The sequence below is a fragment of the Ranitomeya imitator genome, chromosome 1 (genome assembly GCF_032444005.1).
Source record: "Ranitomeya imitator isolate aRanImi1 chromosome 1, aRanImi1.pri, whole genome shotgun sequence".
Taxonomy (NCBI): Eukaryota; Metazoa; Chordata; class Amphibia; order Anura; family Dendrobatidae; genus Ranitomeya; species Ranitomeya imitator.
Genome location: NC_091282.1, coordinates 789,627,319 through 789,699,407, shown reverse-complemented (window position 1 = coordinate 789,699,407; position 72,089 = coordinate 789,627,319).

Genomic DNA, 72,089 nt, shown 5'->3' with positions numbered 1-72,089 from the left:
GATTACACCAAATGCTGTGACAAACACTTGGACAGCACTGGCACAGACCTGCCTGGCAAACAGTGCTATGAACTGCTGTAACCTACCCTGAAAAGGGCTGATATTACAACTAGTCCCGACTCCTCCCGACTCCCTAAACCTATCTCTGAAAATTTGCTCCAAAAAAGCACTCTTAGACTGTATAGCGCCCACAGCAGCAGCGGTGCCGTCTAACACTAAGCTGCAGCAGTGAGGAAATGGTGGCGACGGGGCAAATGGCTGGTTCTTATAGGGCAAGGACATGTGACATACACAGCCAATGACACATGCCCTTGCTTGTGTGCATCACATGCACATTGCTGTCTGTGTGCGCACTGGTGATAGGCTGAGAGACTGCACCGCCCCACTGTAAATGCGGGAAAGAAAAAAAAATTGAGATCGGCATTATTTCAGCACAGATCTATCCCCCGCCCCACCGCCCACTATACACTGAAACAGTCTATTAACAATGATAAATAGTTTTAATGTGCAAATCAAGTTAGGCTTTTGGTGAACGAACAGTTATCGAACAGAAACTCGAACAGACGAATTTTAAGCAAATTGTTCGAGTTCGTCGAACGTTTCGAACACCGCCCAAAACAGCTTGAATTTGAAATTGGCGAACAGTTCGACTCGAACTCCGCTTATCTCTAGTTAAAACCAGGAAAGAAACTGTGCTAATAAGATATAAAGTGAGCAGAAATATGCCAAGGTATACAAGAGGGAAAAATATGTATGGGGAGATATACCTTTAAGGTCGGTCTGGTCCAAATAATGTGCGCACATAATTCTAATTTGTGACTACTATTTGCGTTGCACTGTGTTCCTTTATGGAAAATGATTGATTAGGATGGCACCTCTTTATGTGATATATTTTTTTGCACAATTTTGCACATTTTTTACAATTATATATTTTTTATTTATTTTTTATTCTTATAGCACCCTTTTTTTTACTGCCCATCTTATTTAAGGCAGTATTGCTGCATATGTTTTATTCCCTTTTGATATACATTTGGTTCAATAAGCTATACCTTTTTGGTTGTAATATATATTACTTTATCCCATCTTATTTTTAGTCTGGTTGAAATTTAATTCTATTGTGTGCACATTTTTTAATCTTTTTAATTATTATACTACTGTCATTTGTATCAATAAAGACATTTTTAATACTATTATCTCTATTGTCTGGGAACTTTTATGGTTTTTCCATAGTGTTGGTTTCTTGCACTTTTTGAGTAATTATTTTACTCAATTTTTTTTTTTGTAGTACACCAGGCGGATTTATTCTATATATTTTTCTATTTTAAATATTATATTTCACCTATATTGATCTAAATATATTCTATCTCGAAAGGTGTTACTATTATTTTCCCATAACACCTCAGCAGTGCCACAGGCTGACCTCCTTCATGCCACGCCATATTGATGCAGTAATTGATGCAAAAGGAGCCTCAACCAAGTATTGAGAGCATTTAGGCCGGCTTCACACTCAGCGTATGAAAATACGGTCCGTATATTACGGCCGTAATACGCTGAAATGTCCCGAAAATAGTGGTCCGTAGCTCCTCCGTAGGCAGGGTGTGTCAGCGTTTTTTGTGCATGGCATCCTCCGTATGTAATCCGTATGGCATCCGTACTGCGTGGTTTTCTCGCAGGCTTGCAAAACCAACATACCGCTATAGAAATGATCCATGTGTCCCAAAAAGAAAAAAAAATATATATATACACTGTCTATATATATATATATATATATATATATATATATATATGTCAGTAGACACATATATGTATATATATTACTATTTTTTCCAGCGCTATACAGCTTGAAAGCCGGTAATTCAATTACCGGCTTTTTCTTTCTCCTTCCTAAAACGTCAGTAGAGTGTATCTGCAAAATTTGGCCGTTCTAGCTCTTAAAATAAAGGGTTAAATGGCGGAAAAAATTGGCGTGGGCTCCCGCGCAATTTTCTCCGCCAGAGTAGTAAAGCCAGTGACTGAGGGCAGATATTAATAGCCTGGAGAGGGTCCACGGTTATTGGCCCCCCCTGGCTAAAAACACCTGCCCCCAGCCACCCCAGAAAAGGCACATCTGGAAGATGCGCCTATTCTGGCACTTGGCCACTCTCTTCCCATTCCCGTGTAGCGGTGGGATTTGGGGTAATGAAGGGTTAATGCCACCTTGCTATTGTAAGGTGACATTAAGCCTAATTAATAATGGAGAGGCGTCAATTATGACACCTATCCATTATTAATCCAATTGTAGTAAAGGGTTAAATAAAACACAAACACATTATTTAAAATTATTTTAATGAAATAAAAATCATGTCGGGTTTTAGGAAGGAGAAAGAAAAAGCCGGTAATTGAATTACCGGCTTTCAAGCTGTATAGCGCTGGAATAAATATTAATATATATACATATATGTGTCTCACTGACATATATATATATATATATATATATATATATATATATATATATATACCTATTCTATGTGTACACATTTATTCTACCTATTCTACTGTAAGCTGTCAGTGTGATTTTACTGTACACCGCACTGAATTGCCGGCTTTTCTCTCTAACAGCGCTGCGTATTTCTCGCAAGTCACACTGCTTGTCCGTGTGTAATCCGTATTTTTCACGTTTCCATAGACTTTCATTGGCGTATTTCTTGCGCAGTACGGTGACAAACGCAGCATGCTGCGATTTTGTACGGCCATAGAAAGCCGTATAATACTGATCAGTAAAATACGGCAGATAGGAGCAGAGGCATAGAGAATAATTGTGCCGTATTTTTTGCGAGTTTTACGGACGTAGTTTCTGCGCTCTTACGTCCGTAAAACTCGCAAGTGTGAAGCCGGCCTTACTGAATATACATTTCAGTAGGCCAACATTTTGGATTTTAACCCCTTAGCGACCGCCGATACGCCTTTTAACGGCGGCCGCTAAGGGTACTTAAACCACAGCGCCGTTAATTAACGGCGCTATGGAAAAAGTCAATAGCGCCCCCCAGAGGCCGATTTTCACCGGGGTCTCGGCGGTCGGGGGTAGCCGAGACCCCAGAGAACATGATTCGGGGTTTTTTTTACCCACCCCGCATTTGCGATCGCCGGTAATTAACCGTTTACCGGCGATCGCAAAAAAAAAAAAAAAAAACGCGATCTCTTTTTAATTTCTCTGTCCTCCGATGTGATCGCACATCAGAGGACAGAGAAAAGGGGTCCCAGGTGGCCCCCCAATACTCACCTAGCTCCCCCGATGCTCCTCGTGTCTCCCGGTGGGCGCCGCCATCTTCAAAATGGCGGGCGCATGCGCAGTGCGCCCGCCGGCCGGCAGCGGGAAAATCTTTGGGGTCTCGGCTGCCGGGGGTAGCCGAGACCCCAAAGAGCATGATCGGGGTCGGTTTTACCGACCCCTGTTTTGCGATCGCCGGTAATTAACTGTTTACCGGCGACCACAAAAAAAAAAAAAAAAAAAAGTAAAGTGTAATTCTCTGTCCTCTGATGTGATCGCACATCAGAGGACAGAGAAATAGGGGGATTCGGGGACCCTACAATACTCACCTGTGTCCCTGGATCCTCTTGCTGCTCCTCCTGGCCGCCGGCAGAAGAACATGTGCGGACGCATGCCCAGTGCGCCCGCCATCTGTCTCCATCTGCCGGCCGGCAGGAGAACAGCAGTTGGGGCTAAAATTAGGGTTAGGGTTAGGGGTAGGGTTAGGGGTAGGGTTAGGGGTAGGGTTAGGGTTAGGGGTAGGGTTAGGGGTAGGGTTAGGGGTAGGGGTAGGGTTAGGTTAGGGTTAGGGGTAGGGTTAGGGGTAGGGTTAGGGGTAGGGTTAGGGTTAGGGGTAGGGTTAGGTTAGGGTTAGGGGTAGGGTTAGGGGTAGGGTTAGGGTTAGGGGTAGGGGTAGGGGTAGGGATAGGGGTAGGGGTAGGGTTAGGTTAGGGGTAGGGTTAGGGTTAGGGCTAGGGTTAGGGCTAGGGTTAGGGCTAGGGTTAGGGCTAGGGTTGGGGCTAAATTTAGGGTTAGGTTTGGGGCTAAATTTAGGGTTAGGCTTCTTTCACACTTACGTCGGTACGGGGCCGTCGCAATGCGTCGGCCCGACATACGGACGCACGTTGTGAAAATTGTGCACAACGTGGGCAGCAGCTGTAGTTTTTCAACGCATCCGCTGCCCAATCTATGTCCTGGGGAGGAGGGGGCGGAGTTACGGCCACGCATGTGCGGTCAGAAATGGCGGATGCGACGTACAAAAAAACGTTTCATTGAACTTTTTTTGTGCCGACGGTCCGCCAAAACACAACTGATCCAGTGCAAGACGGACGCGACGTGTGGCCATCCGTCACGATCCGTCGGCAATACAAGTCTATGGGCAAAAAACGCATCCTGCGGGCACATTTGCAGGATCCGTTTCTTGTCCAAAACGACGGATTGCGACGGAATGCCAAACGACGCAAGTGTGAAAGTAGCCTTAGGGCTAGGGTTAGGGTTGGGGCTAAAGTTAGGGCTAGGGTTGGGGCTAAAGTTAGGGTTAGAGCTGGGATTAGGGTTAGGGTTTGGATTAGGGTTGGTGTTAGGGTTAGGGTTGGCATTAGGGTTACGCTTGGGATTAGGGTTAGGTTTCGGATTAGGGTTAAGGTTAGGGTTGTGATTAGGGGTGTATTGGGATTAGGGTTAGGTTTGAGGTTAAGGTTGAGATTAGGATTAGGGGTGTGTTGGATTTAGGGTTTTGATTAGGGTTATGGTTAGGGTTGACATTAGGGTTGTTTTGGGGTAAGGGTTGTGATTATGGTTAGGGTTAGTGATTAGGATTATGGATCAGGTTGGGATTAGGGTTAGGGGTGTGTTGGGGTTAGGGTTGGAGCTAGAATTGGGGGGTTTCCACTGTTTAGGTACATCAGGGGGTCTCCAAACACGACAGCCAATTTTGCGCTCAAAAAGTCAAATGGTGCTCCCTCCCTTCTGAGCTCTGCCGTGCGCCCAAACAGTGGGTTACCCCCACATATGGGGCATCAGCGTACTCGGGATAAATTGGACAACAACTTCTGGGGTCCAATTTCTCTTGTTACCCTTGTGAAAATAAAAACTTGGGGGCTACAATATCTTTTTTGTGAAAAAAAAAATATTATTTTTTTTCACGACTCTGCATTCTAAACTTCTGTCAAGCACTTGGGCATTCAAAGTTCTCACCACACATCTAGATAAGTTCCTTGGGGGGTCTAGTTTCCAAAATAGGGTCACTTGTTGGGGGTTACTACAGTTTAGGTACATCAGGGGCTCTGCAATCGCAACATAATGCCCACAGACCATTCTATCAAAGTCTGCATTCCAAAAAGGCGCTCCTTCCCTTCCGAGCTCTGCCGTGCGCCCAAACAGTGGTTTACCCCCACATATGGCGCATCAGCGTACTCGGGATAAATTGGACAACAACTATTGCAGTCCAATTTCTCCTGTTACCCTTGTGAAAATAAAAACTTGGGGGCTACAATATCTTTTTTGTGGAAAAAAAAATATTTTTTATTTTCACGACTCTGCATTCTAAACTTCTGTGAAGCACTTGGGCATTCAAAGTTCTCACCACACATCTAGATAAGTTCCTTGGGGGGTCTAGTTTCCAAAATGGGGTCACTTGTGGGGGGTTACTACAGTTTAGGTGCATCAGGGGCTCTGCAATCGCAACATAATACCCGCAGACCCTTCTATCAAAGTCTGCATTCCAAAAAGGCGCTCCTTCCCTTCCGAGCTCTGCCGTGCGCCCAAACAGTGGTTTACCCCCACATATGGCGCATCAGCGTACTCGGGATAAATTGGACAACAACAATTGCAGTCCAATTTCTCCTGTTACCCTTGTGAAAATAAAAACTTGGGGGCTACAATATCTTTTTTGTGGAAAAAAAAAATATTTTTTATTTTCACGACTCTGCATTCTAAACTTCTGTGAAGCACTTGGGCATTCAAAGTTCTCACCACACATTTAGATAAGTTCCTTGGGGGGTCTAGTTTCCAAAATGGGGTCACTTGTGGGGGGTTACTACAGTTTAGGTACATCAGGGGCTCTGCAATCGCAACATAATACCCGCAGACCCTTCTATCAAAGTCTGCATTCCAAAAAGGCGCTCCTTCCCTTCCGAGCTCTGCCGTGCGCCCAAACAGTGGTTTACCCCCACATATGGGGTACCAGGATACTCAGGACAAATTGGACAACAACTTTTGGGGTCCAATTTCTCTTGTTACCCTTGTGAAAATAAAAACTTGGGGGCTAAAAAATCTTTTTTGTGGAAAAAAAAATATTTTTTATTTTCACGGCTCTGCATTATAAACTTCTGTGAAGCACTTGGGCATTCAAGGTTCTCACCACACATCTAGATAAGTTCCATGGGGGGTCTAGTTTCCAAAATGGGGTCACTTGTGGGGGATTTCTACTGTTTAGGCACATCAGGGGCTCTCCAAACGCGACATGGCGTCCGATCTCAATTCCAGCGAATTCTACATTGAAAAAGTAAAACGGCACTCTTTCTCTTCCAAGCTCTGCGGTGCGCCCAAACAGTGGTTTACCCCCACATATTGGGTATCGACGTACTCAGGAGAAATTGCACAACAACTTTAGTGGTCTAATTTCTCCTGTTACCCTTGTGAAAATAAAAATTTGTGGGCAAAAAGATCATTTTTGTAGAAAAAATGCAATTTTTTTTTTCACGGCTCTACGTTATAAACTTCTGTCAAGCACATGGGGGTTCAAAGTGCTCGCCACACATCTAGATAAGTTCCTTAAGGGGTCTAGTTTCCAAAATGGTGTCACTTGTGGGGGGTTTCCACTGTTTAGGCACATCAGGGGCTCTCCAAATGCGACATGGCGTCCGATCTCAATTCCAGCCAATTCTCCATTGAAAAAGTAAAATGGCACTCCTTCTCTTCCAAGCTCTGCGGTGCGCCCTAACAGTGGTTTACCCCCACATATTGGGTATCAGCGTACTCAGGAGAAATTGCACAACAACTTTTGTGGTCTAATTTCTCCTGTTACCCTTGTGAAAATAAAAATTTGTGGGCAAAAAGATCGTTTTTGTAGAAAAAATGCGATTTTTTTTTTCACGGCTCTACATTATAAACTTCTGTGAAGCACATGGGGGTTCAAAGTGCTCACCACACATCTAGATATGTTCCTTAAGGGGTCTAGTTTCCAAAATGGGGTCACTTGTGGGGGGTTTCCACTGTTTAGGCACATCAGAGGCTCTCCAAACGCGACATGGCGTCCAATCTCAATTCCAGCCAATTCTACATTGAAAAAATAAAACGGCGCTCCTTCACTTCCAAGCTCTGCGGTGCGCCCAAACAGTGGTTTACCCTCACATATGGGGTATCGCCGTATTCAGGAGAAATCGCACAACAACTTTTGTGGTCTAATTTCTCCTGTTACCCTTGTGAAAATAAGAATTTGTGGGCGAAAAGATCATTTTTGTGTAAACAAAAGCGATTTTTTATTTTCACGGCTCTACGTTATAAACTTCTGTGAAGCACTTGGGGGTTCAAAGTGCTCACCACACATCTAGATAAGTTCCTTAAGGGGTCTAGTTTCCAAAATGGTGTCACTTGTGGGGAGTTTCTACTGTTTAGGCACATCAGGGGCTCTCTAAACGTGACATGGCGTCCGATCTCAATTCCAGCCAATTCTGCATTGAAAAAGTCAAACGGCGCTCCTTCACTTCTAAGTTCTGCGGTGCGCCCAAAAAGTGGTTTACCCCCACATATGGGGTATTGGCATATTCAGGAGAAATTGCATAACAAAATTTATGGTTACATTTCTGTTTTTACACTTGTGAAAATTAAAAAAATGGTTCTGAATTAAGATGTTTGCAAAAAAAAGTTAAATGTTCATTTTTTCCTTCCACATTGTTTCAGTTCCTGTGAAGCACGTAAAGGGTTAATAAACTTCTTGAATGTGGTTTTGAGAACCTTGAGGGGTGTAGTTTTTAGAATGGTGTCACACTTGGGTATTTTCTATCATATAGACCCCTCAAAATGACTTCAAATGTGATGTGGTCCCTAAAAAAAAATGGTGTTGTAAAAATGAGAAATTGCTGGTCAACTTTTAACCCTTATAACTCCCTAACAAAAAAAAATTTTGTTTCCAAAATTGTTCTGATATAAAGTAGACATGTGGGAAATGTTATTTATTAACTATTTTTCGTGACATATCTCTCTGATTTAAGGGCATAAAAATACAAAGTTTGAAAATTGCAAAATTTTAAAAATTTTCGCCATATTTCCGTTTTTTTCATAAATAATCGCAAGTAATATCGAAGAAATGTTACCACTAACATGAAGTACAATATGTCACGAAAAAACAGTCTCAGAATCAGCAGGATCCGTTGAAGCGTTCCAGAGTTATAACCTCATAAAATGACAGTGGTCAGAATTGCAAAAATTGGCTCGGTCATTAAGTACCAAATTGGCTCTGTCACTAAGGGGTTAAAGTCATTTTTCAAGCTGGTGTTTTAAAGTATTCTAATTTACTGAGATAATGACTTTTAGGTTTTCATTGGCTGTAAGCCATAATCCTCAACATTAACAGTAATAAACATGAAATAGATCACTCTGTTTGTAATGACTCTACATAATATATGAGTTTCACTTTTTGTATTGAAGAACTAAAATAAATTAACACGAGCAGAATAGTGATTGCATCTCTGGAGTAAAATAGAGGAACCCTATTTTGTTTATACCAGTCACAATATTTTCGGGTCCTATTATGGACCGTAGTGTAACTGGATCTTGCACCACTACATCCAATATATTTGTGGATCAAAGGAGATTTAGGTATGTCAGACAGTTCAGCCTCTATTCAGTTATGTTCTGCACATTTTCTTTTGGTAGATTTATGACAAATTCTGACTTCTGCTGCTCTTTGAAAACTCTCGGCTCTTTAATATGTGGAAAATTCAAGTAGCTTTTCAAATTTAGAACCTGCGAATGTTTTCAAATCCCCGTAAAATGTACATCTTGCCATCGGCACAATAGATAAGAACTGCAAAGGAAATATGTCCTGATGCAGCCAAAATATCAAACACAGCCACGGGGGAGAAGGACTTCTCCTGGCGCTTTGTTCCAGTGATTTAAAGAATAAGTCCACCTTTCCTGAACCCTTAACAGTTTACTGCATGGAGAAGGTGATTGCTGATAAGAGGAGACTCTACCTGTATTCTACACTGTGCAGTGAACTCTCGCGGGCCTCCGGGCTCCAGTTAGGCATTTTCTTTATGATAAAAAATATATAATTGGCGATTGCCAAGTTGATGGTCTTTCAGGGATGAGACACCCAGCTTAAAGCTTATAGAAGAATAAAGAGACATTCTCCCACACTGTTGGCTATTAAATGTTACATGACCACCCTAGACCACGAGGGGAATAATATTCATCCATTTATCGTCTTTGATCACTGTAGACCAGAGGTCCCCAACTCCAGTCCTCAAGGCCCACCAACATGTCATGTTTTCAGGATTTCCTTAGTTTTGCCCAGGTAATAATTGCATCACCTGTGCAATGCAAAGGAAATCCTGAAAACATGACCTGTTGGTGGGCCTTGAGGACTGGAGTTGGGGACCTCTGCTGTAGACTACCAGAGCTGTTTCAACTATTCTTCATTCGCACCAGATCATTTTCGATCACCAGGGGTATTATAATTACTCTTTCATTACCCAATATCACTCAAAATCACTAGGGTGTAAGTATTATCTCTTCACCACCATAGATGACTGTAGATCACCAGGGGTATTATAATTATTCCTTCACAAACAAATATTACAGAAGATTACTAGGACGACACAATTGTCAACCTAGATCACTCAAGACCACCAGACGTATTATAATTATCCCTCAAGCATCCTGGATCACTCTAGACCACCAGGAGTATTATGATTATCCCCTCATCACCAGACACCAACAGGAATATTAGAATTATACTTTTGTAAATTTAGATCGTTATAGAGCAAAAGGGATATTATAATTTTTATATCAAAACCCGAGATTACTCAGAACCACAATGGGTGTTATAATTATGCCTTCATCAATGTAGATCACTTTACAACACTGGGGATGTTACAATTTTCTTTTCATCACCCTGGATTACTCATGAGTAAGAACAATTAGGTATGTTATAATTATCCTTTTATAACTCTAGACCACTCTAGACCACCAGGAGTATTATAATTATCATTTCCCCACTTTAATTTTCCTAACAAAGCCCCAGATTACTCAGAAACATGATGGCTGTTATAATTATCATTTCATCACATTTGATCACACTAGACCACCAGAAGTATTATAATTATCCTTTTGTTGCTGTTGGTCACGCTAGGACACCAATGATATAATAATTACCCTAAACGAGTCATAGATAACTCAGAACCACGATGGTATATAATTATCTCCTCATCTCCCTTCATCACTCTAGACCACCAGGAATATTAACAATGATGCCTTCATCATCCTAGCTCCCTTTAGACCACTAATGGTGGTATTAATTTGCTTCATCACCCTAAATCACTCTATATTTCCAGAGGTATTATAATTCTCTTCAGAATTCTAGATGACTCTAGACCACCAGGGATATAATAATTATATTTTCATAATTCTAGATGACTCTAGACCACCAGCAATATTATAATTATCTTTTCAAATCAAATTATATATTTTCTTCATTGCCTTAGGTCACCAGGGGTATTATATCGTATTTTTCAGATTGTAAGACGGACTTTCTTTCCCCAAAATTTAAAGGGGAAATGGGGGTGCATCTTATAAAGTGGATATACTTTACCGTCCGTGGTGGAGCAGGGTCCCAGGGTCACTGCTGGAGGTGGCAAAAGTTAGTAAAACACACTAGTGATACCAAGGTACCATATAGGGTATGATTAATTAAAACAGACTATATAAATCTATATAGAGAGATACCCAGAAATCACCAAATGTGTCAATAGTGTAGTGTAGCACTAGAGGGATCGTGCTCATAACATAATAAGGCCAAAAACAATCACAACAGAGAATATAAGTATATAATTATTCATTTATTAAGTAACGGTTATCAGATCATAAAATTACAAAATTAAAAACAAGAATAATTTAATATATATGTATATAGTATACTAGTGTTGTGAGCACGATCCCTCTAGGTGGCAAAAGTGAAGCATTGCTGCAAGCCGCAGGCTGAGATGAGGGATTTTTGGATGTGTGCCACTGCGGCTGTTCGGGGATGCGGGGGCTCTGCCGACATTTTGTGAAAGCCCAGAGTCCCCGCACGTACAGAGTTTATAATGCAGTGGACTCAGAGAAAATGGCTGCTGGGGGCGGTGCATGCACAGATGGTAATCTTGGCACCAAGATCTCGGGAGATGAGATCTCAGTGCTCAGCTCACATTCTAAATGCATAGTAAACTATGTAAGTGCAGGGGCTCTGGGCTTTCACAAAATATCGTCAGAAACCCCACACCACCAAACACATGCGAACACCCCCTCATCCCAGCCTGCGGCCTGCATCAACGCCCCACTCTTGCCTCCTCCCTGACGAAAGAATCAATTCCGAAACACGTGTCAGGGTCTGTGCATATCTGTGATCCTGGACCTTAAAGGTTTATGGCCCCAAAATCTTTTTCACTATCCCTTTTCCCCTACTTTGCACATTTTGCACTGTGAATGATCCGGTATGGATCTGCACTAATTAGTTTGGTTTTGTTACTCTTGGTCAGCCTTCTAAATAGAGTGAGTTTTTTTATAACCAATTTATGCCCACTTTTATTATAATATACTCACATTTTGGCACTTGTAATTTACTTGTAGCTACTTTATTTAATAACCTTAACACTTGTGTTATTATTGTTATTGTTATTTTTATATAAAATATTTTTCTGTGTTCACCTTCTTTGGGGACTTCCTATATGATCGCAAATATATGTGTTTTTATGTACATATATACTATATAATTGTCTAAGGGTCACTTCCGTCTGTCCTTCTCTCTGTCTGTCTGTCTGTCTGTCACGGATATTCATTGGTCGCGGCCTCTGTCTGTCATGGAAATCCAAGTCGCTGATTGGTCGTGGCAAAACGCCTACAACCATTGCCACGACCAATCAGCGGCGGGCACTGTCCGGGGTCAAAATGGCCGCTCTTTTCTCCCCACAGTCAGTGCGCGCTACATACTCCCCTCCAGTCAGCCCTCACACAGGGTTAATGCCAGCGTTACCGGAGCACGGTGTAATGCACTCCGGAAATGCAGCTATTAACCCTGTGTGACCAACTTTTTACTATTGATGATGCGTATGCAACATCAATAGTAAAAAGATATAATGTTACAAATAATAATAATTAAAAAAAAAGGTTATTCTCACCCTCCGACGTGGCGCGGTGTCCTCGGCAGTGCAAGCGACAGGTTCTGGTGCCAGGGATGCTATGCGAGAAGTACCTTCCATGACATCACGGTCATGTGACCACAACGTCATCACAGGTCCTGCGCTCATACCAACCCTGGGACCGGAAGCTACCGGGTGTACCGCACACAGGTGCCAGGAATTCAATTGGCCTTCGGAAGGTGAGTATATGTTTATTTTTTATTTTAAGTCTTTTTTAACCACGCATATAGTGCCAAATTGCTATCTACTACGTGGGCTGTGTTACATACTGCCTGGGCTGCGTTATATACTACATGGCTGCTATGTAGTACATGGGCAGTGTTATATAATGTGTGGGCAATGTTATATACTGCGTGGGCTGCGTTATATACTACATGGCTGCTATATACTATGTGGACAGTGTTATATACTATGTGGGCAATGTTATATACTGCGTGGGCTGCGTTATATACTACATGGCTGCTATATACTACATGGGCAGTGTTATATACTGTGTGGGCTGCGTTATATACTACATGGCTGCTATATACTACATGGGCAGTGTTATATACTGTGTGGGCTGCATTATATACTGCATGGCTGCTATATACTACGTGGGCAGTGTTATATACTGTGTGGGCCGCGTTATATACTGCATGGCTGCTATATACTACGTGGGCAGTGTTATATACTGTGTGGGCTGCGTTATATACTACATGGCTGCTATGTAGTACGTGGGCAGTGTTATATACTATGTGGGCAATGTCATATACTGCATGGGCTGCGTTATATACTACATGGCTGCTACATACTATGTGGGCAGTGTTATATACTATGTGTGCAATGTTATATACTACATGGCTGCTATATACTACGTGGGCAGTGTTATATACTATGTGGGCAGTGTTATATACTGTGTGGGCTACATTATATACTGCATGGCTGCTATATACTACATGGCTGCTATGTAGTACGTGGGCAGTGTTATATACTATGTGGGCAATGTTATATACTGTTTGGCCTGTGTTACATACTGCGTGGCCACTGTTATATACTGCGTGGCCACCGTTATATACTGCGTGGCCTGTATTAACGCATCTGGTATTCAAGAATATGTCATGGCCTGTGCTATATACTATGTGGCTGCTATATACATACATATTCTAGAATACCCGATGCGTTAGAATCGGGCCACCATCTAGTATATATATATATATATATATATATATATATATATATATATATATAATGTGATCTTTGACGTCCGGCATCTATTTTAATGATTTTATGGTCATCACATGATACATCATATATAATATACATTTTTTTTATGAATGTTCCAGATACGTGCACATGTCACTTTTTAGTATTACTGTTTGCCACTATCTAATTTAATAAAGGCAATTTTGTATTGAATATATCTTGTCCGCTATCTGTATGATAGTCCATTCTTTTGGGGTTTTCTTTAGTCTCTTGCCTCCTCCAGCAGCGACCCTGGGAACCTGATTCACGGCAGCCATCACCCCCGGTAAGCAATAAGATGCATGGAAGAAACACCACCATTTTAGTAAAAAAAAATGTTATCCTGTTTTTCTCCTCAAAATTTGGGGTGCGTTTTATAATCCGGAGCGTCTTATAATCTGCAAAATACAGCTTTGCCTAGTGTTGTATGACCTCCAGGTGCCAGTAAGGATCCCAAATGACAGGACTCTACTAATTAGACCTTGACCTTAGTCCTTTAAATGTGACTGATGTCTAAAGTCTTATTCCTGCATTTGAAAGAAAAACGGTATTGGTGTAATCAGCACCAGTTAAAATTTACATACAAAGTAGCAATATATTTAATAAATGTATAGCATTTATTAATAAAGATAAATGTTACAAAAAAAATATAAAAAGTGCAACAATTCTGAACCACAAAGTCTTTAATGTAAAAATGATGGGAAGAAACTGATGACTTTGTGTAAGAATCGATATAAAATGATTTCATAACCGACAGATGGAGTCAGGAAATAATTTATCATCTGTGTTTTTTCCTTATAAGAAATTAAAACTGAAATCGATACAGAATTAAATAGAAAAATTAGAGTACAAATGTCTTCTCCTTGTCCCGGGCTCTGTCTTTTATAATAGACAATCCACATAGTATTGATTTTGGTATTACAGTAATGGCTGATAAGAAATGAAAAATCGATAATTTTATTTCCTGTAGATCAAAGTTTGAAACCTGTTTAATAAGATGAACCATGCAAAGCCTGGGTAGACATGGAGGGCAATTAGCAAAATGCAAGCAGCAGCTTAAGAAAGCAATAAAGGCGAGATTACCGGCATTTATTATTAGAGTCAAAGGAAAAATTGAGAAATATGGCAGAAATTCTAAAACAATCTAAAGGGTTATCCAGCAATCCCAACTAGGACGTCCCGATTGGGTCACCTTGTCGCGGTGGGATGGCTTTTACTCTTTTTTTCAGTGTTTACTAAGTATCCTATGTTGTTTATATGTATTATTACAATTTACTTACTTGCAGCAGGGTATATGCTCATTTAGTTTCTTTCTTAGGTTTTGTTCTTTAAGTCTTCCCGGGTGCAGAACGTGAGGGCAGTTCATCCTCTAAGGGTTTTGGTCTTCCAAAGATTCACCCTAATTGGCCACGACAGTTCTATAATGTCAGAAGCTCCGATGCTACATGATCACAAATGGATGGACATAATAATATGGTGGAATTTTTTTTTTCTTGCCTGTAGACTAAAATTCAGGCTTGGAAGACAAATATGGTTTAACCCCTTCACGTTCCGGCTATTTTCCATTTATTCTTTTTTTGTTTTTTTTCCTCTTTTTCCAAGAGCAATTACCGTACTTTTTTCTTTTTTCACCCACAAAGCCATATGAGGGCTCGCCTTTTGCAGAACGAGTTTTATTTTTGACACCATTCATTTTATCATGTGATGAACTGGAAAGTTGGAAATAAAAAATTCAAGTGCATAGAAATTGCAAAAAATGTGTAATTTCACAATTGTTGTTTGCAATTTTTTTCATTTCCCGTGTTCACCATATGGTAAATCTGAACTGGCAATATGATTTTTCAGGTCAGTACAATTATGAAGATACCAAAAATGTATTTTTTTTTAAAGTACTGAAGCTGTGAAAAAAAAATTCAGAAATTTGTAAAAAAATTAAAAAAAAGTTTGTATCACAGTTTTTTGAGACCCATAACACTTTCAATTTTTGGGATCTGGGGCTGATTGAGGCCTTATTTTTTGTGTCCTGAGCTGACATTTTTACTGACACCATTTTGGATTAAATACGATATTTTGATTGACCCTTTTTGCAATGTAGCAGTCGCCAAAAACAAAATGTAATTCTAACATTTCAATTATTTTTGTCGGTGCACCGTTTACCAATTGGATCAATTTATTTTATAAAATTTACAAATGCAGCAATATCAAATATGTGGAGTTTTAATTTTTTTTAATTGTTTCATTTTTAATAAGTCAAAAAGGAGGGGGATGATTTAAATTCATGTTTGTTTTATTTTTTTCATATTTTTTTTTTTTAATTTCTGCTGTATGTAATAGTCCCCTTAAGGGACTTGAAGCTGCGGTCATCTGATTATTTGTGCTATACCCATTAGTGCCATTTAGGCCGGGATCACACATACGAGAAACACGTCCGTGTCTCGCATGTGAAATCCAAGCTCTGGCGCCGGCACTGTGGAGCGGAGCGTGCGGCCGCATAGCAACACATGGAGCCGCACGCTCCGCTCTGGAGTGCCGGCGCCAGAGCTTGGATTTCACATGCGAGACACAGACGTGTTTCTCGCATGTGTGATCCCGGCCTTATAGAGAAAATCATGGCCTCCTATGAATGCCAGGGAAATACTAGCTTTCAGAGGAGAATCACCAGTGGAGGTCTTCAACAGACTCTCAGGTGTCAAGAGAACCCATCGGCACCCTGTGATCACATTATGGCCGGCGTCACACACAGCGTAAAACAATACGGTCCGTATATTACGGCCGTAATACGCTGAAAAGTCCCCAAAAAAGTGGTCCGTAGCTCCTCCGTAGGCAGGGTGTGTCAGCGTTTTTTGCGCATGGCATCCTCCGTATGTAATCCGTATGGCATCCGTACTGCGTGGTTTTCTCGCAGGCTAGCAAAACCAACATACCGCTATAGAAGTGATCCATGTGTCCCAAAAAGAAAAGAAAATATATATATACTGTCTATATATATATATATATATATATATATATATATATATATATGTCAGTAGACACATATATTAGAGAGAAAAGCCGGTAATTCAGTGCGGTGTACAGTAAAATCACACTGACAGCTTACAGTAGAATAGGTAGAATAAATGTGTACACATAGAATAGGTATATATATATATATATGTCAGTGAGACACATATATGTATATATATTAATATTTATTCCAGCGCTATACAGCTTGAAAGCCGGTAATTCAATTACCGGCTTTTTCTTTCTCCTTCCTAAAACCCGACATGATTTGAGACATGGTTTACATACAGTAAACCATGTCTTCTCTCCATTTTTTTTGCAGATTCCACACTACTAATGTCAGTAGTGTGTATCTGCAAAATTTGGCCGTTCTAGCTCTTAAAATAAAGGGTTAAATGGCGGAAAAAATTGGCGTGGGCTCCCGCGCAATTTTCTCCGCCAGAGTAGTAAAGCCAGTGACTGAGGGCAGATATTAATAGCCTGGAGAGGGTCCACGGTTATTGGCCCCCCCCTGGCTAAAAATATCTGCCCCCAGCCACCCCAGAAAAGGCACATCTGGAAGATGCGCCTATTCTGGCACTTGGCCACTCTCTTCCCATTCCCGTGTAGCGGTGGGATATGGGGTAATGAAGGGTTAATGCCACCTTGCTATTGTAAGGTGACATTAAGCCTAATTAATAATGGAGAGGCGTCAATTATGACACCTATCCATTATTAATCCAATTGTAGTGAAGGGTTAAATAAAACACAAACACATTATTTAAAATTATTTTAATGAAATAAAAACAATGGGTGTTGCAGTATTTTATTCAACGCCCAATCCAGTCACTGAAGACCCTCGTTCTGTGAGTAAAAAAACATAATAAACCAACAATATACTTACCCTCCGCAGATCTGTAACGTCCAACGATGTAAATCCTTCTGAAGGGGTTAAAACATTTTGCAGCAAGGAGCTGTGCTAATGCAGGCTACTCCTCGCTGCAAAACCCCAGGGAATGAGGCTAAAAATAGATCAATGATCTATATTTAGCTTCATTTGCGGTGAGGCGCCCTCTGCTGGCTGTTCATAGATCGTGGGAAATTACCTAGAAAGCCAGGGAGCCAGGGAGCTTTCTAGGTAATTTCCCACGATCTATGAACAGCCAGCAGAGGGCGCCTCACCGCAAATGAAGCTAAATATAGATCATTGATCTATTTTTAGCCTCATTCCCTGGGGTTTTGCAGCGAGGAGCAGCCTGCATTAGCACAGCTCCTTGCTGCAAAATGTTTTAACCCCTTCAGAAGGATTTACATCGTTGGACGTTACAGATCTGCGGAGGGTAAGTATATTGTTGGTTTATTATGTTTTTTTACTCACAGAACGAGGGTCTTCAGTGACTGGATTGGGCGTTGAATAAAATACTGCAACACCCATTGTTTTTATTTCATTAAAATAATTTTAAATAATGTGTTTGTGTTTTATTTAACCCTTCACTACAATTGGATTAATAATGGATAGGTGTCATAATTGACGCCTCTCCATTATTAATTAGGCTTAATGTCACCTTACAATAGCAAGGTGGCATTAACCCTTCATTACCCCATATCCCACCGCTACACGGGAATGGGAAGAGAGTGGCCAAGTGCCAGAATAGGCGCATCTTCCAGATGTGCCTTTTCTGGGGTGGCTGGGGGCAGATATTTTTAGCCAGGGGGGGCCAATAACCGTGGACCCTCTCCAGGCTATTAATATCTGCCCTCAGTCACTGGCTTTACTACTCTGGCGGAGAAAATTGCGCGGGAGCCCACGCCAATTTTTTCCGCCATTTAACCCTTTATTTTAAGAGCTAGAACGGCCAAATTTTGCAGATACACACTACTGACATTAGTAGTGTGGAATCTGCAAAAAAAATGGAGAGAAGACATGGTTTACTGTATGTAAACCATGTCTCAAATCATGTCGGGTTTTAGGAAGGAGAAAGAAAAAGCCGGTAATTGAATTACCGGCTTTCAAGCTGTATAGCGCTGGAATAAATATTAATATATATACATATATGTGTCTCACTGACATATATATATATATATATATATATATACCTATTCTATGTGTACACATTTATTCTACCTATTGGACTGTAAGCTGTCAGTGTGATTTTACTGTACACCGCACTGAATTGCCGGCTTTTCTCTGTAACAGCGCTGCGTATTTCTCGCAAGTCACACTGCTTGTCCGTGTGTAATCCGTATTTTTCACGCTTCCATAGACTTTCATTGGCGTATTTCTTGCGCAGTACGGTGACAAACGCAGCATGCTGCGATTTTGTACGGCCGTAGAAAGCCGTATAATACTGATCAGTAAAATACGGCAAATAGGAGCAGGGGCATAGAGAATAATTGTGCCGTATTTTTTGCGAGTTTTACGGACGTAGATTCTGCGCTCTTACGTCCGTAAAACTCGCAAGTGTGACGCCGGCCTATGAGTGCACCGATGGGCACGCGGAATGATGCACCCCCTGCTAGCACATGATAGATGCCCTTGTCAGAGATTGACAGCGGCATATAACATACGACCTACTTACCGCCAAAGCTATTGGACAATACTCTGTACTTCTCCTTCTAGACCTGTCCTCTGCTTTCGACACAGTTTACCACTGCCTCCTACTACAGATCCTCTCCTCCTTTGGCATCAAAGACCTCGCCCTATCCTGGATCGCTTCGTACCTTTCCAACCGCACATTCAGCATCTCCCACTCCCATACTACCTCCTCATCCCACCCTCTCTCTGTTGGAGTCACCCAAGGCTCTGTTCTAGGACCCCTACTCTTCTCAATCTATACACTTGGCTTGGGACAACTCATAAAGTCCCATGGATTCCAGTACCACCTCTATGCTGATGACACTCAGATCTACCTCTCTGGCCCAGATGTCACTGCTCTCCTGTCCAGAATCCCAGAGTGCCTATCAGCCATATCCTCCTTCTTCTCCTCTCGCTTCCTCAAACTCAATGTGGACAAATCTGGACTCATCATCTTTCCTCCATCCCACAAATCTTCCTTACCTGACCTGTTATGATACGGTGGTCTAGGAGCAACATGGATCGAGCTCTGAAGGAAGTGGTAACTGTACTGACCGCAGTCCCTAAGCTCAACACAACACTAGAAGTAGCCGTGGAATGCTCCTAACTCTCCCTAGGCATCTCGTCACAGCCTAAGAGCTAACTACCCCTAAAGAAAGTAGCAGGAAAGCTATCTTGCCTCAGAGAAAATCCCCAAAGGATAGATTAGCCCCCCACAAATAATGACTGTGAGTGAAAAGGGAAAAGACATACACAGAATGAAACCAGGATGAGCACAGGAGGCCAGTCTAGCTAAATAGATAGGACAGGATGAAATACTGTGCGGTCAGTATAAAACACTACAAAAATCCACGCAGAGTTTACAAAAAATCTCCACACCTGACTAAAGGTGTGGAGCGCAAATCTGCCTCCCAGAGCTTCCAGCAAGACAGAATTAATTCACACTGATAAGCTGGACAAACATAGAAAGCACTGAATGGATAAGTCCACAATCTATGGACATAAAAGAGCAAGCAAAAACTTAGCTTTGCTGAACTGGTCAGGATAACAGGGAACTCCAAAGAGATGTGAATCCAACCAGGAACCATTTACAAGTGGCACTGGCTGAAGAAAGAGCCAGGCCTAAATAGCCGAGCAGAAAAGACGATAAGTGGAGGCAGCTGATGACAGCTAACTCCAAGTAGCAGCCATACCACTAGAAACCACAAGAGGGAGCCCAAGAGCAGAACTCACAAAAGTGCCACTTACAACCACCGGAGGGAGCCCAAGAGCGGAATTCACAACACTGACCTATCTATCGCAGTCAATGACATCATGATTTCCCCCGTACCCGAAGTCCGCTGCCTCGGAGTAACCTTCGACTCTGCCCTGTCCTTCAAACCACACATCCAAGCTCTTTCCACCTCCTGTCGCCTCCAGCTCAAAAATATCTCCAGGATCCGTCCTTTCCTCAACCCCCAATCTACTAAAATGCTTGTGCACGCCCTCATAATCTCCCAACTTGACTACTGCAACATCCTTTTCTGTGGCCTCCCTGCTAACACCCTTGCACCTCTCCAGTCCATCCTTAACTCTGCTGCCCGACTAATCCATCTTTCTCCTCCGCTTCCCCCCTCTGCAAATCTCTTCACTGGCTCCCATTCTCTCAGCGTATCCAGTTCAAATTACTAATACTGACCTACAAAGCCATCCAAAACCTGTCTCCTCCATATATCTCTGAACTAATCTCCCGATATCTTCCCTCACGCAATCTCCGGTCCTCCCAAGACCTACTTCTCTCCTCCACACTTATTCGCTCCTCATCCAATCGCCTCCAAGACTTCTCCCGAATATCCCCCATCCTCTGGAACTCTCTGCCCCAACACGTCCGACTATCAACCACAGTCGGATCCTTCAGACGGAACCTGAAAACTCATCTCTTCAGGAAAGCCTACAGCCTGCACTGACACCGCTGCCGCCTCATCACTATCGAAGCTACCGCCTCACCAACACCAGATCTCCTGCAACCCCCAACCTACTGTCTCCTTCCCCATAATCCTGTAGAATGTAAGCCCGCAAGGGCAGGGTCCTCGCCCCTCTATATCAGTCCATCATTGTTAGTTTGTTTACTGTATGTGATGTAACCCCTTCTCATGTACAGCACCATGGAATCAATGGTGCTATATAAATAAATAAAAATAATAATAATAATAATAATAATAACAACATATTGGTGACCTATCCAATAACCTATGGGCAGGTCATCAATTTTTAGGCCTTGGAAACGCTTTTAATATAGTTGCATGATTACTTATCTTTGTTGTAAAAGAACATCTCCTATTGTGATGCAGAAGAAGAAAAACCATAAGGAATTATGATTTTCTCATAAAGATGATCTTTTATAGAGGTTCTCTGTTGCTGCTTCAGTCTCAAACTTTTGGCTGCAGCGGGGACGTCACATCAACAGATCACATTACCGCTGCAGCCAATCACTGATTTCAGCAGCTTGTGCTTGCGGTGCTAAACCCGAGAAGGGTCGAATAGTATCTAATTTTGTTACTTTATAGTTGCAGGCAACTTGTTGCATTGTTGGACATTTCTCTATTTTCAAGTAGGTGAAAGATAACCTCAACCATAGGTTCTAAAGGACATTGACTTACCCAAAGATTCTCCACCAATGGTGCCGTTCCTTTACTAACTTGTACTAAGAGCAGAAATATTGAGATAATTTCTTGCTGTCCAATCATTACAACCTTTCCCATAAAGATGTTTACAAATTACTGGAACAGAAACTCTAGACCCGTTAGACTCATTGTAGTCCCACCGCTGGTGATTCTTCTCTACCGCATTAGGATGAACTAGGTTCACAACCATTGAAGACCTGTTACGACTCCAAGGTTCACATAACACAATGGCTCTATTTTATGACTGTATCTAGAGCATCAATAACCGATCCATGATGTGAACTATCGGCACTTTCTCATAATACTCAATGTGCCGGGGGGAATCCACATCGAGAGGTTCAATGAAGTTCTAAATCCAGAAACATAATGGTTGAAGAACAATTCTCTGTACTTAATTTAATGAAACATGTGGATGCAAATGATAAATTCCCGGGCGATGTCAACAGAAAACTGTCAATTATTACAGCCGACAGCTCGTACCCAAAGCCAGCGCTGAAAACATCTGCAGCTTTGTTCTCGCAGCTTACAATGTAGATTAGATTTCCTAAAGCATTTACATGGAAACCCTGTGGAATAATTGTATTTATCCATTTAAAAGCCCAGCGGATGACTGTTCGCCTCTTGTTGTTTTGGCGGTGTCAAAGCTTTTTCTCAATAGCGATGGTGATGGGAAGGTTACGTGTCATAATAGTTTACATGAAATGAGAAACTGTCTTCTGTTCCCCTGATAAAGTAAGCGGAAGACATGAGAAACTCCATCAGTATCATTTACCGATTCATTCCAATGGGCAAATCCATAGGCTGACTATATGCTGAAATTAGGCAAAGGCAACTCAAGTTTCCCCTACCAGCCAATTAAAGCAAATTTCAAATGTATAGAATGGAGATTGCTACAGGCAGTCGCTCCAGTTGTCCTTTGCTCTAGATTTTTAGAGATGCTTAGATGGATTATGCAATTAAAGGAAACCTGTCACCCCCTAAATGGAAGTTGAGCTAAGCCCACCGCCATCAGGGGCTTATCTACAGCATTCTGGAACGCTCAACTGCTCAACTTCCATTTTGGGGGTGACAGGTTCCCTTTAAAGGAGTTGGCCGCTACATTTTATTGATGACCTATCCTTAAGATAGGCTATCAATAGCTGATCATTGGGGGTGCAAAACAAGGAAGTTCTCGGATGCTGTCCGAACGCAGCAGCTTTCTCATTTCAACAGTGGCCACAGCTGGGTAATGAGGGTCCGCTCCCTATTTAATGAAGTAGTGCAAAGATGTCTGGTAAAGTCAGATCCAAATTGGTTGTCTCCTTTATGATAATTGAAATTATTACAGTATGTTCACATGCAGTGTTTTTGCTGGGTTTTTTTGTGCAGAAAATAGTTTGCATTTTAATTTGATAGCAAAAGCGATGAGATTTCAGAAATGCACACACTTGTTTTTCCTTTTTTTCTGACTGAAATTAAGAATGACAGAATTTGTAAGTCTGGACCATGTCAATTCTTTTAGTGTTTATTGCAGCATTTTTTTCACTCGCAGAAAGCAGTGACAAAGTGCAAAAATGCAGCACATGGGAGTTTTTGCATTTTATCAGCGTTTTTGGCTGCGTTTTAGTAATAAAACTAACATTATTAAACATGTACTGTGGACAAAATACATGTAATTCACACAAAAAATGCTGCAAAAATTCAGCAAAAACGCAGCAAAATCTGAGTTTTGAATGCAACTTTTTACTGCCAAAAGAGCAGATTTTGGCTGAATAAAAAGTGCAAAATAAATGATGTGTGTGATCATAGCCTTATTATGAAAAACTTGGTCCAACCGCTGAGCCTCTCTTCAGCTGCCCAAGCCCTTATAGAGCTTATTACATTCCCATGTGGTCGGGGCCCTTCTCATCTAGAATTTGGGCCTCTACAGAGGTTACACTGGATTAGGAGTCTAGAGTCAGACATAAACTAGTGTTAGTCCAGAAATGCACAGGACTGTATTCATGAGGAAGAGAAAATACCGAGGTATTATAGGAAGCAGCATAGAACAACCCTGGCATCTTCAATATTCTACATTTTGTCAGTTTATGGATTACGTACAACATTATTCAGTTTTTTCTCCCCCCCGAGAAAATTCCCAGGATCCAATGAGAAAATTAAAATGTAATTAAGGCTGAGCTTTTAATTATATGTGCAAACTGATTTAAAAGTGTTCAGCGCTCTGAGCTCCACCACCTACGATGATTTCACCATCAGAGCTCAGGTTGGGAACGTATGAATGTTTCAGAGTAAATTAATTATGACACAAGTATGGGAAGGCGGCGGTGATACCTGATACTCAACATCTGGCTGTACAGATGACCTGAATGCTGAGAAGATGGAACTATTGTCACAAGATAGAATACTTTTTTTTTTTTGCTTTTGTTGATGTCAAATTCACCCAACGCATTCCTGTCAGCTTCAAATGGGATCTGACATTCATGCAAGACCAATTGCAATGACAGATTTGGGAATAATTATTTAGAGAACCTACCCAGTTACAAAACAGTGTCCCAAATATCCACAGGTCACATGTGGTATTTTAGCTCATCCCTTTTTGCTTTAATGGAATAGAACTGTAATACTAGACACACCACATTGGTGTCTACAAAAGGAAAGTGATGATGGTTGGCGATTATCCACACTACAGAGATAATCACTGTTCCCTGTTAAACACAGGGGGGGACAAAAGTTTTGGTGCCCTCCAAAAGTTATGAATTTTGTGAATGAAGCCAATAAATCTATGGAGGATATAAGAGAAGTTGCACTGTCACATCCTTGAATATTATGCTCTACTGATTGGGAATCAAATGCTATTTTCCTCAACATAAGGGCCCCTTTCCACTTGTGAGAAAAACGGACGAGTGCAATCCGATAAAAAATCGGATTGCACTCGGACCAATGTTTTTCAATAGGTGACATTCCATTTGCAATTTTTTTCCCAGCCGAAATCGGACTGAGAAAAATCTGTGTCGGCTGAGAAAAAAATCGCAGCATGCTGCGTATTGCTGAGATTCTCGGACGAGACTTGCCAATGCAAGTCAATGGGTGCGAGAAAAAAAACGCATGGAATACGGACCATCCGTATTCCATCTGTTTTTTACGGATACATTACCATTCTGTGGCACAGAACACTGTAAATAGTCCTGTAAATGACTGTATAAAAATAGTTGCAGAGAAAAAAAACGGATTGCATACGGATGTAAAAACGGATGATGCGATTAAAAAATCGCATTACACTCGCATGACACTCGCATGACAATCGCACACGTTACATCCGTTTTTTCGGTCCATAAATCGGACCGTTTTTTTCTCACACAAGTGGAAAGGGGCCCTAAGGTTAAGGAATATGATGCACTGGTGAAGAGTAGCCCATCTGCTCTGCATGAGTTACAACATAAAATCTCTACAGGAGCACAGAGCTCTAATATTGCTACGTACTTTAATTACTGGCCATCTTCACCTTGTTCAAGGAGGTGGAACAGATGCCTTGTGTCCGCCATGTCTTCAGCACAGAGGCTGTGAATCACCTGAGCATTCAGATAGCAGTGGTCATCTTTACCTTGTTTAAGCAGGTGGAAGTGAAGTCTTAGTAGCCACGAAGTCTTCACCACTGACACTGTGAACTACCTGAGCATTCAGATAGCAGGGGTCATCTTCACCTTGTTTAAGGAGGTGGAAGAGAAGTCTTAGGCCGCCGTCACACTTGCGAGTTTTACGGACGTAAGAGCGCAGAAACTACGTCCGTAAAACTCGCAAAAAATACGGCACAATTATTCTCTATGCCCCTGCTCCTATCTGCCGTATTAAACTGATCCGTATTATACGGCTTTCTACGGCCGTAGAAAATCGCAGCATGCTGCGTTTGTCACCGTACTGCGCAAGAAATACGCCAATGAAAGTCTATGGAAGCGTGAAAAATACGGATTACACACGGACCAGCAGTGTGACTTGCGAGAAATACGCAGCGGTGTTAGAGAGAAAAGCCGGTAATTCATTGCGGTGTACAGTAAAATCACACTGACAGCTTACAGTCCAATAGGTAGAATAAATGTCTACACATAGAAAGCTCCCAGGCTCGAGTTCATAAGAGGCGCCCTCTGCTGGTTGTCCTCATATGAACTCGAGCCAGGGAGCTTTCTAGGAAAGTTCCCACGATCTAGAAACATCCAGCAGAGGGCGCCTCACCACAAATGAAGGAAAATATAGGTCATTGACCTACTTTGCCTTCATTTTCCGGGGTTTTTGCAGCCATGAGCATCATTGCATTAGCAAAGCTCGTGGATGCAAATTATTTTAACCCCTTCAGATGGATTTACATCGTTGGACGTTACAGATCTGCGGAGGGTAAGGATATTGTTGGTTTATTATGTTTTTTTTGTTACAGAACGAGGGTCTTCAGTGACTGGATTGGGCGTAGAATAAAATACTCCAACAACCATTGTTTTTATTTCATTAAAATAATTTTAAATAATGTGTTTGTGTTTTATTTAACCCTTTACTACAATTGGATTAATAATGGATATGTGTCATAATTGACGCCTCTCCATTATTAATTTGGCTTAATGTCACCTTACAATAGCAAGGTGGCATTAACCCTTCATTACCCCATATCCCACCGCTACACGGGAATGGGAAGAGAGTGGCCAAGTGCCAGAATAGGCGCATCTTCCAGATGTGCCTTTTCTGGGGTGGCTGGGGGCAGGTGTTTTTAGCCAGGGGGGGGCCAATAACCATGGACCCTCTCCAGGCTATTAATATCTGCCCTCAGTCACTGGCTTTACTACTCTGGCGGAGAAAATTGCGCGGGAGCCCATGCCAATTTTTTCCGCCATTTAACCCTTTAATTTAGTAGATAGAACGGCCAAATTTTGCAGATACACACTACTAACATTAGTAGTGTGGAATCTGCAAAAAAAATGGAGAGAAGACATGGTTTACTGTATGTAAACCATGTCTCATATCATGTCGGGTTTAGGAAGGAGAAAGCAAAAGCCGGTAATTGAATTACCGGCTTTCAAGCTGTATAGCGCTGGAAAAAATATTAATATATATACATATATGTGTTCACTGACATATATATATATATATATATATATATATATATATATATATATATATATACAGTATATATATATATATATATATTTTTTTTTTTGGGGACACATGGATCACTTCTATAGCGGTATGTTGGTTTTGCAAGCCTGCGAGAAAACCACGCAGTACGGATGCCATACGGATTACATACGGAGGATGCCATGCGCAAAAAACGCTGACACACCCTGCCTACGGAGGAGCTACGGACCACTATTTTCGGGACTTTTCAGCGTATTACAGCCGTAATATACGGACCGTATTGTTTTACGCTGTGTGTGACGCCGGCCTTAGTAGTCACCATGTCTTCAACACTGAGGCTGTGAACCACTTGACTATTTAGGTAGCAGTGGTCATCTTCATCTTGTTCAAGGATGTGGAACAGATCTCTTGTGTAGACAGGGTCTTCAGCACTGAGACTACTCACGACCTGAAAATTATTTAGAATTGAGAGTCCTCAGTGGTTGATACCTTTTAATGGCTAACTGAAAAAGATGGTAACAAATTGCAAGCACAGGTCTATTCATCAGGCAAAGACACTCACGACTAGTGTTGAGCATTCCGATACCGCAAGTATCGGGTATCGGCCGATACTTGCGGTATCGGAATTCCGATACCGAGATCCGATACTTTTGTGGTATCGGGTATCGGTATCGGATACATAGAGATGTGTAAAATAAAGAATTAAAATAAAAAATATTGATATATTTACCTCTCCGGCGGCCCCTGGACTCAGCGCGGGTAACCGGCAGGCTTCGTTGTTCAAAATCAGCGCTTTTAGGACCTGAGAATCACGTCCCGGCTTCTGATTGGTCGCGGGCCGCCCATGTGACCGCCACGCGACCAATCACAAGCCGCGACGTCACCGCAAGCTATTAACGCGCTCATTTTTAAAAATGAGCGCGTTAATGGCTTTCAAAGACGTAGCGGCTTGTGATTGGTCGCGGCCACGCGACCAATCACAAGCCGCGACGTCACCGCAAGCTATTAACGCGCTCATTTTTAAAAATGAGCGCGTTAATGGCTTTCAAAGACGTAGCGGCTTGTGATTGGTCGCGGCCACGCGACCAATCACAAGCCGCTACGTCTTTGAAAGTCATTAACGCGCTCATTTTTAAAAATGAGCGCGTTAATAGCTTGCGGTGACGTCGCGGCTTGTGATTGGTCGCGTGGCGGTCACATGGGCGGCACGCGACCAATCAGAAGCCGGGACGTGATTCTCAGGTCCTAAAAGCGCTGATTTTGAACAACGAAGCCTGCCGGTTACCCGCGCTGAGTTCAGGGGCCGCCGGAGAGGTAAATATATCAATATTTATAGTGCTTTTGTAAAAAGCACTATATTGTTATTCCCCCGTAGACAACTTATTCTTCTTCTTATTATTATTCAGTCCGCAATTAATGCGGCCCGAACCGCTGCACGCACAGACTCCAGTGAGGTGTCATTTCGAAGCCAGCGTTCCTGTGAGGTGTGCTAAGTATTTTTCGTGTCGATCGGATTTGTAGTTTTGGCGCAATTTGCGTTTGAAAATGTTGTCTCAATGCATTTCAATAGGGAAATCTTGCCATAAGCTTATAATGGCAGTTATTTGGAAATTGCCTCAGAAATCAGCCCAACTGCCACCTGGCTGATTAGCTCATTGATATGCGAAGTCAGACCCAGTTACTATGCCAACGCCTACGAACTCTACATGACCCCACCAGGACACAGTTTTGCCAGATAATATCAGCTCTTAAAGTGACCCGCACACCAAATCCGACCCAGAGTGACCCCGGCCACCAAATCGGACCCAGAGTGACCCCGCCCTCCAAATGTGACCCAGAGTGACCCCGCCCACCAAATGTGACCCAGAGTGACCCCGCCCACCAAATCGGACCCAGAGTGACCACGCCCACCAAATGTGACCCAGAGTGACCCCGCCCACCAAATCGGACCCAGAGTGACCCCGCCCACCAAATGTGACTCAGTGACCCCGCCCACCAAATGTGACTCAGTGACCCCGCCCACCAAATGTGACCCAGAGTGACCCCGCCCACCAAATGTGACCCAGAGTGACCCCGCCCACCAAATGTGACCCAGAGTGACCCCGCCCACCAAATGTGACCCAAAGTGACCCCGCCCATCAAATCGGACCCAGAGTGACCCCGCCCACCAAATCGGACCCAGACTGACCCCGCCCACCAAATGTGACCCAGACTGACCCCGCCCACCAAATGTGACCCAGAGTGACCCCGCCCACCAAATGTGACCCAGAGTGACCCCGCCCACCAAATGTGACCCAGAGTGACCCCGCCCACCAAATGTGACCCAGAGTGACCCCGCCCACCAAATGTGACCCAGAGTGACCCCGCCCACCAAATGTGACCCAGAGTGACCCCGCCCACCAAATGTGACCCAGAGTGACCCCGCCCACCAAATGTGACCCAGAGTGACCCCGCCCACCAAATTTGACCCAGAGTGACCCCGCCCACCAAATGTGACCCAGAGTGACCCCGCCCACCAAATCGGACCCAGAGTGACCCCGCCCACCAAATGTGACCCAGAGTGACCCCGCCCACCAAATGTGACCCAGAGTGACCCCGCCCACCAAATGTGACCCAGAGTGACCCCGCCCACCAAATGTGACCCAGAGTGACCCCGCCCACCAAATCGGACCCAGAGTGACCCCGCCCACCAAATCGGACCCAGAGTGACTCCGCCCACCAAATGTGACCCAAAGTGACCCCGCCCACCAAATGTGACCCAGAGCGAGACCGCCCAACAAATGTGACCCAGAGGTGCCCCGCCCACCAAATCTGACCCAGAGGTGCCCTGCCCACCAAATCTGACCCAGAGGTGCTCTGCCCACCAAATCTGACCCAGAGTGGCCCCGCCCACCAAATCTGACCCAGAGTGGCCCCGCCCACCAAATCGGACCCAGAGTGGTCCCGTCTACCAAATCGGACACAGAGTGGCCCCGCCCACCAAATCATCCCCTGAGGGGCCCCGCCCACCAAACCAGCGCCTGAGGGGCACCCAAGTGTGAAAGTCTTGCAGGGGCAGCCCGGGCACCATTACAAAGCACTATCTGTAGTTCCTTCAGGAAATACCCATCTAGTTTTTATTTTAATTCTTTATTTTACACATCCCTATGGATCCCAGGGCCTGAAGGAGAGTTTCCTCTCCTTCAGACCCTGGGAACCATGAGAATACCTTCCGATACTTGATGTCCCATTGACTTGTATTGGTATCGGATATCGGTATTGGCGATATCCGATATTTTTCGGGTATCGGCCGATACTATCCGATACCGATACTTTCAAGTATCGGACGGTATCGCTCAACACTACTCACGACCTGAGAATTCAGGTTGAAATGGTCATCTTCACATTGTTTAAGGAAGTGGAACAGAAGGTTTTTTTTCCACCAGCACTTCTGTAATCTGTGATTGAGACCACAGACGGTATAAAGAAGAAAATAAATGTTGTGCTACCAAGTGTGCGACTATAACCCACTATAACCTTGAGAACTGATAGCCATCTGCCACTGAGTATGGTCGAAGCACCCTTACATCTGGTGACCACAAACTCTTTTTTAGCTCTGTGTGGGTAACATCATCAAATATTAGAGAAGCACAGAAATAGAAATCCTATAGAATCAGTATAGATGTTCCACAGCATGGGACAATCTTCTGTTGCACTGAATCATAGGTTAAAAATCCAGTGTACAAGTAAGAAATCAATGTGCAGGATACGCGCTCCAGTTGGCAGCGTGGGCTTGTGCAACGAATGACACCAGCCAAGAGTAGTCCAGTCTCGACGGGCTTCTTCTGGCTGATGGACAGTTCTACCCAACATGTTTCAAAAGCACACAGCTTCCTCCTTCATTATTCATTCAGTGTTATCTTCTACTATACTTTTGGGACCCTGTTTTACTATTTGTAACTACATTTTTAGTCATTAAATGGTTTGTATCCTGAATTTTTCATCAGTTTCCCCCTCTGCAGACTATCTCTAATTTTGAACTGTCTCTGAGCAAGTGCACAGACACTAGCTCCAATGATGTCTCCCATACATAGCATACACAGACATGACGAATTCCTGCTCTCCTGACTCTATGTAGCACAGGTTAGGAAGTAGGAGCAGCAGCATGGAGGACATTATACAGTCGTACTGAACAGTATAGCTGTAAATCCAACACTTGGGGAGAGAAACTTATTAGAACGCAGCACCGAAGACATTATGCCACAGCACTGAGCAATGTAGATGTGACTCCAGTGCTTGGGGAGATAAACACTTACTAGGAAGCAGCACCAAAGACATTATACAGCAGCACTGAGCAACAGAATTGAGCAGTGTAGTTGTGATTCCTATTCTAGGGGTGAAATAATCACTACTATATAGTTACAAAGAATCCAGTTGATAATTTAGGGATGTTTAGGCTTTGTTCTAACCACTACCAGAATCTTCCTTTCGTGGGTGAGATTTGTGCAAACTCCTCCTATTTTTGGCCTGGAACACCGCAAAATTTGCAAGTATTTTGAAAATTTTGGCAGTCTCAGTAATATTGCTACAGTTGGCACAAACTGTTTTATTAGGAAGCAACAAACCCATCTCAGAATGTACTGAATCTCTCACTCTGTTGCTCTCTCCTTATCCCGCCTTCCCCTTATAGACATCAAAAGCCAGCTGTGATCTGTCCATTTTGTATTAAACATAGAAGATTTTTGCAGTATTTCAGAGTGAATGATGAGTTCAGGGAGCAGAGAGAAGGGATGAAGTGGCTCATAAGTGCATAAAAGCATAGGGAAGGGATGAAGTGGCTTATAAGTGCATAAAGAAGCAGATTTCTCTGATATATTACAATGTTTGCAATAGTTTTATATTATTTTTTCCGTACCATTATTTATGCAATGTCAGTGACCATAATATCAGCTTCATAAGACAAAAAATTAAACCACAGAACTCAGTTGACTTTTTAGATTAAAATGAGGCAGTAACTTCAGGTGTGATAGCTGTACCTGGATGAAGGCTATTTGCACCTCGCAGACCCTCATATAGAAATCTACATAATCTGAGATTTTTTTAAATTTTTTGAGCAGTTAAGAATGCATGCTAAGAATCACTTGGAAAGCTGCTCAGGTACGGCGTTCTGAAGCTCGGGAATGTAAAAAAGCATGTCCCATGGATTGTTCTAGGCTTTCAAGAACAATTATATTTGACAAGACAGAGCGCGCGACTGATGTACTCATCTGCATGTGTCGATGCAAATCAAGCAGCATAAAAATGCATAAGATCTGCTGAAAGTCTCCAAACACAAATCCGGTGCATACATTTCAACACATTATTTGATTTTCCTTATGTCGTTGTTTTGCATTCTTGCAAAGGTTTACAGATATGATGACTCACTCGATAATTACCTCTTCGGTACTAACTTGACGTATTTCCAGGACTTTAATGAGGCTGTCCGGAACTTTTATATTAATAGCCTAATCTTAGGATAGATCATCAATATCTGATCCTTGGGGTGGGACATTTAACACCTCCGACGATCAGTTGTTATCTGTACCTGCGGTGGCCAGGTGGGCTCTGTTGTGGAGCAAAACTGCACAACTCCACCAATTTTATAGTAGCTCCAGCTGGTTCTGAATACCTGCTTCTTATTCATTCAAATCAGGAACAGATGGGCATTAACCGGCCATGGCCAAAATACCATTGACGGAGTTGTGTTGTGTATGTTCACAGCTGAGCATATCCAGCCAACCTTTTCACCAAATCAGCAAAGGTGCCGGGTGTCTTAGGTCACCAAAATCTGATTGGTGAAGTTATCTTAAGAATAGGACATTAATATAGGAGTTCCAGGCAACACCTTTAAGGGCTATGCCCAACTGGGCAAATTAACATCTATTCACAGAAAAGGTGATAATTTGTTGATGTTAGGACGTCCAACCACTGGGGCTCCATTCAATCCTAGAAAGGATTCTTGTCACTGTGACTCCAAAAATAGCCAAGATTTGCATGGCCTCCATAGCATTGCGATCCAAGGGGTTTTTCAAAGCCCGGTTCTCAGGAGTGTTGGTCCTTCCAAATGAACCCTTAGCAATTAGCAAGTTATCGCCTATCGGGATGAGAACACTGATAACTAGCCCTGACGACAGTCCATCAATATCCATTCGGTAGTGGTCTGACCATTGCTGATCAGATGTTTGAAAGATCCCTGAAGCTGTCCTGCTCCGCATACTGCAGCTCTGCAGGGAATTGCAACATTGTCTGATTGAAACTTGCAAGCAGAAGAAGCAAAAACACTTACCGAGCTCCACGGTCTCTTCTACCAACTGATTGTGGAAGGAGGAGTAACAACCTAATTACAATAAGAACTGTTTAGTGCCAAAACTGTAGCAGCGATGTCCTTCTATATTCACCCTACAGAACCTGGGATCAGCTTCACATCTGTAGAATCTTCTTAGTAAAAGCAACTGTACAAATGGGATTCAAAAAAACAAACATTTTCCTACCTGTTCTTTTTGGGGAAGATTTATTTTTATGTAAAAAACAAACAAGCATCTCACAGGTGATCTCAAGCTTCAGTTCTATAACCCCTGTGCAGCGCCAACAATACCAAGAGCAGATGAGGCACCATCACAAATAAGCCACCGCCAACCTACTCCCAACTGGAAGTCTTTAGAAACTCGTTGGTAGATCACATTTGTCTAGTGAAGAATAATCCGAGTCATTAGGAATAATTCTGGCCCAACACAGAGTATTTACTTTTTGCCCCAAAAAGGTTCTAAAAAAGCTACAAGGTTTTAATAGCTTTTATTGTGAAAAATTCGAATGAAATAATAATAATTCTTAGGTAAAAGTATTTCTAACTTGGACACCATAAAAAACTAGAACTTGGTCTCCGAACAAATCTTAAGCAGAGGCTTGGTGTTTTTATTCCACATTTCACTTGTCATGGAACTTGCCAAATCCTGTAAATCTTTCAATTCAGAACAGCAGGTGTTTGGCCCACAGCGCAGAGATACCGAAATGTGTGACCGACTTCTTCAGTGTAATAATATTTAGCATAATCATAGACGGCGAGATCAGCCAAGCTCAGGAAAATTGTCAAATTCTCTAAACCGGCTTCGATTCTGTGGGATGGACTGAGCTGTATTTACCATAGAATTTAATCAGTAATACAAGGGATGTGAACCTCAGCAGAAGCAGGAGGAAATGAGAGCTAAACTTATGGATGACAATGGATCACTGCAAGGGTTAAGTCACCATAGTGAGGGCATATGTAGACAAGCCAGACATAATCCAAATTGTGTTTTTGATCAGTGAATCACTTGTATTCGCAAACACATCTGATCAGAAATTTTATCAAATAAAAGATTTATGAATATGTGAATGTGGCGAGGGGAATTAGTGACTTTGGGAAACCCCAACAGTCACCTGTGGGAAGTAAAGGATTAGGAATTTTGGAACCATCCAACCTTTCTTTCAAGATTTCTAGTTAGGGCTAGTAATGACTGAGCGTGCTTGATACTTGATCGAGCATTGGGATGCTCAGGTACGCTCGAGTCGTTACTCAATTGAGTACTGCAGGTGTTCGAGCCCCGTGGTGAAGTCCCCATCCCACATGTTTTGCATCTGTTAAACAGCCAATAAACATGCAGGGATTGCCTGACATTTCCGGTAATGCCGTAACCATGTTGGTAACTTACCGTGATTGGCCGGCCGCATCACGTCTTCAGATTTTATATAAGACCCAGTGACATGATGCTTGGTACACTCTCCTCCGGAAGAAGTTCAGGGAGAGTTGATCTATGAGGGAGAGCTTAGATTAGAGCAAGCTTATAGGCAGTGTTTAATTGTAGAGTTGAGCGACTTTTACTTTTTTAGGATCGAGTCGGGTTTCGCGAAACCCGACTTCGTCAAAAGTCGGGTCGGGTGAAATCGACCGATTATTGCGAAAAGTCGGGGGCCGACCGAAACACGAAACCCAATGCAAGTCAATGGGGAATCAAAGTCGGCAGTGAGTGGAGGACAGGAAAACACCTACAGTGTCCATTTTAATGCCAAAAACATCAATTCTTATTTCTTAAGCTTGTCAATCTTAATTTACTTTATAATAATAGCTAGGCATTGAAAACAGGGGTCATTTGGCTAAAGTTGTGGGGGGGGGGTAGGGCTGGCTCAAGATTTTCGTGGGCCCAGGAAACGCGGAATACGTCATGGTTGTGGAGCAGGGAGAGGTAAGTATTTCAACTTTGCAAGTGCTGTGATCCTGAGCAAGCAGGGGGGGCCCTTGGCACTGGCACAGGGCCCCTCATAGTATGGCGGTGTGTTTGACAGCGGGGGGCACTTTTGCATACTATGAGGGGCCCTGTGCCAGTGACGTCGCCAACGAGTATGCCCCCCACCTGATGAAGGAACCTGCACTTTCATCTGCACCTTCCTCTTTGTCCCAGTGTAAGGTGGTATAGTATGCGGAAGGGGAACCTGACTTTCAGCAGGCTCAGATTCTGGCTGTGTAGAGTGCAAGGGGAATATAGTGGTCTGGGTCAATCTACCAACAGACTCATCTAGCAGTGGCTGGGCAATGGGCAGGATGAGGAGGAAACACAGTTAGTAGGCCCAAAATAAAAAAGTAGGCTAAATGCAGTTCAAAATTGGTAACAGGACTAAACAGGCGGCATAGCTTTGTTCAGTGGAGGACAACTGTAATGAGTGGCGCAGACATAGTTAGTAGGCCCAAATACAAAAGTAGGCTAAATGCAGTTCAAAATTGGTAACAGGACTAAACAGGCGGCATAGCTTTGTTCAGGGGAGGACAACTGTAATGAGTGGTGCAGACACAGTTAGTAGGCCCAAATACAAAAGTAGGCTAAATGCAGTTCAAAATTGGTAACAGGACTAAACAGGTGGCATAGCTTTGTTTGAGCTGGGGGGGAACACTCTCTCGTGGGCAGCGGTACTAGCACAGGGCCCCTCATATTACGACGGTGTCTCTAACGTTGGTTGTGCACCACCACCGTCAGAGACACTTCATTTTACTATGAGGGACCCTGTGCCAGTGCCGTTGCCCAAGAGTGGGCGCACCCACCTGTCCAGGCAAACGGCACTCGCATGGGTGCTTGTGCCAGGTGGTGACCACGGCCCTGTGGGGGGGAGTCAGCCCATTTAGGGAGGTATAAAAATGGCCTATGGTGGACATTCAGCAGCTGCAAATGGTGGAATTGGAGAAGTCAGTAAGAGGAGGCAAAAAGCAAGACATTTTTCAGGCAAGCTACGTGTCAGCAGGAGAAGGTGGGGCAAAATAATTTGAAATCCATGATTGGTTCATTTTAATGAAGGTTAGATCATCAACATTCTGGGTAGCCAGACGTGTCCTTTTTATTGAACCAGCAGCACTGAAGACTCTTTCTGATAGCACACTAGAAGCAGGGCAAGCGAGCTCCTGTAATGCATATTCTGCCAATTCAGGACAGGTCTCTATTTTAGATGCCCAGTAATCAAAGGGGAATGACCTTTGAGGGAGAACATCGATAAGGGAGGAAGAGTAGTTCGTAACCATACTGGATAAATGCTGTCTCCTGTCACTTTGAATCGATGCAGCACTACCTGTTGTGTCAGCGGTCATTGCGAAATCACTCCTCAACCTGGTCATAAAACCCCTCTGTCCAACGCCACTTCGGATTTGTGCACCTCTAACACCTCTGCCATGTTGCCCCCTACGGCTCGTGTGAGAACCATCACTGCCGCTGTATGCTGGGAATGCCTGGACCAAACGGTCTACAAGAGTTGCCTGTTTGGTAGCCAATATTTGTTCAAGGTTCTCATGTGGCATGATATTTTGTAATTTTCCTTTATATCGTGGATCCAGGAGGCAGGCCAACCAGTAATTGTCATCGGTCATCATTTTGATAATGCGGGGGTCCCTTTTTAGGATACGCAAGGCATACTCAGCCATGTGGGCCAATGTTCCAGGTGTCAATTCACTGCTTATGCTGGGTTGAGCAGCACTTTCTTGCAAATCAACATCACTTGTGTTCCGCAAAAACCCTGTACCTGACCTTGCAAGTCCACCAGTTTCTATTGCCCCCTGTGAAGCATCCTCCTCCCGTAAACATTCATCCCCATCATCCTCCTCCTCCTCCTCATCCACCACCTCGTCCAGGAGAGTTCCCTGAGCAGACAATGGCTGACTGTCATCAAGGCTTCCCTCCTCCTCAGCTGCAGACGCCAGCTCCTTAATGTGCGTCAAACTTTGCATCAGCAGACGCATTAGTGGGATACTCATGCTTATGATGGTGTCATCTGCACTTACCAGCCATGTGCGTTCCTCAAAACACTGAAGGACTTGACAGAGGTCTTGGAGCTTCGACCACTGCACACCAGACAACTCCATGTCTGTCATCCAACTGCCTGCCCGTGTATGTGTATCCTCCCACAAATTAATTACAGCACGCCTCTGTTCGCACAGCCTCTGAACCATGTGCAGTGTGGAGTTCCACCTTGTTGCAACGTTGATTATTAGGCGGTGCTGGGGAAGATTCAGCAATCGGTGATGGTTCAGCATACGGCTGGAGTGTACGGGCGACCGGCGGATGTGCGAGCAAAGTCTTCTCACCTTCAGGAGCAGGGCTGGTAAATCCGGATAATTTTTGAGGAAGCACTGCACTACCAGGTTCAAAGTGTGAGCCAGGCAAGGTATGTGTTTAAGTTCTGAAAGGGCTATGGCAGCCACAAAATTCCTTCCGTTATCACTGACTACCTTGCCTGCCTCAAAATGTACACTGCCCAGCCATGACTGAATTTGTTGCTGCAAGTACCCGGCCAGTACTTCCATGGTGTGTCTGTTGTCGCCAAAACACTTCATTTCTAACACAGCCTGCTGACGCTTACCACTAGCTGTTCGATAATGGGACACCTCGTGTGCAACACTGGCAGCTGCGGATGGAGTGGTCATGTGACTGTGCTCTGTAAATGAGCTTTCGCTTCTGGAGGAGAAGGAGGAGGAGGGGTGGCGAATGCCTACAGCCAACTGTTTCCTAGACCGTGGGCTAGGCAGAACTGTCCCACTATGGCTGTCCCCTGTGGACCCTGCATCCACCACATTAACCCAGTGTGCCGTGATGGACACGTAACATCCCTGGCCATGCCTACTGGTCCATGCATCTGTTGTGAGGTGCACTTTTCTACTGACTGATTGCCTGGACAATGAGGCTTTTGACATGCTGGTGGAGGGCTGGGATGGCTTTTATTGCAAAGAAGTGTCGACTGGGTAGGTCATAGCGTGGTACTGCGTAGGCCATCAGGGCTTTGAAAGCTTCACTTTCAACCAACCGGTAGGGCATCATCTCTAATGAGATTATTCTAGCAATGTGGGTGTTCAAACCCTGTGTTCGCGGATGAGAGGATGAGTACTTTCTTTTCCTAACGAGAGTCTTTTGTAGGGTGAGCTGGACTGGAGAGGTGCATATGGTGGAACTAGCGGTGGTCGTGGACATGGCAGATTGAGAGAGGGTTGGTGATGGTATTCTCGATGTTGGCCTACATACAGTGTTTCCTACCAATAACCTTGTGATTCCCTGACTGCTTTGGCCTTGCAACGATACCTCCACATTTGCTGCTGGTGGTGTCCTAACCGGTGGGCTTACAGTGAGGGAAGCAATGTAGCGTTGCTGACTACCTTCATTCTGAGCAGGTGCACCAACGGTACGGGACATTTGGTAGTTAGTCCAGGCTTGCAAGTGCATGCTTGTTAAATGTCTAAGCATGCACATTGTATTTAAATTTTGAAGATTCTTCCCTCTGCTAAAGGTCTTTGAGCATTTCTTACAGATAACTTTTGACTGATCATTCAGATCTTGGTTAAAAAATTCCCACACTGCACTCTTCCTACTATGGAATACCTATTCAGGCATTGCATGCTGTGCTAATTTCACCAGATGGCCACGCTGTCCTAAACCCTTTTTTTTTTTTGACAAACGTTTTTGGCCTGATATGGGCCTGCCAGATGACAGCTGTTGTGATGTAGATGGCTGCTGTGGATCATCCTCCTCCGCTTCAGTGCTACTGGCAGCGGCACCCTCTTCCCCCAATGGCTGCCAATCTGGGTCAACAACTGGGTCATCTATCACCTCCTCTTCAATGTCATGTGCACCTTCCTCTGTGTCACCGTGTAAGGTGCTATAGCGTTCGGGACGGGGCACCATAGTCACATCAGGGTCAGATTCTGGCTCAGTACACTGCGAGGGCAATGTAGTGATCTGAGTAAATGGAACAGCATTATAATCTAGCTGTGGCTGTGCATCAGTGCACTCCATGTCCGATTCATCTTGTAATGGGCAGTTAACAATTTCCGGTTCTAACCCAGGCACGGTATGTGTAAAGAGCTCCATGGAGTAACCTGTAGTGTCGCCTGATGTATCCTTCACTTTTGGTTTGGGTGAAGGACACAAGGAAACGTCTTGTTCCTGACCAGGAGCATCCACTGACGACTCGCTGCTTTTATATTTCAAACTTTCTGAAGAGGAGGCGAAAACGCTAGAGGCTGAGTCAGCAAGGAAAGCCAAAACTTTTTCCTGCTGCTCCAGCTTTAAAAGCCGTTTTCCTACTCCCAGATAACGGAGCCTTCGAAGCCTTGTGTAGCCAGACGATGACGATGGCTCAACACCTCCAGCCTTAGGTTCTATTGTGCTTTTGCCACTACCACCAGATGCACCACCACCACCATCAGTACCAGCTCGCAACCACCGCCCACAGCCTCTTCCACCTGACTTCCTCATTTTTTGGAAAATCTAACCAAAATAACAACCGTTATATGGTACTATAAAACAATGTAGAAGGTGTATATAAACGTGTTGAGATTTTAAATCTCCCTTTTTTTGGAGGGAGACTTAACAAAAAAATCAGGCCCTGTGCAAAAAACAACACAATATAAGTGGCTGAAAGTGGCTGGCTGATATACGACAAACCAACAGGACAGAAGTATATTCACTTTGTGAGAATTTGAATCTCCCCTTTTTTTTGGGAGACTGAACCACAACTTAGGCCCAGTGTATATAACAACACAATCTAAGTGGCAGAAAGTGGCTGGCTGATATACGACAAACTAACAGGACAGAAGAATATCCACTTTGTGAGAATTTGAATCTCCCTCTTTTTTGGGGGAGACTGAACCACAACTTAGGCCCAGTGTATATAACAACGCAATCTAAGTGGCAGAAAGTGGCTGGCTGATACACGACAAACTAACAGGACAGAAGTATATCCACTTTGTGAGAATTTGAATCTCCCTCTTTTTTGGGGGAGACTGAACCACTACTTAGGCCCAGTGTATATAACAACACAATGTAAGTGGCAGAAAGTGGCTGGAAGATATATGAAAAAATACAGGGACTGGAGTACAATTTCAATCTCCCTACAATGATCTCAGGACAAGTATGGCAGCAATAAAAAGGACTCCTGCAGACAAAAGTGTGGACAAATAAACAAGATAACTGTGCAGAAAGGGGCAACAGGATTTTTGCTTTTAAAAAAGCAGTTGGTTTGCACAGCAGCGTGCAATCAGCAATGCAGCTATCAAGGAGCCTTATAAGGCAGCCTAATAAGCTACAGAGCTGATGCACAAAAATATAGCCTCCACTGTCCCTGCAAACAAATAGTGGTGTTGGACAGTGGAAATCGCTACAGCATAAGCAGTTTCGGGGCTTAATCTTCCCTCCCTAACTATATCCCTTCTTCTGATGAAGCGGCAGCAACCTCTCCCTATACTACGATCAGCAGAAGTAAGATGGCAGTCGGCGTGCACGCCCCTTTATAGCCCCTGTGACGCCGCAGAAAGCAAGCCAATCACTGTCATGCCCTTCTCTAAGATGGTGGGGACTGAGACCTATGTCATCACGCTGCCCACACTCTGCATCCTCCTTCATTGGCTCAAAAATGGCGCTGAAAGCGTCATACGAAACGCGACTTTGGTGCGAAGATCGCCGACCTCATGGCCGATCCCATACCAGGATCAGGTTTCATCAAACCCGACTTTGCCGAAAGTCGACGATTTTTTAATTTGTCCGATCCGTTTCGCTCAACCCTATTTAATTGCTATTGCAGTACTTGTATACCGCTGCTGCATCATTAAAACAAATGTCCTGTTCAGAGCTACGTACTATACTTTAGTAAAACCGCTGTTACCTTCATTCAGTGTAGGGATAGCTGGTGGAAGAGGGGTAGTTTTGGATTTGAGGCATCTAGGCCAGGTTTATTGCCTTACAGTCCTATAGGTACAGTATACTACGTTGCAACCTGAAAACAAAAGTTATTTTCAGGTCTACATATTTTCATTTCCCTTTTAATACTGGACAGTTTGCAGGCATATATTAAATACCTAATTTAAAATTCTCAAGGTCTGCTGTAAAGGATGGGGAAGTGGACAAGCTGCTGATGGTGCACGCGGAGGCTGAAACCGTGGGCCAGGTGAAACTGACTACTGTGGCAGCAGAACAAATACACTCATCCATGAGATCTAGCTTCCTGTCGCACTTTACAGGGGGTGTGGGGCAATACTCTTGAAGCCAGAACAGTGAGAACAGGTGGTCGCTTGGATGGCAAATAATGCTTGCGATATATTTCCCAGTATCACCCTGTCTTCCACACAGTCCAGTCTCACTAGACAAGATTCTTGACATAATCCTCGCCCTGATCCTACTTCCTCCTACCATGGCGTGTCCACGGAGACAAGTGATCACATACTCTGACACTCCAAGACGCTCTTTACATTTCTACTTCTTCTGGTCTCTCGCCTTGCATGTTTCAAAAGGAACATGAGGTGTTCATGTGCAGTGTTATCCAAATATTTAAACACCAACGGTCATTAGAAGATAACAGTGGGAAACTGCAATTCGTGTCTCAAGAGGTGGATGATGATGAAACACAGTTGCCAACAAGTCTTGTTGTTAAGTGAACAAGTCAGGAGGAGGATAAGAGTGGGAAAGTGGAAGACAAGCTAGTGGATGGTGAAGTCACTGACTCAACCTGAGTAGGTGCCTTGCAGAGCGAGCACAGTAGAACAAAGTGGGAGTGATCAGCAGACCACAACAGGCAGACAGAGTGGGGTGACCCAAGGGAGAAGGTGCACAACTGCTGCTTTAAGCACCCACACATGGCAAGATCACAGGCCAAGGGTTAGTTGTTCCCCAGTCTATCACTTTTTTAAATAAACTGTGAACAATAAAAGAAAGGTCATTTGCAACCTGTGCTGTACCAAGATCAGCAGAAACTTGACCACTACCAGCCTGACCACCACGAACATACTCAGGCACATGTCATCAAAGCACATAATTGGGTGGACTGAAAAGCCTAAGTCCACAATAAGTGTCTGCGGATGACGCCACTGCCTCTTCCCCTGTGCTATGTGCTTGCCAATCCCCTATCCAGGACACAGGCATGGATGCCTCCTGCCCAGCACATGTACAATTCTTTGTCCCAGTGCAGCTTTCAACTGTCTCTACCTGTAGTGTGAATATAAAAATCAATATTTTGTGTCCATATTGAAATATACAGAATGCATTCAGACCATGTCAGAGCAGCATTGCTGGTCATACATTTACAGACAGACAATACTCATAGTGACACAATCTTGGGAACTGTTTACTTAATGTCTGAAAGCTTTTACGTCGGAAATAGTTCTATGTTTTTCTATGTTTGTTACTGTAAAACATGGAGGTTTATTTAACCTCTGTGTACTGTGAACTTATTTTATCTTAGGAGCTTTTGAATTGTGTGGGCTTATTGCCACATTGTCTGATGTTTGCCTGGTAAAGTGGGGACGCCCATGCAGTGTTTTGAATTTCCCAGGGGTTCTCTGTCTTGGTTCTTGCTTCTCTGATATTCCAGATGGATGATGTTTGAAAGCTCCTTGGTGATGATTTGTGAGTATATGCACTTAATCTTTATATGTACTTTATCATTATACAGTGGAGAAAAAAGTATTTAGTCAGCCACCAATTGTGCAAGTTCTCCCACTTAACACTAGGACTACTGGACTCGTGACCTTGAATAGAACTACTGAAGTGCAAGTAGTCAAAATGACTATACCAGTAGTCCTAGTGTTAAAAAGTTGAGAGAGACCGGTAATTGACATCATAGTAGACTACAACTATGAAAGTCAAAATGAGAAAACAAATCCAGAAAATCACCTTGTCTGATTTGGCAAAATTTATTTTGCAAATTATGGTGGAAAATAAGTATTTGGTCATTAACAAAAGTTCATCTCAATATTTTGTTATATATCCTTTGTTGGCAAAGACAGAGGTCAAAAGTCTTCACAAGGTTGGCACACACTGTTGGTGGTATGTTGGCCCATTCATAGAATCATAGAATGGTAGAGTTGGAAGCGTCCTCCTGGGTCATCTGGTCCAACCCCCTGCTCAAAGCAGGATTCACTAAATCATCCCAGACAGATGTCTGTCCAGCCTCTGTTTGAAGACTTCCATGGAAGGAGAACTCATCACCTCTCGTGGTAGCCTGTTCCACTCATTGATCACCCTAACTGTCAAAAAAAAAATTCTAATATCTAATCTGTGTCTCCTCCGATTCAGTTTCATCCCATTGCTTCTAGTAGGGTTGAGCGACTTTTCTTTTAATAGGATCGGGTCGGGTTTCACGAAACCCGACTTTTTCAAAAGTCGGGTCGAGTGAAATCGTCCGATCCTATAGAAAAGTCGGGGTCGGCCGAAACACAAAACCCAATGCAGTGCATTGGGTTTCTAATGGTTCCCAGGGTCTCAAGGAGAGGAAACTCTCCTTCAGGCCCTGGGATCCATATTTAAGTGTAAAATAAAGAATCAAAATAAAAAATATTGATATACTTACCCTTGGACGCACCCTGGTTCTCACCGGCAGACTTCCTTCCTAAGAATGAGCGCCTGAAGGACCTTCGATGACGTCGCGGCTTGTGATTGGTCGCGTGAGCGGTCACATGGGCATCACGTGACCAATCACAAGCCGCGACGTCATCTAAGGTCCTTCAGGCGCTGATTCTTAGGAAGGAAGGCTGCGGGTTAGAACCAGGGCACGTCCGAGGGTGAGTATATACCTATTAGGAATATACTCACCCTTGGACGCGCCCTCGGACGCTTCCTTCCCAAGAATTAGCGCCTGAAGGACCTTAGATGACGTCGCGGCTTGTGATTGGTCGCGTCACCGCCCATGTGACCGCTCACGCGACCAATCACAAGCCGCGACATCATCGAAGGCCCTTCAGGTGCTTATTCTTAGGAAGGAAGGCTGCCGGTGAGAACCAGGGCGTGTCCGAGGGTGAGTATATCAATATTTTTTTTATTTTTATTTTTTATTTTACACTTAAATATGAATTCCGATACCGATTCCTGATATCTTAAACGTATCGGAACTCGGTATCGGAATTCCGATTCCAGATTCAGAAGATCGCCGACCTTATGGCCGACCCCACACAGGGGTCGGGTCGGGTTTTATGAAACCCGACTTTGCCAAAAGTCGGCGACTTCTGAATCTGGCCGACCCGTTTTGCTCAACCCTAGCTTCTAGTCTTTCCTTGTGCAAATGAGAATAAAGATGATCCTTATACAATGTGACAGCCCTTGAGATATTTGTAGACAGCTATTGAGTCTCCTCTCAGTCTTCTTTTTTGCAACCTATACATTCCCAAATCCTGTAAATGTTCCTCATAGGACATGGTTTGCAGACCGGTCACCATTCTGGTCGCTCTTCTCTGAACTTGCTCCAGTTTGTTGATGTTTTTTTTATAATGTGGTGCCCAAAACTGGACACAGTATTCCAGATGAGGTCTGACCAAAGAGGAGGGCAATAATGACTTCACGTGATCTAGACTGTATGCTTCTGTTAATACATCCCAGATTTGTGTTTGCCTTTTTTGCTGCTGCATCACACTGTTGACTCATGTTCAGTTTATGATCTTTTACTATACCCAAGTCTTTTTCACATGTGCTGTTGCTTAGCCCTATTCCTCCCATTCTGTATATGTTTTTTTCATTTTTATTGCCCAAATGCATTACTTAGCATTTTTCCCTGTTAAAAACCATTCTGTTAGTTGCTGCCCACTGCTCCAGTTTATTTATATCTTTTTGAATCCTCTCTCTCTTCTCTAGTATTAGCTATCCCTACTAGCTTTGTGTCATCAGCATATTTAATCAGTTTACCATTAATTCCTTCATCTAAATCATTGATAAAGATGTTGAACAATACAGGGCCCAGGTGTCATGCTGCTGCAGTGCAGTATAACACAACCTCCACCAGAGGGAGCTTGGGAGGGAAGTGAGACTTTGTACACAGAGAAGCACCACAGGGGCCACCAAGTGGCGAGAGAGAGGTCAGACAGGCTGAGTCAAAATACAATCAGAGGCTGAAGTACCAAAAGGAGACAAGCAGTATACGTGGTCAAAAAACAATAAGACAAAGTCAGAAAACAGAAGCAAGTCCGAATATGAGCCAAGTCAGGAACCAGAGAATCAAACAGAAACACAGAGAAACACTGGGAAAAGGGCAGACAGAGGGAGTAAACAGACACAATACAAGTCAGGGATCACAGCAGGACAAATCAAGAGTTACCAGAGTCAGGTTCACATGCCGAAGGCATAACTATAGCTGACACCACCAGCAGGATGCCTGGGAGCTAATTAGCAAACCTTAGCCCAGAATGAGGCAGAGCAAAGTTAACCCTTGACATGATACGCCTAGAAAAAGAGCAGACAGGACTAACCCCTGGAATGGATCATGACACCAGGACAGAGCCCTGTGGTACCCCACGTGAGACATTCTTCCAACAGGATGTGCAGCCATTTATGACCACTCTTTGGGTTTGATCACTAAGCCAGTTATGAATCCACCTAACAATTGCCTTGTCCATTCCATACTTAGTCACTTTTTAAATAAGGATTGTGTGAGATACTTTGTCAAATGCTTTGCTGAAGTCAAGATATACAGTGATTCTGTCATAAAAGGAAATTAAGTTAGTCTGACATGACTTATTAGTTACAAACCCATGCTGACTCAGTTTAATCACTTCATTCTTATGCAGGTACTTACATACATGTTGTTTAATAATTTGTTCAAAGATCTTTCCTGGTATAGATGTTAGACTCACCGGCCTAAAGATCCCTGGGTCCACCTTCTTCCCCTTTTTGAAGCTAGTAACAACATTTGCTCTTCTTCAGTCTTCTGGGACTTCTCCTGTTCTTCAAGAATTTTCAAAGATTATGGAGACTGGTTCAAAAATTTCTTCTGCTATCTCCTTCAGTACTCTGGGGTGTAATTCTTCTGGACCTGGAGACTTGAATTCATTTATGTTAGCTAAGTGTTTCCTTACTATCTTTCTGTTTATAGATATCCTGGATTATTCTATTCCCTTAATAGGACAGTTTCTCCATGCAGATCTCCTCTAGAGCAGTGAGTTTTGGGCCTGTTGCTGGGCAACACGGACTTTCAACTCCCTCCAAAGGTTTTCGATGGGGTTGAGGTCTGGAGACTGGGTAGGCCACTCCAGTACCTTCATATGCTTCTTACGAAGCCACTCCTTCCTTGCCCTGGTGGTGTGCTTGGGATCATTATGATGCTGAAAGACCCCTCCCCATTTCATCTTCAATGCCCTTGCTGATGGACGGAGGTTTGCTCTCAAAATCTCACGATACATGGCCCTATTCATTCTTTCATGTACACGGATCAGTCGTCCTGGTCCCTTTGCAGAAAAATAGCCCTAAAGCATGACGTTACCACCTCCATGCTTCACAATAGGTATGGTCTTCTTTGGATGCAACTCAGCATTCTGACTCCTCCAAACACAACGAGTTTTGTTTCTACCAAACAGTTCTACTTTGATTTCATCAGACCATATGACATTCTACCAATACTTTTATGGATAATCCAAATCCTCTCTAGCAAACTTCAGATGGGCCTGGACATGTACTGGCTTAAGCAGGGGGACTGGCAGTGTTGCAGCAATGCTTGTAAGTGCCAGCTTACCCGTAAGCCTTCGCACATAACAACAAATAAGTGGTCATGGGTGTCTGATATCTATGAGGTTCTACAAAACTTTGAGGAATCAACGAAGATGGTTAGCAGTAATTATGCCATAAATCAGCATAAATCAGCATAATCATCCTGTTTCTGGGTCTACTCAAATGCTCCCTGTTCACAACTAATGAGGAAATTGTGGACTAGGTGGAAATGGAGGAAGAAACTACACAGAGTGATACTGAGTGATACTGTCTAGCCCAGCCCCATTTCATCTTCTCATCTTCTCAGAGTGGATTGGGTGATAATGAGGAAGATGAAGGGGAAATTGTTGCCTGCACTTCATGGTGGGGACAGGAAAATCTTGTCTGATGGGAGTCTGGCACACATGGCTGATTTCATGTTCTGGGTTTTTCCCATGATGCTCACATTTTGGCCAACACTGATTACTGGTTGTTCACCCTTCTCAAACCCAGCCTACAAGGAGAACTTTTCATCTCTCCTTCCTGCATCAGAGATGCTAGTAAAATGGAGTAATACCAGTAGAAATAAAATCCAGCTCACAATGGATGGCATCCTGAGGGTGTTCGGAGTCGGAAACGCTGCTTCAGGCCTTCGGAAAAATCACAAAGTAGGACAATCCAGCTCATCAAATCTTGAATAATTATTCACATAAACATCTCAAAGACATCATACAAAGTCAGCAGTGTAAGTTACATTACACGCGGCCTCAATGTGTTTCAGATGGCTGCGCACCTTTAATCATGAAGGCCTTAGTCAAACAATTAATACAAAAATTCCCATCTGACAACACTGGCTGCATATGTCAAATATTCTTTAGCAACCAAAGAGGAGAGATGAGGGAGATCCACACCAGGTCCAGCAGAGGCAGAGGAACACTATCAAAGGTCTGGGACAGTTTCATTAGATTCTCTCAGCGCTCAGGCCCTGATGTGTGGGGTAGTCTGACAAGGAAGGATACATTTTGGAAGATGGTGACGGAGTACCTTGTCAACTGTACCAGCATCCTTAGTAATTCCCCTGAGGCAAACAACTATTGGGCATGAACTGTCCTTATATGCCTTGGAGGTGCTGGCTTGCCCTGCCTCTAGCATTCAAGTGGGTTTTTAGTAACCGTTGGGGGCATAATAACTGATAAATGCATCTGCCTGACAAATGAAAATGCAGACAGGCTGACTCTTGCCTGGATTGGCCCAGACTTCTCAACCCCACTGAATGACAGCAGCATAACATAAAGCCTATTAAAATGTTCCTTTTTACTGGTGTACTCCCAGGCACCCCTTCCCAGCCAAAAATAGAAATATGGTTCACGGTTTCTTATTTTCATGTCCTCCTTTAACAGGGTTATCATGCGGCCGTCACTCATAATTTTTAGAGGCTTATCATGCAGACCTCATTCAAAATTTTAAGAGGGTCATCATGTGCCCTCACTGTTAATTTCTAGAGGGTAAACAATTGACGGTCCTCTCATAATTTTTAGAGCGCAAAACAAGCGACCATCGCTCATAATTTTTGAAGGGTCATCATGTGCCTTACTCAAAATTTTTAGAGGGTAAACAGGCTGTCCTCGCTCATAATTTTTAGAGGGTATACAGGTGCCCATAATTTTGAGAGGGTCATCAGGTGGCCCTCACTCAATTTTATAGGGTAAACAGGCAGCCTTTGCTCATAATTTTTTTTAGGGTAAACAGGTGGCCCTCGCTCATAATTGTAAGAGGCTCATAAGGTGGCCCTCTCTCATCATTTTTAGTGGGTCATTATATGACCCCTGTTCTAAATTTTTACTGGGGGTGTATGATGCCCTGCTTCATAATTTTCAGAGGATGTGTATGAGTCCTACCTTTACAATTCTCTTACATATATACATTCATACCCCTCAGGAGTAAATGTTTCTCAGCCCTTTCACTTAGTGCACAGGCTTTACCAGTCTAGGAGTCCCACTCCTTAAAAATTTGAAAAAAATGTTTTCTGAGGCCTTCCTCTACATGTCTTCCAGCCAGGGTTTATTGCCATCCTTACTTCTAATTTTTGGCATCCCTTTCACTTATAGGTTTTATTAGTCCTTTATGTCTAATACAGGGTGTAGCAGATACCTTCCTTCTAATTTTTGGCAGTTCTTGCATTGTCCCCAAAGGCTTTGTGGCTTTCAGAGTCCCTCCTATATAAATTAAACAGGATATGTCTGACCATGTCACTCACACCACATGCCCAGAAGAGGTAGTAAAATGTTACAAATTCAATTACATTTCCAGATGACTATTGTTGGGTGTAGTTTTATTTACCCCTCTACTATTTCATGTTCTGTAGTCTTAGGTGACAGGCAAATATGGCGAGAGATGGACCGGTTATTAGGCTGGGTTCACATTGCGTTAATGGCAATGCACTGATCGCATCTGTTACATAGCAGGACTAAAGCTATGTAACGGATGCGTTAGCGCACCCATTAACTGCCATTATGTAGCGCATCGCTAACGCATGTCATCATCGGCATGCATTAGCGATGTGCCGTCTTTCTGTGATGGACCCTCAGACGCTGTCTGTAGCGTTTTCGGGTCCGTCACCGCTAGCACAGATAGAGCATCTGCGCTAGCGTGATCGCATGAACGCGATCTTTTTCAGCACTTGCGTTAACGCAGTCCGTTTAACGTATGTGTTGAACGGACTGCACTAACGCAATGTGAACTTAGCCTAAGGGATGGAGGAGGTGTTTGTTTTTTTCTTCTTTTTAATTTTTACTAATATACAAGTCATTATCCTGAAAATAATGTTTCCTAACATTTTTTCCTGTGAAGTCCATTTTATCTTCGATTTGTATATTTTATTGTTAATCTTTAAAAGCGGCATAATATTCTGACAACATTCTTCCCAGCAGTGACCTAGTTGTCAGAGATGCTTCCAGGCATCTTCCACATGCTGTTCCCAATCCAGAGTAATCTTCCTGCACTCACCCAGCCCTCCTGTTAGGGTCTTCTGGAGAAATGCTTTTGTTTCCCATTGACTGCCATTAGACTCGGTACTCAAGTCGAGCCTGTCCGAGAGTCCAAACTCCGATTCGAGTACCGAGCACTTGAGCATTTTAGTGCTCGATCATAACTAGTTAGGGCCAATCAAGAATGTCATGTTGAGATTAGTTTTTGACAATTTCCATTTTTACTTTCCATTAGTTTTGATAGATTGTTTTCAATATGTCTACTGGAGATCAACCACAGAAGGCTAACCCTAACCCTTCCTCTCAATCTTTATTTTTCATTATCTTTCTTCTCAAACTCTCTTCTCCTTGTTTGTCCTTTCTCTTCAAATTTTCCATCTTTGTATATTTTACATTTTTCTACCTCTATGTCTGTTATTTCTTGTTTGCCTCCTTTTTTATTTTCCCTCTTGTCTTTCTGCTTTTTATTCTTCTCATTTTATTATCCTACATCTTCTCACTCTTCATTTATTTCTTACACACCTTTCTTCCTCTTCTTCTTCTTTCTTTCCTTCCTTTTTAATTTTTCTTTTTTCCTTGTCTTATTTCTTTTTTTTCTTTCCTTATCTTATTTCTTTTTTCTTCTTCTTCTTTCTCCTACTTCTCCACCCCCTCCACTTTGTCCACTTCCTTCATTTTGCCCCTTTTCCTCCTCCTCATCTTCATTCTCTTCATTCTCTTCATCTTCCTCTTTCTTCTCTTCCTCCTATCATCTTCCGCTTCCTTATTCCCATCCTATGTAGTCCTCCCTTCCTCCTTCCATTCTTCCTTCTAGTCCTCCTCCCCTTCTACTTTCCCTTTCTCCTCCTATTCTTCCTATTCCTCCACCTCTCCATCTTCTTCTGCACAGTATTTATTTTTTTATTTTCTGTATTCTCCATCCTTGACAATTCTACTTCTCTATTTCATTTTTATTTCTTATTTGCCATATTTATTAATTTCATCTTCACCTTTATGATTTTCCATCCTTTTTTAAAAAATTTTCTTGTCTTCCTTCCCCCATGTTCATTTTCCTTGTGTCTCTCTTCATTCCTCCTCTCTAGATCTATAAAAAAAAAAGCCACTATCATGATATGTGGTTAACGACCAGTGTGATATCACAATTTTAGGAATAAAAAGTGTTATCAGTTTGCTATAATTTGCTATTTTCTGCTTAAACCTCCCCATAAAATCAAGCAAAACTATTACAATTTAATCGAGCGGATACCTTTGCCAAGAGAGCTATCCCAAGCTCTAACGCTGCGTCCTTCCACCGCAGAAACAAACGATCAACATGCAGAATTCGTAATGTTAATTAAAACCTAATTGTAGCAAATATGAATCTTGGTTTCCAGCCAAAGTTAAGGATTTCCAGCTGCATTTGATTTACTCAACATTTTGTAAACTTTAGTGGAATTATCTCAAAGGCTGCACATTTTTAGGAGGCCAATTTACTGCAGCCAGTGAGCCTGTACCCAGAGCACATACTGTAACCACAAAGAGATTAGTCAGGCTGCCAATGAACATGGCCCTAATGGCGCTATTTGTCAACACAAGCGTTTCTTCTAGTAATTAAGGGAGGAGTGCAAGCAGTTATTTCGCACAAGCTCTCAGTATAACTCATTCACTAAAATGCTTTGAAAACAACTAATTTTATGCATTTTATATAGCATTTTTTCACAAAAACTTAATTTGCAAACACAAAACACAATGGGTCCAATTCATCAAGTGCAGTTGATAAGAAGACACTTTTCTGTGTTGTCTTTTATATTACACTGGCTGATTTTGCACCAAATTCATATGAATGCATGCACAACATTTAATGAATTGGAGAAAAATCAAAGACAATTTTTTTTTTACTTTTTGGAGTTTTATTGCAGCTTTTAATGCCATGTTCCTAGCTATGAAAATGCTATTTTTTTCTGCAAGTATATACACAATAGTCAGATTTTAGCATTTCGTTGCTTTCTTTTTTAACACGCTTTGCAAATTTTTTTTATCTCTGTATCGTACAACTTTGATGCCTTGGTTTTTCGTTACTTTCTTCTTTTCAGTGGAGAAACAATAGAATATTGCATTTAAAAATGCATTTTCATTTTTTTACATTCATTTTTTCAGGCTTTTCCATAGATACCTTGCACAATAAAGCAAACATTAAATTCAAATGCATGGTTCATGCTATTCTGCATGTTCTGTGGGAAAAGCACTAATTACACCAAAAAAAAAATGTTTTGGCACTCCACAAGAGTAGACTTATGCAATTATTTTAATACTCTTTAAAAAGTTTGAAAGAAAAGAAAAACAGGCACAAAACTTTATGATTTTTCTTTGTTTGGATTCTCACAATGTTGCATTTTTAGTGATTTCCTTTGTGGGAACCAACTAAAAAAGGCAGCTGTCTGTCATTTTGTTGAATTCTAACTGACCGATGAATGGTTAGAAGTTAGAATAAAAATAGTACATCCCCCTCATTGCTTACCTGTCTTAAGAGTCATCTGAGAATTACTAAGCAAAAGAAGCACCATTGCGAAGTGAAATAAGACCCCGAGAGACCAGAACCGGAAGGAGGAAGTGAGCCATGATTGGACAGAAAGCAACAATACAATTTTGACTTTTTTTTTTTAATATTACGTTTTTTATTGTCTGGGGTCTAGAGAGACTTCAAAACATGTTGAGGAACATTCTAATTTCCTGGCAAATGTAAGCAAACAGCAGATTACAAATTTTAGCAGATCACTATGTATTAGGTGTTTGTTAGAGCCAAGCAAATGAGTTAATGCAATGATTCAGAGCCTGTATAAAAGCCAAGGTAAGGAATGCAGCAGCCATGCTATGACAAATCTGGATACTGAAAGGACATCATCGCTCACAGATTAGTCATAGAAAAAGGCAGAAAAAAACAAAACACTGAACAAAGTATACAAATAGTGTGTGACTGCACATCAGTGATAACAAGCTATCGTCCATTCATTTATAGCTATATATGTTGTGATCACTCAGTAAATGTTAAAGCTCTGTTTGCACTAAAGAGCTTGAAAGTGTTGGATACAGTCCTGGCAGATCTCCGAGTGTTATACTCATTTTTTTGGTGCAATCAGAGACTTTGTGGAACCTTACATTCACTGCAATTCAATTTTTTTCAAATCCAATTTAAAGAAAAATTTGGTAAAACTGACAAATTCGAATTTGATTTTGGGGCTTTGATACAAGGCAAAAACAAAGAATATCCCTTAGGTCAGACTCCCACGTCCAGATAATTCCGGTACCGGAAAAATCGGTACCGGAATTATTCGTGTCGGTGTGTCCGTGCGTTTATGTGGCACATCAGTGTGGCACATCAGTGTGGCACACGTGCGGCATCCGTGTGCCACCTGTGTGCAAGTAAATATATTTACACCGCACACTCTAATGACAACGTGTGGTTTTTACTGAAATATTTATTAATCAAAATAAATTTAGATAAGGGAGCGAAACAGAAATATAATGCTGGAAGCGATATATAAAGCAAACGTTTCGGCTCACCCAGAGCCTTATTCATTGAATCGCTTATCCACAATAAGGAGTGATGTGTAGCGGAAAGGATAGAGATCCCTCAGTGCCAAGAAACGGCTATGGCTGAGATAATGATCCTATGTCCTTGAGGGTGATAACCCAGGAATAATATGGTAACCTGCAGAGTGGTTGATGTGAGCGGCGCTCCCGCGCCTTGCTAAAATCAGCAGCTGACTTGGGAGCCGGGTAAGTATTTTATTAACAGCGGGGGGGCGCACAGCGGGTGGGAGGGGGTTGGGGACAGGGATTTTTTTTAAATACCCCCCAAAAAAAACGATGCTGGAGAGAAGAAATGAATAGCGGCTTCAGCACCACGCTGGGGGGACAGCGCTTACTGTAGCGCTGTCTCCTGCACTGCACACGGACAACATCCGTGTGCGGTATGTGTTTTACACAGACCCATTGACTTTAATGGGTCCGTGTAATACGTGCGCTCCCACGAACACTGACATGTCTCCGTGTTTTCCAAATGGACACACGGTCCGTGAAAACACGCTGACATGTGCAGAGACACATTGATTTTAATGTGTCTACGTGAGTCAGTGTCTCCGGTACGTGAGGAAACTGTCACCACACGTACCGGAGCCACTGACGTGTGAAACGGGCCTTAAGGTGTATGCAACTTGCATAATTTTTGGAAAACAGTGATTTTATATGGGACAAAAATGTCGTCAGAGCATCACAAGGATACTCGTTACAGCTCTGCTTCTTGTTCCAGTGCATGTTGCTGACACCACATCCCCAATAAAGGATCCTGAGATGCGTCTGAATAACTTCATGTTCACTTAAACCCTCAACAAGGGTAATACTCTGAGCATAACAAGTCTCTCGGCTCAGTTCCTTTCGCCACTTTCTGATTCCTCGCACATCATCTTCTGGACAAAGTCCCATGACGAGTGAATGTGCTTGGCAGCGGGAGAGAATTTTTTTTTTTTTTTGCATTTGGCATTCTCTGTGACAGCCGGAGCCAGAGAAGAAAATAAACCTCAATTCCTTCAGTAGCAGAAATCATTTTTTTCCCAATTTCACACTGATTTACTGAGTGTGAGAATCACACTGTAAGACGTAAAGAAAATCATCTGCTTTACCCCCGAAAATGACGAATGAAGGATCAACACGGGAACGCATTGTTTTCGGAATCTTTCGCCTTGTTTATGTCATGGTTTATCAGTGGAATTAAAAGGTCATTTAACGCACGGCGCCCTCGTCTGTGATACACTGCAGAAGTGGAATGGTGTTGATAGTATCTCATAAAGGGTCGAGGGACTACACCACGCAAGTGGCACATTTTTAGTAGGAATCTGACTGGTCTTAAAGGGATTTTCACAAAGAATGACCAAATGGATGGATCTGTGAATTTAGGGAAATTCTAAACATATTTGATTAATTTAAAGTCCATTTGGTCATCCTTGGTGAAAAATTATTTAGAAAAATCCTAATTTTTTGATATTGCTCATGCTAACCAGCAAAATCGTGACAAGGTGGATGTCATATTGGTGGTTTAATATAGAGGAAAGTTTAAAACCAATAAAATACCTGACCCCTCACCTGTCCTTGGCACTGCAGCTTTTCATCAGACGTATACTGACTTCTTAATCCGCCACCCCGGCTCTTGTTTCTCATAGTATCAGCTGGGCTTTAGCACACGTTCTGCCCTCATGATGTCTTAATGACCTTTGTCATGTGAGTTGGTGCACATCATAATGCGCTTTAAGGCATAGCCAACAGCAAAATGCTGGTGATGGTTGAAAAGGACAGGAGCCGGAGCTGAGGCAAGCAGAGGGCAGGCGAAAAACTGCATCGGCAGGATCAGGGGAAAGGTGAGTAAGATTTTTTCTCTTTTCTGTGACTCCTTATTTGTCCATCCATTTATCAGTAAGAATTTGAACTTTGGTGGATTGTCTCATCTGTAGTTTTTGCGTCACCATAGTTCATGTTTCAGGTGGGAATAATCGAGACCAAGAGTCAAACATTGTAGGTAGAACTCCGGAAAAAAATGAGCTCCGCTTTCCATAACTTCCATAGAAATTAATGGAACAGACTCGGCACAGTTCGGTCACGTTTGGATACCTCTGACGCCTCATCTCCTGTGATGGACACTTGGATGCTGTCATGTACTTCTGACCCATGAGTGATTTAGATATATAGACTATGCCAATTTATCACAGAGGTTTGTGCTGGATGATAAATGTGGAGCATCTTTGGCCACTTTTTTTTTTTTACTATATCTTTTAGTTTACTTTTACATAATTTTTTTGCTTAAAAATTTTGGTGCTTGATGATGTATCATAATCCGTGATCTTTTCTAGCTACGTTATGTCTCTGATGTAATCCACACCACTTTTGTAATTGAGGCTGTTTTATTTAGATGGGGGAAGGTTGAAAGATCGCACTTTTAGTAATGAAGATTTCAGTGACTTTTGTTTTGACCGGTCATTTCTCCTGAAATGTCTGGTTTGGAAAATACTTGACTTCTTAATGAAATAACAATTCTGCAGTATCTTTTCTTGTAAGTCTGTATTGTGCTGTTCTTCTGTTATTACTTCTGGAAGTGTAAAAATAAACTCCCAATTGGGTGTTTGAATGATCTTTTCTGCTGAGGTGTGTCTGTAAATGCTATGAAAATGGCAGTACTGATAGGACAGTGTGAGGCCCTGCTGGGACATGCTCCAATCGGAGCACCCAGTTGTCAAGTTCTTCAAGTGTTCCTCTGTTATTCCTCCTGGAGGTGCAAGTGTCTAGGGAAAGACTCTGATTCAGCAGGTGCTATTGCCTGTACTTAAAGGCATCTCATGTCATCTACTTCACTGATTGATCAACATTTTAAGAAAATTTTTGCAAAATATTTAAAATGGGGGTTGGGTGCACTTTCAGCCATTGTATCACAATACTGTGCCCATCCTATACAGTGGTGTGAAAAAGTGTTTGCCCGCTTCTTGATTTCCTATTCTTTTGCATGTTTGTCACACTTACATGTTTCAGGTAACCCAAAAAATAGAAATGTTCGGCAAAAATAACACAAGTAATCACACAATGCAGTTTTCTAATGAAGGTCTTTATTACTACATACAATTAGGTTCTGTAGAAGGACGTAAATCTGGGGATTTATTATGATGGAATATAGGCTGAACTGGATGGACAAATGTCTTTTTTCGGCCTTACTAACTATGTTACTATGTTACTATGTTACTAAGGAAAAAAGAAATCCAAACCTACAGGGCCCCATGTGAAAAAATGATTGCCCCTCCACCCTCAAAACATAAGTTAACTGTGGTTTATCACATCTTTGGGAAGAAGACTTCAAATTCCCAAGTCACAACCAGACCTGATTACTGCCACACCTGTTCTCAATCAAGAAATCACTTAAATAGAACCTACCTGACAATGTGAAGTAGACCAAAGTCCACCTCTGAATGGCTTAAGAAAAACAAAATTAAGACTTTGGAGTGGCCTAGTCAAAGTCCTGACCTTAATCTGATTGAGATGCTGTGGCATGACCTTAAAAAGGTGGCTCATGCTCAGAAACCTCCAATGTGGCGGAATTACAACAATTCTTCAAATATGAATGGCCAAAATTCCTCCAGAGCATTGTGGATGACTCATTGCCATTTACTGCAAACGCTTGAGTGCAGTTGTTGCTGCTAAGGGTGATCCAACCAGTTATTACGTTTAGGGCTCAAGAATTGGTGTAGGAAAGAGGGGTTTGGGTTCCTGCAGAACTGGGCTGACTTCTCAGTTGGCTACAGGCTCTACGCTAGGGACGGGCTGCACCTCAATGGGGAGGGTGCAGCTGTGCTGGGGGAGAGAATGGCTAGAAGGTTGGAGGAGTGTTTAAACTAGGAATTGGGGGGGAGGGTATTCATTTTATAGGAGGGGAAGATAGTGCAGACAGAGACCTGGGCACAAATAAGGAAGTTGGGGGTGGCGGTGGCATGGGGGGTGGGGTCAGAACAGTCAATAATTTAAGAAATAGAAGTACAGAGAGGAACATAAAGTGCATGTATACTAATGCCAGAAGCCTCGCCAACAAAATGGAAGAATTAGAACTAATGTTGTTGGAGCATAATTATGACATGGTGGGGATATCTGAAACGTGGCTGGATGAGAGCCATGACTGGGCTGTTAACTTGCAGGGCTATAGCCTGTTCAGAAATGACCGTACAGATAAGCGAGGGGGAGGGGTGTGTCTGTATGTAAAATCGTCCTTAAAACCCATCCTGCGCGATAATATAGGTGAATTTAATGAAAATGTAGAATCCCTGTGGGTGGAGATAAGGGGAGGGGGAAAAAATAATAAATTACTGATAGGGGTTTGTTATAAATCTCCAAAAATAATGGAAGCAATGGAGAATATCCTCGTAAAGCAAATAGATGAAGCTGCTACTCAAGGGGAAGTCATTATTATGGGGGACTTCAACTACCCTGAAATAGATTGGGGAACAGAAACCTGCAGTTCCAGCAAAGGTAATCGGTTTTTGACAACTATGAGAGACAATTACCTTTCACAACTGGTTCAGGACCCAACAAGAAAGGGGGCACTGCTAGACCTAATATTAACCAACAGGCAAGACCGCATATCAAATATAAGGGTTGGGGGTCACTTGGGAAATAGCGATCACAAAATAATAAGTTTTCATGTATCCTTTAAAAAGATGTGTAGTAGAGGGTTTACAAGGACACTAAACTTCAGGAGGGCAAATTTCCAACGGATGAGAGAGGATCTTGGTGCAATTAACTGGGACGATATCCTGAGACACAAAAATACACAAAGAAAATGGGAGACGTTTATTAGCATCCTGGATAGGACCTGTGCCCAGTATATACCGTATGGGAATAAACATACTAGAAATAGGAGGAAACCAATATGGCTAAATAGAGCTGTAAGGGGCGCAATAAGTGACAAAAAGAAAGCATTTAGAGAATTAAAGGAAGTAGGTAGTGAGGAGGCATTAAATAAATGCAGAAAATTAAATAAATTCTGTAAAAAGCAAATCAAGGCAGCAAAGGGTGAGACAGAGATACTCATTGCCAGAGAGAGTAAAAATAATCCTAAAATATTCTTTAACTACATAAATAGTAAGAAACTAAAAAATGATAGTGTTGGCCCCCTTAAAAATAGTCTGGGTGAGATGGTGGATGAGGATGAGGAAAAAGCCAATATGCTAAATGACTTTTTTTCATCAGTATTTACAAGAAAATCCCATGGCAGACAAAATGTCTAGTGATAAAAAATCCCAATTAAATGTCACCTGCTTAACCCAGCAGGAAGTGCGGCGGCATCTAAAAATCACTTAAATTGACAAATCTCCGGGCCCGGATGGGATACACCCTCGAGTACTGCAGGAATTAAGTACAGTCATTGATAGACCATTTTTTTTAATCTTTAAAGACTCCATAATAACAGGGTCTGTGCCACAGGACTGGCGTATAGCAAATGTGGTGCCAATATTCAAAAAGGGAACAAAAACTGAACTCGGAAATTATAGGCCAGTAAGCTTAACTTCTACTGTGGGTAAAATCCTGGAGGGCATTCTAAGGGACGCTATACTGGAGTGTCTGAAGAGGAATAACCTCATGACCCAGTATCAGCACGGGTTTACTAGGGACCGTTCATGTCAGACTAATTTGATCAGCTTCTATGAAGAGGTAAGTTCCGGATTGAACCAAGGGAACCCAGTGGATGTAGTGTATATGGACTTTTCAAAAGCTTTTGATACGGTGCCACACAAAAGGTTGATACATAAAATGAGAATAATGGGGATAGGGGAAAATATGTGCAAGTGGGTTGAGAGCTGGCTCAGGGATAGGAAACAAAGGGTGGTTATTAGTGGAGCACACTCGGACTGGGTAGCGGTTAGCAGTGGGGTACCACAGGGGTCAGTATTGGGCCCTCTTCTTTTTAACATATTTATTAATGACCTTGTAGGGGGCATTCAGAGTAGAATTTCAATATTTGCAGATGACACTAAACTCTGCAGGGTAATCAATACAGAGGAGGACAATTTTATATTACAGGATGATTTATGTAAACTAGAAGCTTGGGCTGATAAATGGCAAATGAGCTTTAATGGGGATAAATGTAAGGTCATGCACTTGGGTAGAAGTAATAAGATGTATAATTATGTGCTTAATTCTAAAACTCTGGGCAAAACCGTCAATGAAAAAGACCTGGGTGTATTGGTGGATGACAAACTCATATTCAGGGGCCAGTGTCAGGCAGCTGCTACAAAGGCAAATAAAATAATGGGATGCATTAAAAGAGGCATAGATGCTCATGAGGAGAATATAATTTTACCTCTATACAAGTCACTAGTTCGACCACACTTAGAATACTGTGCACAGTTCTGGTCTCCGGTGTTTAAGAAAGACATAGCTGAACTGGAGCGGGTGCAGAGAAGAGCGACCAAGGTTATTAGAGGACTGGGGGGTCTGCAATACCAAGATAGGTTATTACGCTTGGGGCTATTTAGTTTGGAAAAACGAAGACTAAGGGGTGATCTTTTTTTAATGTATAAATATATGAGGGGACAGTACAAAGACCTTTCTGATGATCTTTTTAATCATAGACCTGAAACAGGGACAAGGGGGCATCCTCTGCGTTTGGAGGCAAAAAGGTTTAAGCATAATAACAGACGCGGATTCTTTACTGTAAGAGCAGTGAGACTATGGAACTCTCTGCCGTATGATGTTGTAATGAGTGATTCATTACTTAAATTTAAGAGGGGACTGGATACCTTTCTGGAAAAGTATAATGTTACAGGGTATATACACTAGATTCCTTGATAGGGCGTTGATCCAGGGAACTAGTCTGATTGCCGTATGTGAAGTCGGGAAGGAATTTTTTTCCCCAATGTGGAGCTTACTCTTTGGCACATGGGTTTTTTTTGCCTTCCTCTGGATCAACATGTTAGGGCATGTTAGGTTAGGCTATGGGTTGAACTAGATGGACATATAGTCTTCCTTCAACCTTAATAACTATGTAACTTTCTCACTCAGGTCCCTGTAGGTTTGGATTTCTTTTTCCTTAATAATAAATATCTTAATTTACTAACTGCATTTTGTGTAATACTTGTGTTATCTTTGTCTAATATTTACATTTGATTGGTGATCTGAAACATTTAAGTGTGACAAACATGCAAAAGAATCGGAAATCAGGAAGGGGCAAACACTTTTTCACACAACTGTATATGATCTCTATAAAGACATTCAATGTATTCCACAAGTTCTCACTAGTGATGAGCGAGTGTACTCGTTGCTGGGGTTTTCCCGAGCACGCTCGGGTGATCTCCGAGTGTTTGTTATTGCTCGGAGATCTAGTTTTCCTCGTCTCAGCAGCATGATATACGGCTTCCAGATACGCTGAATACATGTGAGGAATGCCTGTTTGTTAGGGAATTCCCACATGTATTCAGTGTATCTGGAAGCCGTAAATAATGCAACTGAGGCAATGAAAACTATATCTCCGATCAATAACAAATACTCGGAGATCGCCCGAGCGATCTCGGGAAAACCCGAACAACGAGTACACTCGCTCATCACTAGTTCTCACATCTTTGCAAAATGGTGCAAAAATATTTCCTTTTTATGCCTGTTTTTGTTTCCACATTTGCACAGAAAATGCAACAAAGTAAGGGTACTTTCACACTTCCGTGGGTACGGGGCCGTCGCAAACCGTCGGCCCAACGTACCAACGGACGTTGTGCTAAATTTAGCACAATGTGGGCAGCGGATGCAGTTTTACAACGCATCCGCTGCCCATTGCGATGAGCGGGGAGGAGGGGGCGGAGTTTTGGCCACGCATGCGTGGTCAAAAATGGCGGACACGTCGCAAAAAAAATTTACATTGAACAGATTTTGTGCGTCGCGTCCGCCAAAACATGGCAGATCCGTCGCACGACGGATGCGACGCGTGCACATCAGTCGCGATCCGTCGCTAATACAAGTCTATGGGCAAAAAACGCACCTGCAATCACATTTGCAGGATTCGTTTTTTGCCCATAGCGATGGATTGCGATGGAGGAAAAAAGACGGAAGTATGAAAGTACCCTTAGTCAAGCGCAGAGGCAATCATTGTCCTACTCTTTAATTTGGTCTTCGGCCCCATTACTTTAAAATTTCATTGAGTTCATCATACAAAGTAATTTCCTCCTATATCTCCATGAAAATTATAGAACTTCATCTGATACTTTTCTGCATTTCACACAACATATAAATAGTAATTAGAGCGCACTGTTCTGCTTCCTACTGTGATGTAAAATGTTACAAAAGAAAATGAACCGCAGTCTGTTCCTCAACTTCATCCCATAATATCCAGGCAGGGCCGAGACGCAGCTCAGATTGCCGAGAGTTTATAGCACAATATTTCCTATCTGTTCCCTGTACAGAAAAACATGTTTACAATTCTGCGTGAGCAAAATGTTCTCTTACCCTCGATTATAGCTGTAAAGTACAATTTATACGTCTGCTGCTTCATATTCATATCAAAGCTCTGCAAGATGTCGACAAATAGAGATTTATTTATATTCAATCACCTAAATTCTGCATATGAGAAAATGACAAACACAACAGTCCAATATTATATTATCCAAATACAGACTGTGCATATAGGAGCAGTATTATAGTAATTATATTCTTGTATATAGGAGAAGTATTATAGTATATTCTTGTACATAGGAACAGTATTATAGTAGTTATATTCTTGTACATTGGAGCAGTATTATAGTAGTTATATTCTTGTACATAGGGAGCAGTATTATAGTAGTCATATTCTTGTACATAGGGAGCAGTATTATAGTAGTTATATTCTTGTACATAGGAGCAGTATTATAGTAGTTATATTCTTGTACATAGGAGCAGTATTATAGTAGTTATATTCTTGTACATAGGAACAGTATTATAGTAGTTATATTCTTGTACATAGGAGCAGTATTATAGTAGTTATATTCTTGTACATAGGAAGCAGTATTATAGTAGTCATATTCTTGTACATAGGGGCAGTATTATAGTAGTTATATTCCTGTCATAGGGGCCGTATTATAGTAGTTATATTCTTGTACATAGAAGCAGTATTATAATAGTTATATTCTTGTACATAGGGAGAAGTATTATAGTAGTTAGATTCTTGTACATAGGGGCAGTATTATAGTAGTTATATTCTTGTACATAGGAGCAGAATTATAGTATTTATATTCTTGTTCATAGGAGCAGTATTCTGGCACAAGAGATCAGTATTAGGCTATGTGCCCGCGTTGCGTTTTTTAGAAATTAATATGTGCACATGCACTTTATGTATTGCGTGCTCACCATAGGCAATGCTGGCTTCTTGGCTTTTTTTTTCAGTAGTATAGTAGTTATATTCTTGTACATAGGGGCAGAATAATAGTAGTAATATTCTTGCACATCAGAGCAATATTATGGTAGATATATTTTTGTACAGAAGACCAGTATTCTAGTAGTTATATTCTTGTACATAGGAGCAGTATTATAGTAGTTATATTCGTATACATAGGGGAAGTATTATAGTACTTATTTTCTTGTACATAGGAGCAGTATTATAGTAGTTATATTCTTGATCATAGGAGCAGTATTATAGTAGTTATATTCTTTTACATAGGAGCAGTATTACAGTACTTATGTTCTTGTACAAGAGATCAGTATTAGGCTATGTGCCCACGTTGCGTTTTTTAAGTGTTTTCGCCATGATTTTCTGCAGCAGCAACGCAAAAAAAATGCTTACAAACAGCATCCCATTCATTTCTAATGCATTCTGTAATTGTTGTGCCCATGTTGAGTTTTTACCGCGGTGAAAACGCATCGAGGAAAAAAATGCAGCATGTTCATTATTTTTGCAGAATTGTGGCAATTCCCCACCCATAGACATGCATTAGAAATCCGCTTGTAAAACACTTTAAAAACACATGGAAAATATGCTAAATACGGGGTAGAAACGCATATAAACCAAGTCTAAATCCGCATGCATTTATCCTGCCAAGGTTATGCAGAATTGAAGCAGAAAATTCTGCTTCTATTCTGCAACGTGGGCACATAGCCTTATAGCATTTATATTTGTTTACATAGGAGCAGTATTATAGCAGTTATATTTGTATACATAGGGGCAAATTTATAGTACTTATGTTCTTGTACATATGACCAGTATTATAGAAGTTATATTCTTGTACATAGGAGCAGTATTATAGTAGTTATATTCTTGTACATAGGAGCAGTATAATAGTTCTTATATTCTTGTACATGGGAGCACTATTATAGTAGTTATATTCTTGTACATAAGAAAGTATTAAAGTAGTTATATTCTTGTACATAAGAAAGTATTATAGTAGTTATATTCCTGTACATAAGGGCAGTATTATAGTAGTTATACTCTTGCATAAAGGGGGCAGTATTATAGTAGTTATATTCTTGTACATAGGAGCAGTATTATAGTAGTTATATTCTTGTACATAGGGGCAGTATGATAGCAGTTATATTCTTGTACATAGGGGCAGTATTATAGTAGTTATATTCTTGTACATAGAGGCAGTATTATAGTAGTTATATTCTTGTACATAGGAGCAGTAGTATAGTAGTTATATTCTTGTACATAGGAGCAGTATTATAGTAGTTATGTTCTTGTACATAGGAGCAGTATTATAGTAGTTATATTCTTGTACATAGTGGGCAGTATTATAGTAGATATATTCTTGTACATAGGAGCAGTAGTATAGTAGTTATATTCTTGTACATAGGAGCAGTATTGTAGTAGTTATGTTCTTGTACATAGGAGCAGTATTATAGTAGTTATATTCTTGTACATAGTGGGCAATATTATAGTAGATATATTCTTGTACATATGAGCAGTAGTATAATAATTATATTCTTGTACATAGGGACAGTATTATAGTAGTTATATTCTTGTTCATAGGGGCAGTATTATAGTAGTTATATTCTTGCACATAGGAGCAGTATTAAAGTAATTATATTCTTGTACATAGAAGCAGTATTATAGTAAAAAAAAAAGACAAGAAGCCAGCGCTGCCTATGGTCAGCACGCAATACATAAAATGCATCTATGGTTGCTGGTCTGACAGTGTGAAGGTCAGATCTGAAAAGTCCAGACGTATTATCCGGACCTGGTCGGCCTTTATTTGCACTTGCCCTTTTGGCTCCATGGGAGTGTTTCAGAAATGCCTCAGGTACATTTGCATTTAATATAGGCTTGCTTTTAATATATTTAGGAGGCCGTAATGGCACAGCGTATATAAAAAAAGTAGAGTAGGTCTGCCCCTATCTGAGAATGCCGTGATGTGACGGGTAGCTCAAAGAATTGATCAATTGTTTGCTAAAAGTCTCAGTTTAAAGTGCAGTTTAGAAATTAATATGTGCACATGCACTTTATTGTGTGCTGACCATAGGCAGCGCTGGCTTCTTGGCTTTTTTTTTCAGTATTATAGTTGTTACAGTTAAGTCCATATATATTTGGACAGAGATTTTTCTAATTTTGGTTATAGACATTACCACAATGAATTTTAAACAAACAATTCAGATGCAGTTGAAGTTCAGACTTTCAGCTTTCACTTGAGGGTATCCACATTAAGATTGGATGAAGGGTTTAGGAGTTTCAGCACCTTAACATGTGCCACCCTGTTTTTAAAGGGACCAAGGGTAATTGGACAATTGACTCCAAGGCTATTTCATGGACAGGTTTGGGCAATCCCTTCGTTATGTCATTCTCAATTAAGCAGATAAAAGGCCTGGAGTTGATTTGAGGTGTAGTGCTTGCATTTGGAAGGTTTTGCTGTGAAGTAAACATGCAGTCAAAGGAGCTCTCCATGCAGGTGAAACAAGCTATCCTTAAGCTGCGAAAACAGAAAAAACCCCTTACGAGAAATTGCTACAATATTAGTGTGGCAAAATCTACAGTTTGGTACATCCTGAGAAAGAAAGAAAGCACTGGGGAACTCATCAATGCAAAAAGACCTGGGCGCCCACAGACGACAACAGTGGTGGATGATCGCAGAATAATCTCCATGGTGAAGAGAAACCCCTTCACAATAGCCAACCAAGTGACCAACACTCTCCAGGAGGTAGGCGTATCAATATCCAAATCTAATATATAAAGCTGAATGTGTGTATGTATGTACAGTACAGACCAAAAGTTTGGACACACCTTCTCATTTAAAGATTTGTTTGTATTTTCATGACTATGAAAATTGTACATTCACACTGAAGGCATCAAAACTATGAATTAACACATGTGGAATTATATATTTAACAAAAAAGTGTGAAACAACTGAAATTATGTCTTATATTCTAGGTTCTTCAAAGTAGCCACCTTTTGCTTTGATGACTGATTTGCGCACTCTTGGCATTCTCTTGTTGAGCTTCAAGAGGTAGTCACCGGTAATGTTTTTCACTTCACAGGTATTCCCTGTCAGGTTTAATAAGTGGGATTTATTGCCTTATAAATGGGGTTGGGACCATCAGTTGTGTTGTGCAGAAGTCTGGTGGATACACAGCTGGTAGTCCTACTGAATAGACTGTTAGAATTTGTATTATGGCAAGAAAAAAGCAGCTAAGCAAAGAAAAACGAGTGGCCATTATTACATTAAGAAATGAAGGTCAGTCAGTCCGAAAAATTGGGAAAACTTTGAAAGTGTCCCCAAGTGCAGTGGCAAAAACCATCAAGCGCTACAAAGAAATTGGCTCACATGAGGATCGCACCAGGAAAGGAAGACCAAGAGTCACCTCTGCTTCTGAGGATAAGTTTATCCGAGTCACCAGCCTCAGAATTCGCAGGTTAGCAGCAGCTCAGATTAGAGATCAGGTCAATGCTACACAGAGATCTAGGAGCAGACACATCTCTACAACAACTGTTAAGAGGAGACTTTGTGCAGCAGGCCTTCATGGTAAAATAGCTACTAGGAAACCACTGCTAAGGACAGGCGACAAGCAGAAGAGACTTGTTTGGGCTAAAGAACGCAAGGAATGGACAATAGACCAGCGGAAATCTGTACTTTGGTCTGATGAGTCCAAATTTGAGATCTTTGCTTCCAACCACTGAGTCTTTTTGCAACGCAGAAAAGGTGAATGGATGGACTGTACATGCCTGGTTCCCACCGTGAAACATGGAGGAGGAGGTGTAATGGTGTGGGGGTGCATTGCTGGTGACACTGTTGGGGATTTATTCAAAATTGAAGGCATACTGAACCAGCATGGCTACCACAGCATCTTGCAGCGGTATGCTATTCCATCCAGTTTGCGTTTAGTTGGACCATTCTTTATTTTTCAACAGGACAATGACCCCAAACACACCTCTAGGCTGTGTAAGGGCTATTTGACCAAGAAGGAGAGTGATGGGGTGCTACGCCAGATGACCTGGCCTCCACAGTCACCAGACCTGAACCCAATCGAGATGGTTTGGGGTGAGCTGGCAGAGAGAAGGCAAAAAGGCCAGCAAGTGCTAAGCATCTCTGGGAACTCCTTCAAGATTGTTGGAAAACCATTCCCGGTGACTACCTCTTGAAGCTGATCAAGAGAATATGAAGAGCGTGCAAAGCAGTCATCAAAGCAAAATGTGGCAACTTTGAAGAACCTAGAATATAAGACATAATTTTAGTTGTGTCACACTTTTTGTTAAGTATATAATTCCACATGTGTTAATTCATAGTTTTGATGCCTTCAGTGTGAATGTACAATTTTCATAATCATGAAAATACGGAAAAATCTTTAAATGAGAAGGTGTGTCCAAACTTTTGGTCTGTACTGTATGTATGTGTGTATGTCCGGGATTGGCATCTGCACCGTCGCAGCTACAGCCACAAACTTTTGCACAGTCATACGTCTGGACCCCGTGAGCGTCATAGGCTATGTTGTGAGGCTAAATTTTAACCCCGCGCATTCCAATTCACCAAACAATTTTGCCCCTATCTACATAATGGGGAAAAGGTGAAAGGAAAAGTGTTGGAGGCGTCGCAGCTACAGCCACAAAAGTTTGCACAGTCACACGTCTGGACCCTGAGAGCGTCATAGGCTATGTTGTGAGGTGAAATTTTAACCCCGCACTTTCCAATTCACAAAACAATTTTGCCCCTATCTACATAATGGGGAAAAAGTGAAAGGAAAAATGTTGGAGGCAAATTGACAGCTGCCAGATGTGAACAAGGGGGACTTAAAGAGTGAGAACGATGACGCCAAAGAGTATATACTGTACAGTTGCTAAGGTGGGGTCCCGACATGGGATACTCAGCACACACGGGGATATGAACACACACAAAAGGCGCCACACACTACCACGTGCTTGAACACATATACCACCCTCAGCACACATTCACCACACATACACCAACCTCGCCACATAAAAGTCGAAACACAAAAGTCGCCGCTCAAAACTCGCCACGCGCTAAACTCGCCACATGCAAAACTAGGCTCACGCAAGACTCCCCACACGTGCAAAACTCACCTCATGGAAAACTCACCACATGCAAAACTTGCACACGCGGAAAAATTGCCGCATGCACAAAAGTTGCAACACATGCAAAAGTTGCTTCACACAAAACTTGCACATACTCAAAACGCACCACACATAAAACTCACCACGCGCAAAACTCGCCATGTGCAAATCTTGCTGCACACAACTTGCTACATTAACCAGTCACATGCAACTCGACACACAAAAAGTTGCTACACGCATGTCGCCACACAAAACTCATCTCACAAAAGTCGCTACATGCATGTCGCCACATGCAACTCAACACACACAACTTGACATATGAAACTCGCCTTAAAACACACACAAGTCTGGTATTATTCATCAAAAATAAAAATCTGATTAATAAGCAGACAAACTACAAGAGCAACAAATGTACCATATAGGAAATACGGCAGCTGTCAGTCACATGACCTGCCTATTATGTGTATGTGTGAGCTAATATATACTGCCAGGGGGGAGGACTTGCTGTTGGCTGGGGAGTTATCAGGCTGCCAATTTAGCTTACAAATACTGAGGTAGAAATACTGACCAAATAACGTGTGAACGCGGTCTAATACAGGAGGAGATGACACACAGATATATACTATATACAGGAGGAGATGACACACAGGTATATATTATATACAGGAGAGATGACACACAGGTATATACTATATACAGGAGGAGATTACACACAGGTATATACTATATACAGGAGGAGATGACACACAGGTATATACTATATACAGGAGCAGATGACACAGGTATATACTATATACAGAAGCAGATGACACACAGGTATATACTATATACAGGAGGAGATGACATACAGTTATATACTATATACAGGAGGAGATGACACACAGGTATATACTATATATATAATTGCCTAAGGGTTTTTCCATCTGTCTGTCTTTCTGTCTGTCTTTCTGTCTGTCTGTCTGTCTTTCTGTCTGTCTGTCCTGGAAATCCCGTGTCTCTGATTGGTCGAGGCCACCAGGCCTCGACCAATCAGAGACCGGCACAGCATCGACGTAGAAATCCCACGTCTCTGATTGGTCGAGGCCGCCAGGCAAAGGGCACAGCGACGATGATGTCATAAAGGACGTAGACATCTCACGTTTCTGATTCAGCGACGGGCACAGTATCAACGTAGATGTCATAATGGTTGCCATGGCGACGATGATGTCATAAAGGTTGCCTCGACCAATCAGCGACGGGCACAGTCTGCCGCAAATTCTGGAATCATCATTGTCCATATACTACGGGGACATGCATATTCTAGAATACCCGATGCGTTAGAATCGGGCCACAATCTAGTATACTATATACAGGAGGAGATGACACACAGGTATATACTATATACAGGAGGAGATGACACACACATATCTATATATATAATTGTCTAAGGGTTTTTCCGTCTGTCTGTCTGTCTGTCTTTCTGTCTGTCTGTCTTTCTGTCTGTCTGTCTGTCTGTCCTGGAAATCCTGGCTCTCTGATTGAGACCGGCACAGCATCGACGTAGAAATCCCGCGTTTCTGGCGGCCTCGACCAATCAGCAACGGGCACAGCGACGATGATGTCATAAAGGACGTACGTAACAAAACCTGGCACTCAACTTTTTATGTCTGAGGAGATATCTCCTCAGACATAAAAAGTTGAGTGCCAGGTTTTGTTACGTATGGTATGGTGTTGGAACCTACCTGAGCACCTCTTGTCCTTCGGCTGTGCACCAAGTCTTATATTTACGTCATAAAGGACGTAGACATCCCGCGTCTCTGATTGGTCGAGGCCGCCAGGCCTCGAAAAAATCAGCAACGGGCACAGCGACGATGATGTCATAATGGTTGCCATGGCGACGATGATGTCATAAAGGTTGCCTCGACCAATCAGCAACGGGCACAGTCTGCCGCGAATTCTGGAATCATCATTGTCCAGGGACATGCATATTCTAGAATACCCGATGCGTTAGAATCGGGCCGCAATCTAGTATACTATATACAGGGGAGATGACACACAGGTATATACTATATACAGGAGGAGATGACATACAGGTATATACTATATACAGGAGGACATGACACACAGGTATCTCTATATATAATTGTCTAAGGGTTTTTCCGTCTGTCTGTCTTTCTGTCTGTCTGTCTGTCTGTCTGTCCTGGAAATCCCAGCTCTGTGATTGGTCGAGGCCGCCAGGCCTCGACCAATCAGAGACCGGCACAGCATCGACGTAGAAATCCCGCGTCTCTGATTGGTCGAGGCCGCCAGGCACAGCGACGATGATGTCATAAAGGACGTAGACATCTCACGTTTCTGATTCAGCGACGAGCACAGTATCGACGTAGATGTCATAATGGTTGCCATGGCGACGATGATGTCATAAAGGTTGCCAGCGACGGGCACAGTCTGCCGTGAATTCTGGAATCATCATTGTCCATATACTACGGGGACATGCATATTCTAGAATACCCGATGCGTTAGAATCGGGCCACAATCTAGTATACAATAAACAGGAGGAGATGACATACAGCAGGTATATACTATTTACAGGGGAGATGACATACAGGTATATACTATATACAAGAGAAGACATACAGGTGTATACTATATATAAGGGAGATGACAAACATGTATAAACTCAGGTGAAAATGAGAGGTGTGAGGTGAAAATGAAAAGGTGTGAGTGTAAAATGAGAGGAGTGAGGGAAAATAGTGGAGTGATCGGAAAATGACAGATGTGAGGTCGAAATGACAAGTGTTAGGGGGGAATTAGAGGAGTGAGGGGGAAAATAGGAGTGAGGGGGAAAATGAGAGGTGTAAGGGAGAAAATGAGAGGCATGACGGGAAAATAAGAGACGTGAGGTGCTATAACTAACCACAGATATTTACTATGCCCAGGCAACGCCGGGCTCTTCAGCTAGTCTACAATAAAGAGAAGACTGCATGAAAGTAAATACAGAGGGTTCACTGCACAGTGCAAGCCACTCATAAGCATCAAGAATAAAAAGGCTAGACTGGACATTGCTAAAAAACATCTAAAAAAGCCAGCACAGTTCTGGAAGAACATTCTTTGGACAGATGAAACCAAGATCAACCTCTACCAGAATGATGGAAAGAGAAAAGTATGGCGAAGGCGTGGTACAGCTCATGATCCAAAGCATACCACATCCATCATCTGTAAAACAAGGCGGAGGCAGTGTGATGGCTTGGGCATGCATGGCTGCCATTGGCACTGGGTCACTAGTGTTTATTGATGATGTGACACAGGACAGAAGCAGCCAAAATAATTCTGAGGTATTCAGAGCCATACTGTGTGCTCAGATCCAGCCAAATGCAGACAAACTGATTGGTTGTTGGATCGCCCGCCAAGGGCAGCGGGGTACTTGGTACCGGGTCCTTCAGTTCTCAAGTGGGATGTCATGGTGGCTGACCCGGTCCGTGGCCCCTGGGATGTCTGCGTTGAAGGGGTAAGGTCTTTAAAAGGAATGTTTATGACACCACCTTTGGTATTCGATCAGGGTGACCGACGCTGCTTTACTGGTCCACTGGGGTGATGTTATGGCAGCTAGATGGTATACTGTTATGATTTGGTAATTCAGTACCACAATGGACATAGAAGTCAGAGCACATACAGTGACCTGACTATAACCCAAAAACATAGAACGAGCTCTGAGACGTGGGAACTCTGTTGACCGCAATCCCTAATCCTCTCCAACCACACTAGAGGTAGCCGTGGATTGCGCCTAACGCTCCCTATGCAACTCGGCACAGCCTGAGAAACTAGCTAGCCTGAAGATAGAAAATAAGCCTACCTTGCCTCAGAGAAATACCCCAAAGGAAAAGGCAGCCCCCACATATAATAACTGTGAGTTAAGATGAAAAGACAAACGTAGAGATGAAATAGATTTAGCAAAGTGAGGCCCGACTTTCTAAACAGAGCGAGGATAGGAAAGGTAACTTTGCGGTCAACACAAAACCCTACAAACAACCACGCAAAGGGGGCAAAAAGACCCTCCGCACCGAACTAACGGCACGGAGGTACACCCTCTGCGTCCCAGAGCTTCCAGCAAGCAAGAAAAAACAAACTAGCAAGCTGGACAGAAAAAAAGCAGCAAACAAAATAACAAAAGCGGAACTTAGCTATGCAGAGCAGCAGGCCACAGGAATG